This window comes from Euphorbia lathyris, chromosome 5 (genome assembly GCF_963576675.1).
Source record: "Euphorbia lathyris chromosome 5, ddEupLath1.1, whole genome shotgun sequence".
Taxonomy (NCBI): Eukaryota; Viridiplantae; Streptophyta; class Magnoliopsida; order Malpighiales; family Euphorbiaceae; genus Euphorbia; species Euphorbia lathyris.
In genome coordinates this window covers 56,277,836-56,349,924 of record NC_088914.1, presented here as the reverse complement: position 1 = coordinate 56,349,924, position 72,089 = coordinate 56,277,836, and the positions used below count along the sequence as shown (strand labels likewise).

Here is a 72,089-nt window from a genome sequence, read left to right as displayed (position 1 = left end):
TCAGCCCCGTCTGAGTTGCATAATGTTTTGTAGGCTCAAACACGACGTTGGATCAATTAATTCTGATAGAAACTCCTCGAAACAGAGACAAAAAAACTCACTGAACCCCTCAAAATAGTATTAGTGCATCAATATTTTGTATTGTCACATAAAGAAATGCGCCGACGCCTAAACATTATGCGATAGCGCAGAATATAATAGTTTGTATGTATAAAAGTAGATTTTAGGTATCAAAATATAAACATGATAAAGTCCGGGTATAAAAAAACATATTGTACTTTGAAGGCTGATTTAATCATGGGTTAATTTGAACCTACAAGCTAACTTTAAAGATTGAGTTGATACTTTAAAAATTGATTTGCACTAAATTAACATTCTCACCAACTTTCATATAAAAAAACATTCTCACCAACTTGAATGGTGAATTTAGGAATGCAAATGGGGCGGAGATTCTCCGGCCTCGTCAGTGATCCGCCCCAACAGGGACGGTGAATCACCAATAAGAATCTCTATAGGATAGAGATGGGGAATGGTATCTCCGTCCCACAGGGATCCCCGCCGCCGCCCCGTTAATCCCTAATGGAGAATCCTTGATGGATCCCTAATTATTCCATGTAATAATTAAATTTATATTTTAAATATTATAATTTATCACTTCTAAATTAAATTAAATGGACTTATCTTTAAAAAAATATTAAATGGGATAAAACAATATTAGCCATGGACTAAATGATGTATTTTTCCTATTATCTTTATTCCTTTTAAGCAGAATACTTTACTACCAATGCCGTAAAAAAATATTTTAGAATGATTATTGATTTTTGGTATTTTTTAGAAGTTTTAGTATATATTGATTTTTTTAAAACATAAATGGTGATTTTTCATGGGGAATGGAGAAAATGGAGATCCTCATGGGGATGGGGATGCGGACAAGTGTATCCATATTTAACTCGATGGATGGGAACGGGGAATCCTTGCCTAGTCGGGAGATAGAGATGGAAAATGCATTTCCCGCCCCGCCTCGTCTCGTCTCGTTTACATCCCTAGATGAATTTGACCCTTTGTTCTTTTTTATCTATTTCACAGAATAATATTTTTGGAAATGATCCTGAAAGTGTATTTAAATATTTATTATTCCAATTCTTGCTGATTTGGCTCATCTTATCCTCTCTTTACTACTACTTTTTAGAGTATTATTAAAGTTTAATGCCCTACGAAGGTAACTTTAAATAAAGCTCCAAGAATTAGAAGAAGTTTCAACCAATTCATTTTTTTATATATTTTCTTTGCTTTTCTCTTTTTTTTTTTTTAGTTTTATTTATTTGGATAGCAAATTAACACGTCCTCACTCAAGAAAAATCCGACTTTTTGTAATTTAAAATAAAAAGTTTGTAGATAAAATAGATTATGCAATTAAATGGTTTTTTATTTGTGATATTAAGATAGTGAATCTCAACGAAGCTTCCGCCAGCCCTGAGCCAGTTCATTTCTATTTGGGATAAGTACGGAATTTGATTCTAACATTTTCAATGAAGTGCAGATTTAGTTCTAATGCACGAAATAGTTTAAATTTAATATTAATATTTTTAAGAAAGACCAATTTTAGTTATACGTTACTGAAAATTTAAAAAATTGGTTTTATTGTTATTTAACTATCACATCGAACATTTCAAATATCAATTAACGTCTAAGATACTTAATGTGTTTATGAGACAGTTAAACAAAAAAAACTTATTAAAATACTAACTAACTTGTTATTTAATTGGTGAAATTGTATGTGGCAGATTAGTTAGCATTTTAACAAGTTTTTTTCTGTAGCCGTCTCAATGACACATTAAATATCTCACACGTAATTGATGTTTGGAAGGTTTTATGTGACAGTTAAATAACAGTCAACCTGTTTTTTCTAATTTTTAATAACGTAAAGCTAAAATTAATTTTATTTGAAAACGTTAGAGTTACATTTACATATTTGGACGCATATATTTCTCTTAAAACATTATGATTTTAAATTTATTCTTTATTCCATAAAAGAATTTGAAAAGAAAATCAAAGACCAAGAAATTCATCAAAAGTGGATTGATCCAGTAAATTACACTATGGATTGAAGTTTCTAAAACTCCAACCAACCCATTATCGTTTGAAAGAATTTACTTTTAGAAATAACATATATAAAAAAAAAATATATATATATATATAAACTAACCCACCACGTAACAGTTTTAGTCAATCATTATTGGATTTAAGTTAGAAATTAAAATTATAGCAAGACTTAAATTCACATCAACTCAATCTAACGAGTGATTCATTTAAATAGTTACTAATCAGATAAAAACCACCGATCATGAGTGTAAGTTTAGATGTCAATAAAATCAAAATCCATGATTGGTTCAACATAATACAGAAAAGGGTCAATAAATAAATGTGTGTTCAAATTTTGCAACTCCGACTACGTTTTTATATTATTATTAGTACGTACTATATTATATATGCAATGCACATTAATCTTCCATTTTCTTTCTCCAATTGAATTGAATTTTCATAAATGGCACTTCTCCTCCATCGTCTCTTCTCCAAGCTCAAAACCCCATCCATTCTCTTCATCTCTCTCCTTCTCAAAATCATCTTTCTGTTTCAGTCCTTCATCACCGCCATCACCGGCTCGGGTCATAGGATTCTGACCACCGCTCAATTTCTCAGCTACATCGAAGATAAAATTCCGGCGATGGGCTACACCAAATCTCAATTGAAAGCATGTGCTGTCTGTTTATGCGAATTCGAGGAAGGTGAAAGCATTAGGGAGTTGAGGTGTGAGCATATGTTTCACAAGGATTGCCTTGATAAGTGGTTGCAGCAATGCCGGTCGAATTGCCCTCTCTGCCGGAGTAAGGTGTTGCCGGATAAGGTAGTGCCCAGTTATCGGCTGACGAAAGATCACCAGACAGACTGTGATACAACCAACGAGGCGGAGCCTGTCTTCTTGTTATTCCCTCCACTACGCAATCAATTTCAAAGAGTTCGATAAATTTGGTGATCTGCTTCAACAGATACGATGACTTAATTCTTTCTTTTTTCTTTTAGATTTACTTTTTATTTTTTTTTGGGTGGGGTTAATTATTTTTTAACTCTTTCAAATAACTATTGAATTAAAAACTTATTTCGATTATTAAATACTCAATTTATATTAATATCTTATACACTTCTATATGGAAATGCTAACTTGGCTTGTATATCAATTTTATTACTGGAAAAATTACAAAATTGGATCAAATGGAGACTCATTTACATATTTAACTTATTTACTTAATTTATTATTTTTATGACTTTTTCAAAATATCCTAATCTTTCATCTTCCTCTTCCCCTTCCCCTTCCCCTTCCGCTTCTAAATGCATGATTTCTCTTCCCCTTCCCAGTCTTCTTTTGAGATCGATCAAGATAAATCGATCGATCATGCAGCCCAGAAATTCGATTGGCCTTCGTCTGCCCCGATCATTGCGAAATTTCTCATGATTGGATTGAAAATGTGTAAGTCATCACAAAATCCTGTAAACTGCATCTAAGTCTTTTTTTCTGGGCTTCTCCATGAATTGTTGAAATTAGAGATGGTCCAGCTTCCACTCGTTCTTACGATGATCTTATTTACTGTGAATGCATTCTCTTTGATTTAAGGTCCCTGGCATGACGACTTTGCTTAAGACCGAAATGCTATCCCCGCTCTCTCGTTGAAAGAGGAAGATGTGGTGTGATCCGAACGAAGTTCCACTCGCGAAGCCATCGCTGCTCTTCTCGGATTTGTGAAGTATGTAAAGTATGCAAATTAGCGAATTTTGTTAAAAACACATCCAGACTTCACATATGCTAATTAAAATCATCAACTAAACCAAACATTAGCTTCGTAGGCTTCGCATTTGCTAACTAAAATCATCAACTAAACCAAACATTAGCTTCGCAGGCTTTGCATATGCTAGAATCTTTTATACTAATTTCTGACATAGGTTTTTAGTTCAATTGGTTTCATGACATGGTATTAGAGCGTTTTAGATTAAGTGGTGGAGGGTTCGAATCCTAACAATCTTATCTATACTATATATAATAGTGGAAGCGGAGAAAAATGAGAAGTGTTTTAGAGGTTTTTTTGATGAGTTGTCAACGTGGTAAAAAATCAAAATTAAAATGTCTTTTTGATGAGTTGTTAACATGGTAAAAAAATCAAAATTAAAAAGATTTAATTAATTCAAAATAACATATTTATATTTATAATATATTGAACAATTACTAGCTCATTAATTAAAATAAGGGATAAGGAGCAAATTTGCTCCTTATCCCTTAAAATAATAAAACAAAGTAAAAGTTACTAGAAGATGAAAAAACACAAAGCAAAGGAAATCCAAAAGTTACAAATAAACTTCTATCTAAAGCATGATAGATATTTTTCCACCATTATATTCATTGGTCATGATAGATAGTATTATATTTCTGAATGTAATTATTCGATTTTTTTCATATGTTATAGTTATTTTGTTCTAAATTGTGTTGTTATTTTATTTTTATTAAATAATAGTTGTTATAGTTTCATCACAGGGGTTCGGCATTTGCAATTGCCCACCTTTTTTATCGGAAAGCCTTCTCCGCCTTCACGAAATCTAATCACAGGGGTTCGCCTCCTGCATCAGCATCTTTCGCAGAGGCTGTCAAGAAATCAATCCCCTCTATTTCGATCCCTCCGTCGACGCCGCTTACCTCAGCCTGCTCCTCCTCGTCGATGGTCACGGAGGAAGGGGGTTTTAAGGCTGTGAAAATTCCACAGAAGATTTATGAGGAACGGATCAAAGCTGTTCAGTTCTCCGTCATTGGACGAGTTTCTCTGAATAAAGGAGAGAAGCCATGGAAGCACACAGACCTCAAACAACAGCTAAATCAAAAATGGAAACATAACCTAGAATGGAAAATGATATCTCTGGGTAAGGGTTTCTACCAATTTGTTATGCCTAATGAAAAGGCGCTGCAAGTGATTTGGGAGTATGGAGCTATCTCTTTAAGGCCAGGAATTATCAGATTCTCTCCGTGGTATCCCGACTTCAACCCTGATTTGTACAAGTCCACGTCTGCGCAAGTCTGGGTAAGGTTTTATAATTTGCCTTGGGAATTCTGGGACACCAGAATTATTGCCAGCATTGCTAGAGCTGTAGGTGTTCCAATTAGATTTGATAACAACACTGTTAACGGTGAATTTGGACACTATGCTCGAGTACTCATTGATGTAGAGCTTTCTATGAACATTCAAGACAGGCTACAGGTTGACACTGAAAATCAAAAACATTGGGTATTTCTTGAATATGAGAACCTGCCTGTGCTATGTGATACTTGCTCTTCTATTGGACATGATTCTTCTGTCTGCAGGAGGAACGTTCCAAAACCTCATCCGCAGAAGAGTTCAAAAGCTAAACCTTCCTCCTCGGTTTGGAGGCGAGCTCCGCCTGCAGATTCTGTACAGCAAAATGTGGCTGCATCCCCTGTGCTCTCTGAGGATATTGCGAGAGACGGAAATTCCATTGACAATTCTTTGCAGGTGGTCATCCACCATTCCGAGATGCACAAGCAGAACCCAGAGAAAGGCGTCTATGATGCCTGGGATGATCCCAGCGATGATGAAAGGCGCCTAGCGTCTAACTCAAGGATCCCTGAAATCCAGTTTCATACAGAACTTCCCAAAGGGGTCAATTTTTTATCGGAATCAGTTGAATGGACACAGCACATGATTAGGACACATAACAGGGAGAATTGCTCTGAGAATGAATTTGCGGCTGAGGGAAGCGACTGGATAATAGCTCGCAAGAAAGCTAAGGGCAAGAAAAGAGAGTCGCGTCTGTTAGGGCGCAGTGGTTTTACTGTTTAAATTATGATGAAGATTCTGTTCTGGAATTGCAGGGGAATTCTGAACGAGGGAACTCAGAGGGCTCTTAAACAGCTTTGTATATCTAATCGGCTTGATTTGTTGTGCTTAGCCAAGCCTATGGTTGAATTTGACAGAATCTCTCCCATCTTCTGGAGCTCTATTGGTATGCAACGCATTGAAAGCAATCTAAATAATTCAGTTTGGGTCTTCTGCAAGGTTGGATACAGTGGGCTGTGCTCAACTATCATCAGTCACGATCAATACATCTCTATTAAATACAGTCTGAACCAGGAGAGTTATCAGATATCCTTTGTTTATGGCAGCAACACGGCAACTAGAAGAAGAATGCTCTGGAACTCACTTCTCTCTAATCAAGTTTGCAACAAAAGACTTGTCCTCGGAGACTTCAATGCACTTACGGGTGCCCACGAAAAAACTGGAATCAGTCCCTCTGAAGGCAGCTGCCGGGAGTTCAGAGAATTCATTAGAAACGGTGAGTTGACAGAAATTGATAGCTCTGGTCTTCAATTCACCTGGTCGAATGGGAGAAGAGGAGTTGCTCATGTAGAATGCAAACTGGATAGGGCTCTAGTGAATGATGATTTCATTGATAGCTGGGACAGTTTAAGTTGCTCCATTCTTCCGCGAAGTAAGTCAGATCACTCCCCGATCCTTCTTTCTTGTACCTCTGGAACTGTCAGAAAAAGCAGGTTTCGCTTTCTCTCTATGTGGACCACGCACGACTCGCTGAGGAGCTTGGTGTCTGATCACTGGTCTTCTTGCAATATCTCTCTCCCGTCGGCACAGCTGCTTTGTCACAAGCTAAAAGCTCTAAGACCGAAACTTCGGGCTTGGAACAAAGAGATTTTTGGGCTGGTTGACAACAACATAAAGGATGCTCAGTCAAAACTTGAAGAGATTCAGAAAAGCATTTCGAGAGAAGGTCTTAATGACACTCGGTTTGCACAGGAATTAGAAGCTCAACAGGAGCTTGATATACATCTCTACAGACAAGAATTGTTTCTCAGGGACAAAAGCAGAGAAAAATGGCTAAAGGCTGGAGATCGCAATTCTGCTTATTTTCACAGGTCTGCCCAAATTAGAAAGGTCCAATCCTCTCTGGAAAGCCTCCTAATTAACAACACTCTTATCAATGACGAAAACACAATTGCTCAGCATGTTGTAAGCTATTATGAGGATTTATTCACTGGCAGAGTGAGGCATGTCAATTACAAAGATGTCAGATCGGTTATTCCGCAATGTGTCACTGAGCTGGACGATGAGATGCTAACGCAGTGCCCCTCTGCAGACGAGATTCACAAAACCGTATTCAGCATGGGTACAGACAGCTCGCCTGGACCTGACGGATTTGGAGGTATTTTCTATCAGCACTTTTGGGATATTGTTGGCCATGATGTTTGTCAAATGGTTTTCAGTTTCTTTGATTCTGGTCTTATGCTTCCTGGCTTGAACGCGAGCATTATGGCTCTCATCCCGAAGGTGGAAGGGGCTAATGAAATTCAGCAGTTCAGACTTGTTGCTATGGGGAATTTCAATTACAAGATCATATCGAAAATTATTGCTGACAGACTTGGTCCTATCGCTTCTAGAATTATTTCTGACAATCAGTTTGGCTTCATAGCAAGCAGAAGCATTCACCACTGCATAGCTGCGGCATCTGAGGGTATCAATATGCTTAAAAAGAAGTGCTTCGGGGGTAACATGGCCCTCAAGATCGATATCAGAAAGGCCTTTGACACCCTTGACTGGAATTTTCTGCTGGCCATTCTTGAGTCTTTTGGATTCTCTCTGAAATTTAGAAACTGGATCTTGGAGATTCTGAGATCGGCTAGAATCTCAATTTCTCTTCAGGGCAGAATTAAAGGCTTCTTTACTTGTTCTTGTGGAGTTAGGAAGGGTGATCCTCTTTCTTCCACACTGTTTGGAATCGCTGAAGATTTTCTGGGTCGATGGATTTCTAAGCTGATTGCTGAGGGCAAATTTGATCCAATGTTGTATACCAACAATGCTGTTTTCCCTTCCCATCTTCTTTATGCAGATGATATGCTGATCTTTGCAAGAGCTTTGACGAAGAACATGAAGTGCATCAGGGATTTCTTCAAGCTATACGAGGATTTCTCTGGGCAAGCTGTTAATTGGAGCAAATCACAGGCTCTTTTTGGCAATTTTATCTCCCCTTCTCGAAGAGCCAGACTTTCTGGCATCCTGGGAATTCGACAAGCTGATCTTCCTTTTAATTATCTGGGGGTTCCGCTATTCCAAGGAGCTCCTAGATCTTAGTATTTGAACCCTCTGGTTGATAGATTTCTCTCTAAATTCAGTCTCTGGAAGGGTCACTCTTTCTCTTTTGCTGGCAGGCTTACGCTGATCAAATCTGCTCTGACAGGAGCGCTCATGCACTCATTTCTTCTGTATCGATGGCCTAGTTCTCTATTAACAAGACTCAACAGAGCTATTCGTAATTTCCTTTGGTCTGGCGACAGGGATCAAAGAAAGCACATAGTGGTTCCTTGGAAAATTTGCTGCCAGCAAATTGCTCATGGTGGATTAGGTATAAAAGACTTGAAAATTTTTAACACTGCCTTGCTTGCGAAGTTCAGCTGGGATCTCATTCAGGGACAAGGATTCATCATCAGTTTGGTCCGTCACAGATTCCTGGAGCCCTCTGGTATGGCTAAAAGATACATCTCTAATTCCTCCATTTGGTCCTCGCTTAGAGCCAATTTTGAATTAATAAAAGATGATGTTGTCTGGTGGTTTGGGGAGAACTCGGGGTTGAACTTCTGGACTGACAAATGGATTGTGCCGTCAGTTGCAGATCAAGTCAACATTCCTATAAAACTACAGGCTAAGTTGGTTGAACCTATTCAGAATTACAGATTCAATGGGGTTTGGGTCAATTTACATGAGCTACCTATCCAAGTACAGTCTAATATCCATCAAGTGGTGGCTTTTGATGGTTCTGACCTGTGCGTATGGCAGCCATCGGACTCCGGAAAGGTTACAGCAAAGTCTGTTTATTCGAACCTTGTTCAAGGGGATAAGGTGAGTTGGAGTAGGTTCGTATGGAATCCCTTCGTTCCTCCTAAGCGAGTTGCGACTTGTTGGAAGCTGCTGCATGGTCGGCTCGCAATTCAACCTCTGCTGCAAGCTCGCGGAACTGCGCTTGCCCAACGATGCGAACTATGCAGAGCTCATGATGAATCCGCATCCCATCTCTTTGTGAACTGTATTGTTACGAAAGAGCTCTGGAACAGCATATTCGATATATTTGATTTTAACACCAGGTACTCGGCTTGCTTTGCGGATTTTTTTAATATGTTGCGTGAACATAGGATCAGGCGTAGTAGAAGAAAGTTTTGGGTTTTAGCTGTGATTTCCTGTATCTGGTTCATATGGCATGTAAGGAACCAAGCTATTTTTGAGAATGAGCTTCCTTCAATCCAAACTCTTAAGCACAAACTGTTTCGTCTGATACACGAGTTCAGAGGAGTGGCGGTTAATGCTGCCCGCCCGCCTTCGGAACCTGACTTTGTGACTGTTCGCTGGATTGCCCCCCCCCCGGCTAATTGGCTGAAGGTAAACACTGATGGTGCGTCCGGTATTACTGATGAAGCAGGAGTTGGTGGACTGTTTCGAAATTCAAGAGGCTTCGTAGTCGGATGCTTCGCTTTTCCGATTCCGAATGCGCAGGCCCACATCGCTGAACTCAAGGCAATTATCTATGCTGTCGAAGCTGCGTGGGACAGAAATTGGCATAGCATCTGGATTGAATCTGACTCGATGTATGCAGTACAGCTGCTGAATAATAACCAAGCTGAGGTTCCCTGGAAAATCAAAAGAGAATGGCAACACTGCAGAAGGCTTCTGTCAGCAATGAATTGGAGAGCTACTCATATCTTTAGGGAAGGAAATCAGGCATCAGATAGACTCGCGAACCATGGGCAGTTGGCAGCTTCTCCTTGCTGGTGGCACTCAGCTCCCTACTTCTGTCAGGCTCTCGTGTTTGACGACTTATGCAATGTAGCGCATATTCGTGCTATGTAATCCTTTTACTTTTCTTTTTTTTCTTTCTTTTTTTCCTTTTCCCCCTCTCCTCTCTGTATTTTTTATTCTTTTTTAATAAAAGGGTTGTCGGTTGTGCTGGGGGTGCCAACCTAGTTGGGATGCCCGGCCTGCCTTCGCGTCCCAACCTTCATTCAAAAAACTTTCTTCATGTGCAACATTAAAAAAGTATTAATTGTAATAGTTTATAGCATAATATATTGATGATGCTTCCATTTTAATATAGATTGTAATTCTTTTATATCGTATATATAATATTTAATTTTAAGGGTAAATAATTATAAGGTCCATGTGTTTTTACCTAATACACTACTTAGTCCCTATGTTTTTAGAAATAATTGTATAGTCCTCCAGTTTTTGTTTTAGTTAACTCATTGGTCCTTATGCTTGGGTCAATGGTCAAACTATACTAAATAAATTTCAAAATATCAAAATTACCCTTTACTTTATGTTTTAATCATAAAAACATATATTTCTCCTATTTTATATTTTTTTTCTCTTTTTTCCTATATAATCACAATCTTTCCATTATAAACTCCAGTATAAAATAATTCATTTATTAATTTTTATAAAATTATAGAACTTTAATTTAATAACGTAAAATCTATTGACTAAAAAAATAAATGAAAAATATATCAAAAATTATTAAAATAGGAGTAAGACTATCATTGTAAAAAAGTTTTACAATTCTAACAAATTTTACGAATGAAGAAAAAAATATATGATTGTTAAAAAAATTATAATAATATTTAATGTTAGTTTAAAGATATTATATCAAAAAAATAATTACAATTTTCAAGTATATTAATTTCGGTATATATGTAGCTCAAAAATTTCATTAAAACTAATTAGATTAAATTTGAAACTAAAATATTAATTTTTTAATATATATAACTAGGGGTAAATTTGAACTTTCATTTACAAAAACAGATGGAAGAACTAAAGAATTGATTACGATAAAACTTAAGGACCTTATAATAACATGATGGACTTACTAGCGTGTTAAGTAAAAACGTAAGGACCTTATAATTATTTACCCTAATTTTAATTGTAGTTTAATTCAATTTTTGTTTAACAAAGATTGTAATTCTTTTGTATCGTAAATATAATATTTAATTTTAATTGTAGTTTAATTCAATTTGTGGTTTTTCATTATATTCTAATATATTTCTTAATTAATCTACTATTTCATTATTATTGTTTCACAGAATTCCAGTTATAAAAAAATATAAAAATGTATTAAAATTACTTTTTTTGAACCAAAAAATATATTAAAATTACTAAAAAGTACAAATCATTGAATTTTGTAAAAATAAATAAATTATTCACCTTTAATTAAAATTCTATAAAAAAAAATTAATCAATTATTTTCAAAATTAATTTAATTTAATTTGAATTATCAATAAAATATATATGTTAATTTCAAATATACATAATATAAAAAAAAATTCATCGCATGATATAAAATTATTTAAAAGTAAATATGTCAATTTTATTTATCTAAATTATATAAAAATTTCATATGTCGTGCATCGCACGAGTTTTCACCTAGTATATTGATTAAATTAAAAACGCATGGTAAGTTGTGTGTGCTTGTATTTAGGGCCGGCTTGGGCATAGGCCAGGAGTACATAACCAAAATGGCCCAAATTTTCTTTTTTTATTATATATTAATTTTCATTATTATTATAAATATAAATATAATATAATTCAAGCCTAAAAGGTGACTATAAGATATTTTAGGTTTAAAATGAACTTAAATTTTTATTTTAAACTTTTAAATATAATTTTTTTATTAAGAATGCTTACTTTTTTTCCCTAAGACCCATAAAATGTCCGGACCAACCCTACCTATATTGTACACACTTCAAGTCTAATGAATATTCGCGTGCAAGATACCTCACACATTAATATAAAAAAAATATTTTTTTTGGACCTATTAGGCCTCTCTAAATTTAAATTTCTAATTTTTTGGCATATTAGGCTTTTATAAATCCAAATTTCTTTTTTTAGCATGTTAGGCCTCTCTAAATCCAAATTTCTAACTTTTTTGGCCTGTTATGTCTCTTTAAATCCAAATTATTTTTTTTTTGTCTGGTAAGCCATCTGAAATCAATTTTTTTAATTTTTTTTTACATGTTCAGCCATCCCTAAATCCAAATTATTTTATATATTAGGACTATTAAATGAAATCTAGCTTAATTTTGAGAAATTGTACATTAATACTTAAAAATTGGTTCTTGACCATTCAAATTATAACACGCATATATACAAAAAAAATGAGCAAGTTCGATTTAATAAAAAATATTTTTTTTTGCGAACGCACGTGTAAAATCGCCCCCCCTCCCCAACCGAGTAATCATGTATTCGCCACTGGTCACAAACCAATACGTGTTCCACCTCCCGGCATATGTAGCATCCCGATTAAATTGTCATGGCTGGCCCAAGAGCAAGTGGCATGCAGCCATGTCCACTACATCACAATATACCTCATCACAATAGTCCCCCATCTCAAGAGGCACCTTGCATCTTTGGGTCACCTTTAATTTCTCCACACTCTTGATCCACCCCACACTATAGGGGTTTGGATTCACTTCCATCACTAAGCCGAACTTTGTAGCCGCCACATCGCTAATAATGTTTTCTTGACTTCCACTATCGATGATCATGTTACACTTCACTCCTTGCACAAGACAACGAGTGCGGAAGAGTTGGTTTCGTTGGTCCTCTTCAACTCGACTAGAGACCAACAATCGCCTCACAACATAGACCATATAGTCGTCTTCATAACCCCCCCCCCCCCATCATCCTCATCTTCAACCAGCTCACAAAACACATCATCATCTTCCTCATAATGATCCTCATTTCTCTCAACTACATTAGCACTTCATCTTTTGGGGCACTTTTTGGATCGGCGACCCGGGTCATTGCATTGAAAATACTTAAATGGAGCCGGTTTAGCATACAGGTTGTTGTCCCTAGGAGGTGGTGCAGCCCTATAAGGCCTTACATCCTCACTAGGTGCCTTACCCGAAATAGGAGCCTTGGTTCCGCTAGAGCTATCTACACTCTTCCCACTATCATGGCTCTTGGAAATCTCCTTTCTGGCACACACCCCATCACTTCAAGATCTTCTATACCCATCCAATTCTATCTTTGTTGTCATATCTTAACCCTTCAAGATAGCTTGAAGTCTTTTGGCTTTCGGTTTCTAACAAGTTAGCCCTTGTCGAGAGCCTCAAGAACTCCAAAGTATACCCATGTACGTTCTTCCCTCCTTGTGAATAACTCTGATATGAACTATAGATGTATTGTTCATAATCGGATGGCAAGAACCGTTCTCTCAACATCTACTTTATCCATAACCAATACCGTATCGGGTCCCTTCCTCCCCTTCTCCTTTCCTCATTAATATGGTCCCACCAAACTGAGGCACCATCCTTAAGCCTATACGCAACCAAAAGACTTTTCTCTCATCCGGTATTCTTGCGTATTCAAAGAACCTCTCAACGTCTGATAACCAATCAAGAAACCTTTTTATATCTATCTCACCTCCAAATGATGGCAAGTTAATTTTTAGTTTAAAGGCATTGTCCCTATCAAAATTACCGGCATATTCGCCTCTCACGTTCACATTCCTCTCATATGGGTCTCCCTAACATGATTCATATGCCTATGGCCACCAATACACACATCATCAATAATACCCATATTTCTAGCAATCCTATGAGGTTCAAAATCATCAAACTCATCCCCATCGCTATCACTATTGGCATTGTGAATAATAACGGGATTGGGACGCCTTACCTCGTGTGCCCTAGGGCCACGTGTGGTTGAAAAATAGGTCGCTTTTGAGGTGAGGATTATGGTGGGGACGGTTGAGGTTGAGGTCGAATGACATCTTCTTGCCTCCCGTGAAGGTCTCCGGCAGGTTCTGGACGGTTATTCTGCATCTCTATCTTGAGCTCCTCAAAAGACGCATTCATCTCCCTCATCCTTGCATCATGCCTTTCGTTTTGCACCGTAAGGGCTTCTCTAAACCCTCCCATGGAACTCTCCATGTCTTCAAACTTCTTTTCCACAAACCATTTCCGAGAAGAAGTCTCGGGAAAGAAAACGACTCGGTTCTGATACCAACTAATACAGATTGAAATCGGACTTCAAGGTTTTGGTCGTAAACCTACAAAGATGTTCTTCCCAAGCCTATGCTTGAAGGAGTAAATCCCAAATGAATAAGAAGATAGAGCTCCAATGGAGGCTAAAATTGATTAATATGATAAAACTTGTGATTCATTACAAATAAAGAGGTTTATATACCTTCACTTAAATTAGGTAAAGATACTAAAATACCCCACTAGGGTTACAAGCCAATAAAAGAAAGTACGGATAGGATGAAGATAAGTAGTACAAATGGTAATACGGAAGATAAGCCTAATGGCAAAACAACAAATAGGATAGTGGCAAAATAGTAATTCAGGAGGTGTCAGTCCTTGTTTCCTCTATCTCAACTTGGTGAAGAAGGCAACCCACACAACGAGTCACATATGCAAATCCTCTATCACATTCAGAAAAAGCATATGTTTCATCGTTATTAAAAGGAAAATTGCTACTACGCTTTGTTATTTTCAAAAAAAAAAAAAAAACTAGAGAAATAGAAAGAATAAATGATAAAAAAAAAAAAAAAAAAAAAAACCTTAGATAAATCTCAATTGAATAACAAATTCAACACTCAATCGAAAAATAAAAAATAACACGTTCAGTAAAATGATGAAGATAAAGTAAGACCATAAACAAATGATAGAAAAGAAATTTAAAATAAAATTATATATATATATTAGAATATCGCCCTCCAAAATTGACATTTTATATTTATTTATTTTGTTGGGATGAACAATTTATGTCATACTGGAGTCTACTTGAGCACCGAAAAAATATTAATAAAATTAAAAATTATTATAGTATTTCAAAATTATATATATATATATATATATATATGAAAATGGTGTAAACTTAATTCCATTTTAAATGTTATTTAACTATGAATATAAAAATATAGCAGCTTCTCAATAGGCTAGCTATTCTAGTTTTAATGTTATTCCGAGTTTTATTCCTTCTTTTATATTAGAGTATTATCGACTTTCAGATCATTACTATAATTCCTTTTAAAAAAACTATGGAATTAAAGTTTCCAAATAAGTTATTAATTCAATTTCTAACATTTTTAATTAGAATAAAAAAATCAATTTTCGGTAATATAAACTAAAATTAATTTTATTTAAAATGTTACGTTAAATTTAGAGTGAGTGTTGGATATAGCAAAGTAGAAAGTTATTTTGTGTTTTGTGATGAATTTGTTTATTTAGGAAAAGGAGGTTAATCAGATGTGGAAATTTAGTATTCCTGGTGAATACAATAAAAAGATGAAAGGAAATGGAAATTAGATATTTATCACTGAGTGAGTTGGCAATCATCATGTTTCCAATTCCCATTCTTAAAAACAAAAAATAAAAAGAAGTGGTAATTAGTAAGGTATGCATAGATAATTAAATTGGTAGAAAATGTTAATTTAGAGAGAGAAGTAAGAGAAGTAGATATATTATATATAAAAGAGAATGAATATATACATTATTAATACAGATACAAGAAAAGGGTCAGGCAGAAAAGAAGCCATCAGAAGCAGCAACACCAATCTGGGACTTGGGTTCCTCATCCATATATTTATATTTGTTGTTTTTCACATAATTCTGATCATTGAAGAAAGAAGAAAGTAGAGTTGGCCATGCCCCTGCCCCTGCCCATTTAATCCCCACCAAATCCCCATTTCGGGCACCTGATTCAGATTCAGATGTTGTTGAATTCTTGATTCTCCTTTCGTACTCTTCTGCTACCAGAATTGCTATGTCTGCCATTCTTGATTCTTCAATGAGTGAGTGATGATCAGATGAGATGAGACGAGACGAGGGAGTTATTTATATTATACCATATTAAATGGATAAGATTTGACAGATGGGTCGTTTTTGTTATGGTTTAGAACGTGGCACATAACATTTTAGAACGTGGGAAGCTGACGGAACCGCACGCACCTTGTTTTTTATTTCCCAACAACTAACGATTTCCTTTTCACTAAAACTAAAATGTGAATTCCTCTCTTCTTCTTTTTTTTCTTTTTTTTTTGTCAAAAAAAAAATCTTATTTTTAAATTAATTAGGATTATCAATTCGCTTGCTCACTCGCTTACATTTAATTTTAATTGGAAGAAAACCCAACTAAAAATAACCGAGTAGGTTCACATAAATAATTTAAAAAAAAAAAATTGGGGATTGATGAAGATGGTAATTATTGGGTTAATCAGAGGTTAGTGAAGGAAAACTACTGTAACAAAACAGGAACAAGAGTTCCGGTTTCCGCGGCCGCCCACCTATAATAAAATATCTTTTTTTTTTTTTCCAACTCCTATAATAAAATATCAGATGCTATGTTTTTGGTCATCTATTTACTTTTATTTTCATTTTTTGAAAATACTAACCCGTTTCATTTTATTTAGTGACACCTCCAATCCAACATCTTTTAATTACTTTTTTTTAACTATTTAACAAATTATATATCTTTACCAATTAACATATTTTTATATTTTTATCTATTAAGACTGAGTTAATAGGTTTTTTTTTTTTTTTTTTGACATAAATACTATGGGTCTGTTTGGTTCAGCTATTAGCTAATAGTTGTTGCTGTTAGTTGTTTGCAGTTGCAATAAACTGGTAGCTGTTAATGTTAGTTGTTTGTTATTAGCTATTTAATTACTAGTGTTTGGTAAAATTATATTGAGTTGTTGCTATTCGGATTTACAATGTCTAAAATGGACATACGCTGGCAGCTAAGAGCAATTTTACCCCTAACATTGGCAAGTTGGGTCGATTTCAGATATTATTAGAAAACATAGATATTTTATTTCATATTCTACACCAATTGCACATACTTCTAAAAAAGAGATTTCATATTTTTTTTGTGATTTAAAATAAAATTGGAAATTAATATTTATAAATTTGACGAAATAGTTGAATTTTGTCAATGTCAGAGGTAAAATTGTTTTTGGCTGCCAACATTAGGGATATAATTGCAACATTTTAGACGTTAAGGGTAAAATTGCTCCTAGCTATAAATGTTAGGGGTATTTTTGCACCTTATCATATTATAAAATAAAAAATGTGTTACACAAATTAATAAAAATAATCTATATAAAAAATAAAAAATTTATTGAACGCAACAAAACTTTGTTCTTCCAGTAATTATGTTGTAAAAATATAAATAATCTTAAAGAATAAACATCTTTTGTGGAAATAAAAAGGATAATTTTGTCAATAACAAATAACTACAAACAACTGTTTATGAAAAGCTCCAAATAGGAGCTTTTCGTGAAACACTCTAAAACGCTGCAGTTTCCAGAGAAAATGCTAAATCATGCGGTTATATAAACCTAACCAAACGCTATATTTCCTACGGTTTAGAGTGAAACGTTAAACGCTCATCCGAAAAGCTGAAACAAACGCCCTCTATATGAAAACAAAAGTTTTAATAACATACTAAATATTTTAGAAATAATTGTTTGAAATGTTTAATGTAACAGTTGTATAACACAATAAGATACTTGCTAGCATGACTAAGATTGTAAATAACATTAGGCGCTAATCGAACAGACAATATCCTTGAGGGTTTTTTCAATTAGCTTATTGCTCCATCTTTTTTGAATGACATTTTTATCCTTCATTACTATCTTCAACCATGCGACATTGTTTAAAAATGAATTATAATAAAATAAAAAATAATAAGAATAATAAAATATTTTTGTTGATCATCGCTTAAGTGGAATACTAACAAAAAAAACACCAAAATATAATCAGAGAAAATCGGGATTTCAAGCACCTAGACAGAACCTAAGCGGTCCAGACACCATTGGTTTTGATCAGTGGACATGATAGTAATTTTGGTTATCATTTTTTTATATATTAGATAATAGTAATTTGTTTATTAACTAGTAAACAATTGAGTATATATACATAATATATATACCTCAACAAACGCAGCATGCATGCGTATTGAATTAATGAACTAAAACTCCAATACGAGGATTCAACGATAATTTTAAATTAAAAACGTCACAACTCACACCTAATCCCCTAAATAAGAACGGGTTTGGTTCAGGTACCCGAAAATGTCCACCACCTACCACCCCTATTCCTATCCCCTTCAAAAAAGATAATAAAAAAATGATGTCACCTCAATCAAAAAAAAATTGACTTTCACCAAGTGAAAAAGAACCTGTTAAAGAGAGTTTAGAACTGGCTTTTATTCTTTCTTACCCTTTTAAAAACAATTGCAACCTGTTTTTCGGTAACACCGAAAATATTTTATTTTCTAACCCAAAATTTTCACTTATCCAATATTTTTCTAAAACACAACATTTTCCAGCAAAAATATATTATAATACTTGTGAAAAGCAGGCAGATAGATTGATTAAACACAATAGATTCCGTGCTAAGAACCTATCCAATGGAAACAAATAGCCTCACCTCACTTGCATATGCTCGGTGGTTGGTTGGTTGGTGATTGTCGCTTTGTCAGCTCACCAGCCTGCACCACCAAATCAAATATGCATGTTTCCATTCCCCCATCACACCATAAACAACTACATCTCTTCTTCCAATTATACTTTTAGACCTTGTTTCAATTCCAGGAACTTCCACAAATTATGTTTCACAGATTTTTAGGTGTTAATTTCAACAACATCAAGGTACCTTCCATTTTTTATACCTAGAAAAATGCACAATACATTTTGCAAAGAATAAAACTCATTATAAACTGACCTACCAAAAGTCCATCTCTACAGTATGTTATTCCTGTTACCCCCTTTCACTCACAGGAGCCCCAGATTCTTCAGCTGCTGTACATGCTCTGGTGGAAGAGGTGGAGGACACCAATCAGATCCTGTCATCTCTCCATCAACATCCTCAACTACATATTCCTAGTAACAAAACCATATCATTTTATAGCCACCCACCAACAATGAGGCGTCAAATTGAGATTTTTCAGATATAGCCACTTACTTTTGTCAGCATTCTTTTTGCAAGTATGTGGTAATGCCTCTGCCAAATTCGTTGTCCAACCATTGTAGCAACCAAAACACTATAAAATATGCCAATAACTGTAAATAGTCCCAGCACAACCAAAGCCATTATAAACAACAAAGGTAGCCCAGCTTCACCAGCACCTCCCAGGCAACCACATTCACCCGCTGCACTTGCACAGCTTTCAAAGCAAGTCGTACAGTCAGTCCACATGCAAAGAGTGCCAGGTAAATGGCAGTCCGCACAAACTCTAACAAACCAAAAACAGAGACAAAATCAAACCATTTAGGTTTCTAAATCATATCAAATTTGAATTACTGAATCCAGCCAATCACAATCAACTAAGATATCTATTATAAAAAAAAGAAAAACAGATCCAAGAGATTTGCGATCTTTTGAAACATCAACACATCTTATGAGTAAACTTCAGCATCCAGTACTTCACATATAATGAGCACAATCCCATGCCAAACTGCAATGAAATATTATTCAACAATCCAATACAACATGGTAGAAAGATGAAATTGAGGGCAGATTACCATACCAATATCATTCTCTTCATACCACAATTACAACATAGGGAGAAAAGGTCAAAGAGCGTCAAACCGAGGGCAAAGTGACCATTTCTTTAAAATTGTGAATGTTAAGCAAGAAATTACAAGTTAGAACAGGAATGTGTTACATCATTTTAAAGACAATTACAAATTCCCTTTCTATCACCCATGATTACACTGCATAAATAACACATAAATTACACAAGCAACAACATTAATATACTCTTATTGCACAATTCTAAAAAAATTTAAGAAAAAAGGAAGATAAGCAAAAGCTTTTGTATGATAAGCAGAAGAATTACCCAGGTTGGCAGCAACAAAGACATAATTCTCGACATGGCTGAGCCAAATCACTGCGAACTCTTCGATCGTAACATGTAATAAAGCACCCAGATAGCCCTAACAAAGCAAAAAACAACAGTGCACCTGTGCATCAACACATTCATGTCAGGATGTCATCAGCTTCTTTTCACAAAAATAATTAAGAAATCACACTATACACATATACAGGAATTTGAAAAAATGATTTAACATAGTATTAATAGATCTTTTTCTAATGAGCGAACTAGTAAAAAAAATCCAATTTCCATACACGCAAAAAACAACAGGTAACTGATTTAATTTCTAAGTTGGCAAGTAGCAAAAGAGGTCAAAACCACCAGTGAGATAAAATTGAAAATCTAAAGTTTGATATCAAGGAAGGAACATCACATATATCAATTTTTTTTTTAAGAAAAAAAAGGTCAAATCAACTCGAGGTGGAAAAAATGTATGGTATAATTAGTGCTATGTCACCATAAACTTCTTTTCATGCTGAATGGTAGATTAATTCCAATGTTACGGCAATTATATCCTTTAGAAATATTAATGGGTACTGAAGAAAATAGAATGCCCATTAAATTTGTAAAATGAGATTAAAATGTTCGGATGGAAGTGCTAAAGTACAAGAGGACCATACAAAAAATACGTGCAAATTGTAGACAGGCAGAGATATCAACAATTAATAGAAGCAATGAACTACTTAAATGTAAGTGAAGTGTGGTTCTCTAAAATGGTATAACAATTAGCAATTTCTGACATTTCATATGTGTGTGTGTGCATGCATATATATGCAACAGTGAGGAGAAATCTCCACCAAAAGCAAAAATCTGAAGGATATAAATAAACAAACATGAAAGGGGTTTTGTTGTGTAACATAGTCACAGAAATTTGGTCCATACACAACAAAATGGATATGACTGACCCAATTAATGGTGTAGGCATAATTAGCTCGATTTGACCATAACAAGTTCCATATTTACATGGTATTTAACTTAAAATAGGACATATTTGAAGTCCTAATGAAACTCATAAGGAGCAATGGAACATTTAAGGCATCTAGGACCATCTTCGACACGCGAGAAACAGGATTAATAAACATCCACACAGAGAGGTATTTTCGTAACTGTTAATCAAGGTTCTTAAGATTACCACATATGTAGTAGAAACTATGCTCACTATCAAAGCCCCATGCATGGCGAAGCCAAGATTGCTGATGACTATCAATTAGATACACCAAATATGCAAGTGATGCAATTACCTGCAAACAATAAGCACAAAGACACAACAACGAAATTTATGATTAGGCATATGGAACACAGAAGAAGAAGAAAAATTTAAAAACTAAAATAAAAGCAAGGAAATTAAGACTAACAAGCTGCACAGATAGAAATATAAATGCAATATCTCTAGTCACGAAGAACCGAAATTTCAGAGTTCGCCATTTCCTATCAGCAGCAACATGAACTCTCAAATGGTAAGGGGCCTTGCAGGTGGTGCAATGAGCAAATGCAAATCCTTCCTGCAATGCAAACATGAGAAACAAAAACAAACAACCAGTCAGGACTAACTAAATAATAGTCCCTAACAAACAACAACGAAAATGGCATGCATATCAAATCATCTTCTTCAGGCTGGCTAAAAACCAACATCTTATTTCAAAAAGTATTGACTTCCTTTATTTATTTTGCCCGCCATAAATGACCCAAGTAAACTGTAATGAGAAAAACAGAAACCAAATGCTACAAATAATTGAGCAACACTATACTCCCGTTGAATATATATATAAAAAAATGTATAGTTCTGTCTACAGAATCCAGATTTAGCAGTGATAAACCAAGTTCAAAATCAAATGTACAATGAGAAACGTGATTGTTCTGCATTGGGTACAAGAGTATATCCGCATCAAGTAGGTCATGTATTATATTCAGAAGATCAAACTTAAGACATTTTAGATGAACATGAGATATAATACACAAGAAGAAGTAAACGAATTGAACATTGAAGTACATAAGCACATACATTGTCAAATTTCAATTAGAGTTCCTCTAAAGCAGAGACGATCCTCTTGGAACATCAACAGAAAAGATGGTGCTACTAAGGAAACTTGTTAATAACTTTTCAATAGAGACCAAAGCATATGCTGAATGCATCTTTAAATGTCATGGATACTGTTTGACTTCCATCAGCCATCAGAACAGGGCTTCAGTTGGATTAGAAGTGACTCACGTTACAAAATGCGATTGCATGCAACACAAGCAATAGTGGATGATCCATAACATGATATGTCTAAATCACTAAGATAACTAAAAATAATGAAATGAAATTAGAGATTAGGAATAGACATGGGACTGGAAATCATACCCTTACAGCTCGCCAGTGGTCCAAACATTCCCGATGTACATACTTTGATGTTCCTTTGCATTTGCATGGTGCGATAAAATCCCTACCTATGGGGGGAGAAGGTATGAAATACATGTATAAGCTTGAAGTGTTCAACTGAACTCCAAACTCCAAAGCCTATTAATAAAGCATTTTAAAACAAATTACTAAGAAAAAAAAATGCTACAAAAAGTGTACGTAATCTGAAGATAAACAAGCAAAAAATAAAAATATAAACCAATAAGCTTTGATGCTGATCAAGAAAATTCACAATCAAATCGCGGCTCAGCAGTCCCAATTCCCAAGTCGAATAGAGTAGCATATTTAACAAAAACTTTCAGACTCAACATAACTGAAGACAAAAGTTAGTCCTGATATCCAACAAATTACAACGCTTCAGACTGAAGTGCCATCACTCCCCTAAAAATTTCAACTTTTGCACCCCCAAAAACTTAATAACGATAATCCAAATAAAAGAAGTATCATAAAGTTAGATGAATGCAATAACCTTGGTTCAACTAAATTCTTTTTCACCAATTGAATTCGGGTAAGCAAACGGAAAGGAAACCAGTAAATGTAAGAAGAAAGGCAAATAGCTTCTTGAAATTGTGAACCGCGAGTAAAAAAAAAAAAAAAAGAATATTCAAGGAAAGGAGAAAATTACCATCAGTTTCAAGGCAAATTCGACACTGAATTTGGTCGCCGGGGCCAGCTTCGAGATCGATCTCGATAGGCTCAATGATCGGAGAGGGAGGGATGAGAGGAGAAGAGACAATATCTTCAGCCATTGAAATTTGACCAAAGGAGAGGGAAAGAGGGGATTGATTGACTAAATAATGAAAATTATATACAAATTAGAAGAATAAGAAGAATTAGTCAGAAATGATGAAAGATGAATGACACCGTCCGTCTCTCCCTTTCCGTCTCCCTATCGGAGCACTGTTAAAGTGGGGGTGAAATAGTGGGGGGGAAGGGAGAGAAGTGTGAAGATATCTACGGTTGGAAGCGAAAAAGCAATCAAATGTCAAAATCTAAAATCCTAATGCGATATTATTTATCTATCTGGTTACTCACCACCAGTCGCCACCCACTCCCGGTGACCCTAGCGCCTACTGCCTAGTGTGGCCTGGCCTAGTATTGTTAGCCAACACCCACTTCTACTCACTCTATCACCAGATCACCGCTCAATTTAGTTTAAAGCATGTACAGCATTAAAGTTTACCCCCATCCAAACAATGCCTGACATGGAAAAAAAGCATCCTATTTAACTTTTTAAGGATTTCATCTCAATAACACAAAACAAAACAACCAACCTATTTCAAAAGGGGAAAATTACAAAACTAGGTCAAATAGGAGGCTCATTTACATATTTAACTCATTTACTTATCCTACTACATATCTAGACTGATTTGGTGTGACTTTCCCATAATACCCTCAATATTTACGCGCGTCTGTCTCCCTCTCGTCTGACTTCGCAGATTCGACCATATGTGAAGCCTGCGAAGCTAATGTTTGGATTTACTTAATGAACTTAGTTCGCATATGCGAAGCCTGCGAAGCTGAAGTTTGTTTTGCTTGATGAATTTAGTTTGCATATGCGAAGAATGGATATGTTTTGAAGCTAATTCGCAAAGTGGTATATAACAAAAAATGGCAAACAACAACGGATTCTAACATTAAAATCATAACATTATCAAAATTTACAACAAGATTGCCACATTAATAACATTCAAATCATAACATTATCAAAATTTACAACAAGATTGCCACAATAAACTCCAAACAAATCACTTCAAAGTGAACCTAACTAATCCGGTACTAATTTTGAAGCGGATGAGTAATCTTGATGTGCACCATGAGACACATCCATCCCAAAAGGTCTGGACTTCCATTTCTCATCCTAGAAGGTCTGGACTTCCAGAGCTTTTGGGATGGACGTGTCCTACGGTGCACACCAAGATTACTCATCCGATTTAAAATTGGTACCGGATTAGTTAGGTTCACTTTGAAGATTGGCACCATGGGATGGACGTGTCCCATGGTGCATCCCAAGATTGACACAATCTCTCCTAACCAACCATTTTAGGAGTGAATGTGTCAATCTTGAGGGAAGTTAATCCCTATACGGGAAGGAAAATCATCTCCCCTGCAGCCCAATGCGTCGCCTTCCAGAAAGGGATGTTACGTATTCAACCACCTTCAGAAAAAATTAATCGTGTTAGGCAGAGAAAAAGACGATTTTGGCTTCGCGAAATGAAGATTAGCGAAGCATGCGAATGTAAATGTGCAGGGAAAGAGGTGATTTTACTTCGCTAATCGATTGTTTCGCGAAGTCTGCGAGGTCTGAAACGTGACTATCTACGTCGCATATCGATGCTTTCGCGAAGTCTACGAGGTCTGAAACGTGAGGATCTATTCGCAGACTTCACGAAATCATCGATTCGCGAGGTAGATCCATACGTTTCAGACTCTTTCTCTTCGCATATCTTCGCGAAATCATCGATTAACGAAGTAGATCGTCACTTTCCAGACTCTTTCTCTTCGCAAAGCTCCGTGAAACCATCAATTGTGAAGTGAATTCATGAAAAAATGCAGAAAAAACAACAGATACTTACATTTTTCGCCCTTTTCACCCCCAAAAGCGACAATAACAATATGATAACATGGGAAGAACGAAGCAAATATCGTAGAAAAACCATTTCTTTGATGGTAACAAGAAGAAAGAAACCAAGCAACGAATAGGAAGATGAAAAACCATGGATTCGTTTTCTAGGGTTAGGAAGTTGCAGAATCAAGAGATGAAAAGAGGAAAAAGAGAAATTCATTGTGATTTTGACGAAATGGTGCAGATTTCGTGCAATTTAAAGGAAGAAAGGAAGATCAAAAGTCTTCAAATCATTAATGCAGGAGCAACTTTTCGCGTAACCAAGGAGATAGGGGGAGCGGCCGTTCGCGAGTGGTGGGAAGTGGGAAGGTTAGGGGTATTATGGAAAAGTCACACAAAATCAGTCGAGATACGTAATAGGATGAGTAAATGGGTTAAATATGTAAATGGGTCTCCCATTTGACCCAGTTTTGTAATTTTCCCTTTCAAAAATACTAAACATATATATATAAAAAAAAGAAATTACAAAATAGGGTCAAATGGAGACTCATTTATATATTTAACTCATTTACTCAATCTGCTGTGTATCTAGACTATGTTTGTGTGACTTTCGCAAAATACCCTTAAGCTTTCATCTTCCTCCTTCCCCTTTCTCTTCTTACGCGAACGATTTTTCTTCTCCAGATGATTCTCAGACCTTTGATCTTCCTCTCTTCCTTTATATTTCGCGAAATCTGCACAATTTCTCTTCATCACCATGTCTTTCTATTCTTCCTCTCTTGATTCTTCATCTTCCTATTGCTAGAAAACGAGGTCATGGTTCTTCATCTTCCTGTTTCTGCTCGTCTCTTGGTTTCTTTCTTCTTGTGCGGATCGAAGCAATCATTATTCTACGTTATTTTTCATCGTTTTTCCCAGTTTATCATATGGTTATTGACGATTTTAATGGTGAAAGCCGGGAAAAATGCAAGTATCTATTGTTTTCTCTTCGTTTTTTTTTTCAAAAAATCACTTCGCGTAATCTGGTTTCGCGAAGGTCTGTGAGGAGAAAGAGCCTGAAATGTAACAATTTGACTTCGCGGAAACGGATTAATTTTTCCCTTCGCATACTTCGCGTAATCCATTTTCACGAAGTCAAATCGTCACATTTCTCCTCGTAGACTTCGTGAAATCCTATTTTCGCAAAGTAAAATCATCATCTTCCTTGCACATTTTTATTCGCATACTTCGCGAAATCCTCTTTTCACGAAGTCAAATCGTCATTTTTTCTGCCTAACACAATTAAATTTTTCTGAAAGTGGTTGAATACATAACATCTCTTTAAGGAATGCGGTGTACTAGGATGCAGATGAGATGACTTTCCTTCAGATATAGGGAGAAATTCCCATCAAGATTGGTCACATTGACTTTGGAGTGATTTGTTAGGAGTTTGTTGTGGCAATCTTGTTGTTGTAGAGGAGTTGAGGTGGAACCTGTGAAATATCTATCCCAAAATGTTTGGACTTCCATTTCTTATCCCAAACGGTTTGGACTTCCGATATAGGGAAAAATTTCCATCAAGATCATATTGACCTTAAAATGATTTGTTAGGAGTTTATTGTGGAAATCTTGTTGTAAATTTTGAAAATGTTATGATTTTAATGTTGTTATTGTGGCAATCTTGTTGTAAAATTTTGATAATCTTATGATTTTAATGTTAGAATCTCTTGTTGTTGTGCCTTTTTTGTTATATACCACTTCGTATATTTCGCAATATGTGAAGTCTGCGAAGATAAAAAAAATGCTTAAAAACACATCTTTTATCTTCGCAGACTTCGCATATTACAAAATCTGCGAATTAAAACGGGAGGGAGACAGACTGGAGGTAAAATTACAAATATATTAAGGTTATTTTGGGAAAGTCACACAAATATAGTCTAGATATGTAGTAGGTTGAGTAAATGGGTTAAATATGTAAATGAGTCTCCCATTTGACCCAATTTTGTAATTTTCCAAAAAAAAACTTAAATTACTGATTTGATCTCTAAGGTATTATTTGGTGACATTTTGCCCTAACCTATCTCAATTAGTGACATTTCGCCCGATTTGGATGGACATTTAAAATAATTATTATCCTATTAGCACGTGGTGATATTTTGACATTTAAACTTAATAAATTTGGATATTGGTACATAATAGATCAGAGTCACATGACAAAAATTTGGATAGATCAGGAACTAAATAACACTTTGAGTCTATAAAAAAATATAATAAGTACCATAAAATGAAAATTAATATTTGTAAAATCTTGTTTTCAATATTTTTAAAAATATTAAACAAATGTATATGTCGCATCTATGTCCGAGGAGTACGAGGCGCACTTTTGACGTTTTACTTGTTTCTTTTTTTACGGCCGCCACCAATAATGGTTACACACAAGTGTGGTTGGACGTTCTGTTTACTTAAATTGACTTTGTGTGCTTAAGTTTTTTATAAGGATAGTCTGAGAAGAGATTTAGATTCGTTTTTCGGTTACGTGCATGGAAGAGATGGAATCCCACCTTACCTCGCCCGATAAATTGGTACTATTAATGATATTGCATATTTTATTATTATTGTTTTCGAAATAAAGTGTATCCACGTGTTTTAATAATTTAGCGATTCGGATCTCGAACGATTTTATAAGTTCTTTTTTTTTTACTTTAGCAATCGTGATTATAAACATATATATAATTGTATTTATCGAATCGAAACATGTATAATATATGTGAAAATAGCTACGAATTTTAATAAGGAATATTGTTTAGTAATTTATGAATAGAAACGAAGTTTTCACACCGTTTCCAATTAGCTTAATTTATTTTATGGATTCGAGATAACATTATGAATTCATTTATTTAATTTGAAATTCATATATATGACACATACATAACATCATTTTATTATATTAACTTTCAACTTAATTTTTTTTTATACAAGTTGGCTAACTGCACGTAATAGGAAAATATCCGAACCAAATATATTAAAATAAGAATTCAAACGAGTTTAATAGAACGAAGCTAAAGAAAACAAAATAATGATAAAACTATAATAATGCTAACAACATGCACTAATGATGGCTAATTCTAAAATACTCGGTTCATGTCATATCTTGGTGGACATTTTATACGTCACTCTTTTACCGGTGTCAAGTAATTTGCCTTGATTTTGCTAATGGTGCAAACCACATGATTTGTTTGGTGGGGGAATCACCGATCGTGATTTGTAAAAATGTAAAACCACTAGGTTTTTTTTTTTAAATTAACCCTATATTTTATGTTTTAACTTTTTAAATGAAATTTTTATATGCTGATTTAGAAAGTTGTCTCTATTTGTAGTAATTCTTATGTGACTCTATCTAGGGTATTGCCATATTTTCTTCATGTCTCTCTACATGTTCGTATCAAGCTCAAATTTTTTCAATACAAATGACATATTAATAAGAAAATGAAGAGGATCCGAGTTTTTGAAACCTACTTCAATGGACATTAAAAGGGTTTGATCCAGCAACCATAAATACCAAATGGCTCCTCCTAAATTTCTCAACAACAAGATCTCCTCTAGTATATCACAATAAATTCAAATATAATTTTATTTATTAATTGTTTGGTAAGAATCAAAATGTCTGTAAAAATCATCCATAACAATCTGATTGAATTCCATTCCCACACTGCTTTGATTCCAAACTTGTCTCTATCATTACCTTGAAGAACAACTCTGCAATCTCCTTCAAGATAAGCGGGAAACTGTTTATGTGATAGTCATCCATAACAATCTGATTTTATCTTCCTTGAGCTAAATTAACCTACTGATATCTTGTCCTATATTTTCTTTTATTGTGTAAATTGAATAGGAAAAGAAGAGAAAAAGGATGCGGAGGATCAGAAGAGTAAAGTCCATTACTGATAAATTTAAGAAGGGAAAAGAAGTTACTCTGAAATCTCCTTCAAGATAGGCAAGAAAACTGTATATGTAAAAGTCATCCATAACAATCTAATGTCCTAAATTCACCTACAGACATCTTGTCCTAAATTTTCTTTTGTTGCGTAGATTTAATATGAAAAGAAGAGGAAAAGAAAGAGGAAGCGGAGGAGATGAGAGGATGATCAGAAAAGTAAAGTCCATTACCGGTAAATTTAAGAAGGAAAAAGAAGTTACAGATGAGTAATGGAAGAGTAAAGTCCATTAATGGTAAATTTGAGAGGGGAAAAAAAGTTACAATGAGCAATGAAAGAGTAATAAATTTAACATTTTAAGACGGAATATAATGAAAAAAACTGTAAAATTGTAAAAAAAATTAGGTTGTTCCATGTCATCAACATGTTATCTAAATGATGACATGGATGCATGAAAACAAGTACAAATAGCACAGTTTTGTGAAAAAATTAAATTGTGTCATGTCACCTAACGAAAGTAAAAGTGTATATATATATATATATATATATATATATATATATATATATCAGAGATAAAGTATCAAAATAGGTTTAAGATTTTTTGGAGTATCAATTTAGGTTTTATGTACGAAATAGTGTAGATGTAGGCTTAACGTTTACAGACGAATACCAATTTAAGCCTTGATAAATGTGTATCTAAACTTGCTATTGAGTGTCTGAAACTTCTGCGGAGTCTTATGAGACCCTAAAACAAAATAGAAGGTTAGAGAGTGGTCGGAATCCGGTCATATTTATGCATTTTAAGAAAAATATGCGTGTAAGCTTATTAAATGAAAAAAAAAAGTAACTGTAACCTGAGCTAACAGAATCCTTGTTATACCGAAAACCTATAACACCTTAATGGACTGTAATTCCACCGTTTTCAAAACCAGCGTAGCCATAGCAGTAAGCTTGGAGCTTAACCCGCTATCCATACTCTCTTTCTCTATCTAATCTCAAACACTCTTGTCATGGCGAAAACCAAACTCAACAACTCAGACAACAACTCTACACAACACCCCATCCTAAAACCCAAATTAAAAAAAATTAAGAAGAAAACTCTCCCCTCCTCACCACCCGCCACCGCCGCCACCACCACCACCACCACCACCGTCATCACCACTATCACCCCTCTTTCTTCTCCTCCCAGAACTCCCCATACAGATTCTGCTACTGCTTCTGATTTCCAATTCGATTCCGACTCAGTCGATGTCGCAACCCTCCTCGAACCCTTCACCAAAGACCAACTCATTGAACTCCTCTCAATCGCGGCTTCTCAGAACTCCTCTCTATATTCTCTCATCAATCAGCACGCCAATCGTGATTCTTCCCACCGGAAAGTCTTCATCCATGGCTTTAACCGGGACACAACGCGTGAAGACCTCGTCTCCGCATTCGAATCTTTTGGGGAAATCGAGGATTGCAACGTTGTAACTGATAAAGTCACTGGCAAAGCTAAAGGTTACGGCTTTGTTTTGTTCAAGACCCGGAAGGGAGCAGCTATGGCATTAATGGATCCCAAGAAGAAGATTAATAATCGGATTGCCAATTGCCAGTTGGCTTCCATCGGAGCACCAATCAATTTGGGTAAAGAACAGGAATCAGGAGGTAGGAAGATATATGTGTCTAATGTGCCAGCGAATGTTGATACAGAAAAGTTGAAAGCTTTCTTCGCCAAATTTGGGGAAATCGAAGCTGGGCCGATGGGTTTCGATAAACAAACTGGAAAATCAAGAGGGTATGCGTTATTCATTTATAAGACGGTGGAGGGAGCTATGGGGACTCTGGAGGAACCTCACAAATTGTTTGAGGGTCATCAATTGCATTGCTCTATAGCCATGGATACTAAAAATAAGACTAATCAAGGACAGCTACAGAAACAACAGCATATAAATGTAAATGTAAACCAACCATCACAAGGTCAAATGTTGGCAGCAGTAGCAGCAGCTCAGAATCTGGGATTGTTTGGGCAGCAGCCTGGGCTTAATCCAGTGTATAGTGGATTGTTTAGTAACCCGGGTGCTCCTGCTGGGATAATTAGTCCAATAATGGCAGGTGCAATGAGCCAGGGCCTGGGCTCAATGAGTCAAGTGGGAGGGTTGGGAGTTGCAACTCAGTCTGCGCCTGGAACTTATGGGACAGTGCAGGGTTATCCAAATGCACATACTGGACACCGGCCTATTGGCTCATTTCCGCGATATTCATCTTATCTGTGGTATGGTTTATTTAAGCTAGAGTTATATATTTTTTATGTCTTCAATTCTCTGAACTCATGTTCTTATGCCTGTTCTGCTTTTGTTTTAGGCATTTCAATAGCTTTTGTAGATATTAAAACATCTAAACTTTGCTCTACATCCTGTATAGTTGACACTTGACAGTAAACTGTATACTCATAGATACATATATTTCCCTCCATATAGACACAAATATAATCACTATGAACATGAAAACATTGAATATTATTGATATTTTTCTAATATACCCTCAATTAGTGAAGTGACTCAATGAATAGAGCATTTAATTTATTCTAAACTTAGTGATCTCAAACCATAATAAATAGTGGTATAGTGTGCTTATTTCATGGGACTTCAAAGAGGTGAAGTTGTGCCTATATTCACAGGACAGAGAGAGTATTATCTACTTATAACAGATAGGGTATGCATCGCTTAATCTCTCTCTCTGTATTAAAAGATTGATTTTGAAAATGTAAGCTTCCCTTGATTCTATTCTGCAGAAGTAATGATTTGAAAATTTCTTCATAATCTAAACTTATAGTGTTATAAAAATTCTTCGTTGTATTAAGTTACTTTAGTCCACAATCAATTTATTTCTTTATGTTTACCTCATTTCTGATGATTTATGATGGAACAGTTTAAGATAGGAACTAGGGAAAACAACAAATAGAGGTGGAAATTCTATACCCTATAAGTTTGTATTGCATAGATGATTCGTGTGTGGATTCTGAAATAACACAGTAAACTTTAGATTGAGATTGCGAACCTATTGAAGGATTGTTCAGCGAGATATTTTGGGCTTGAAAATAGCAAGGTGAATTTGATAAGTATAAATCAAGCTCGATAGAGCCATATTAGCTCTTGGGATTTATAAAAAAAAAAAGCTTAAAAACTGCTATGTTAACTCATTGATACGGACACCTTTATTGGAAGACATTACCAAAGATTGAAGAAATCTTCAGCCTAATTACTTTACTATTTTAAATACTTTCCTATTCCAAAATTTAAATTTATTTCCTTTTGTTATTTCAGACATTATTTTGTTTCCTTTAATTGTTAGTCTTGATTCCTATTATTTAGGGGGTGATATGATTATCCCTATAGTTTAGGATCTAGAATTCTCTTGTATGCAAACCTATAAATAAAGGCTTTTCTATTCAATAATATATCAATTTTCATTCTCTCAAATTCAGAATTAGAAAGGGGCTCTGACAAGGACGAGTCTGCTTTTGTCAATTCAATATAGATTCGAAAAAGAGTTCTTTTGTGTCTAGACATGTGACTAGATCCTATGTCAAGGTTCATAACAACTTGGTATTAGAGCTTGGCGTCATGGGTGACACGCAAAATTTGGCGTCGAAGTTGGATGCTTTTATGGAACAAATGTCGTCTGGTCAGTCAACGTGCATTGGAGGAACAAATTGCAGAATTATCAGTTTTAGTTCGGGAAAAAGAGAAGGGATCCAGCGACAATAATATAGAGGGACAAAACAATGGAACTCCTGGCAGCAGTAGAAACTCGGGTTTAGGTGGCAGACCTCAACCACAAACGGGAGGATCTATGGTACCTCGTTATTCTAAGATGGAATTTCCGACCTATGACGACACTGATGACCCTCTAGGGTGGCCGAAAAGGTGCGAGAAATTCTTCATCAATCAAAAAACTGCTGAAGGAGATAAGGTGGGCCTAGCTGCATTCCATCTACTGGGTGAGGCCCAACTATGGTTTGATCAAATTGAGCAGGAGGAGGCAGAACTAAATTGGGTGCGATTTAAGGAGTGTTGTCACATGAGATTTGGGCCAGCTATGAGTAATAATCCCTTGGAGAATTAGCCAACTTCAAGCAGTCTGGTTCAGTCGAAGAGTATCAACGACAATTCGACACATTATTGGCTCGGACTTTAGGACTTCTTCCTCGCCAACAAGTGAATCTTTTTATCGCTGGGTTGAAAGAAGAACTCCAGATTGATGTTGAGTTGCAACAACTAGGTAACCTCGGAATTGCTATGAATATGGCTTGGACATTAGAACATAAGCAAAGAATCTCACAATCAACCTTAGCCTCGCGATCCAACACGAACTGGTCCATCCCCAAATCTAACAGAAGCGAAACTGTTATCTCCACTGGCAAGAACATGGTTGCAAAAGGTGGGGAACAAATTGTCAAATCAATGGGAGGTGGTAGTAAATTGCACTCTTCAACGCCATTTTTCAAGAAGCTGACGCGAGCTCAAATGTCTGAAAGGATGGCCAAGGGATTGTTGCATAATTGTGATGAATCTTTCGCACAGGGACATAAATGCAAGTGGTTATTTTGGATTGAGGTGGTAGATTCAGATAATGAAGAGGAAGAGATGATAGGAGATCTTGAGCTTTCTCTGAATGCGATTAGCGGAAACTGCAATTCTCCTACCATGTAGATACTAGCAAAGATATCAGGTGTTAGTGTTTCAGTGTTGGTCGATTCAGGCAGCACACACAACTTTCTTCGTGAGGGCTTGCTTCCAAATTTGGGACTGAAGATTTGGGAACGACTAGGGCTGCAAGTCTCAGTGGCAAATGGAGAGCGTGTTTCAAGCATGGGAATATGCAAGTTAGTATCTCTTTAGGTTGCAGATGATATTTTCGAGGCTGATTTTTATACTATACCATTAGAGGGTTTCGACGTGGTTTTGGGAGTCAAATGGTTGTGTACTCTTGGACCTATTCTGTGGGACTTTAACTCCTTGACTATGAAATTTAACCTTAACGGAAAGAAGATTTTATGGTGAGGACAACCTCCTTTGGAAAAACCCCGACTTAGTATCTCTCTATGGACTTTGTGGAGAGCTTACCTAAAGTTCGAGGGAAGTCAGTGCTATTGGTGGTGGTAGATCGGTTTACGAAGTATGCTCGTTTTATACCCTTGGCCCATCCATTTACTCTGTGGCTAGTATATTCTTTGCTGAGGTATTTCGTCTCCATGGTCTGCCTCAATCGATAGTCTCTAATCGTGACAAGGTTTTCCTTAACATGTTTTGGAAAGAGCTATTTCGCCTTAGTGGTTCTAAGTTGGCTTGCTCTTCTGCTTACAATCCTCAATCTGATGGTCAAATGGAGGTGGTTAATCGAACAATTGAGATGTACTTGCGATGTCTCATTAGCGACCAACTGCAACGATGGGTGGATTGGATACCTTGGGCTGAGTATTGTTATATGTCATGGAACCAATTGAACTAAAAGCTCAAGCTGATAGTTAAAGGTCCACTTTATATAATAGCTGACACACCCCCACACGCGAAAGCACACTTGGGCTTGAAGCGTGACAACACAGGCCAATATTACCATGTCCTGCAAATAACTCAACAAATGGGGCTGCCAGGAATCGAACCCAGGACCACTTGGTCACACTGGCTCTGATACCATGTCATGGAACCAATTGAACTAAAAGCTCAAGCTGATAGTTAAAGGTCCACTTCATATTCATAGCTGACATTATAATACATCTTATCACACTTCTCTCGACACTACCCCTTTCCAGCTGGTATATGGTAGAGAACCCCCTCGATTTCTTTCTTATTCAACGGGGTCTACATGGGTTGACGTAGTAGATACAACTCTCCAAGAGAGAGATGCTGTCCTCAAATCTGCTCTTACTAACGGATGAAGGACTCTTATGATTTTAATCATAGAGAGTTGGCTTTTGCAATTGGGGATTGGGTCTGGTTGCGGCTTCAACCTTACTGCTAGCTAACAATATCAAGACAAAAGTATCATAAGCTTCTTCCAAAATATTTTGGCCCTTTTAGAATCCTAGTCAAAGTGGGGTCTGTTGCTTACGAGCTTAAACTTTCAATGGACAGTAGAATCCACGATGTGTTGCATGTGTCTTTTCTCAAGGCATATAAAGGGCCTCCGCCAGCTATTATGGGGAACCTACCATCTACTTGTGATGGAAAAGCTTTGCCAGCCCCACACTCTATCCTACGTAGCAGGCACAATCAAGGTCAACCTATGAAGCACCGATACGGGTACGCATACGGGTGTGGGTACGGGTACGGCAAACGGCATTTCTAAAAAATATGAGATACGGGTACGGTGGGGATACGACAAATTTTATATATAAATAATAATATATATATCATTTATAATGAAAATTCAAAAGATATATAAATATATAAATCACAAATCATATTCATAAAGTCGTTATAAAAACACAAATAATACTCTCAAGTCATTATAAAACCACAAATTACATCTATAGGAAAAACTCGATCAAAGCAGATCGACCAGGTGAGAGGGATCGACTTCAGCAAAGCAATCGAGGAAGACAACTGATTGCACAGAACCACTGAACAGAAGAACTCGACCAGATGAGGGAAAAGATTTAGGAATTTCAATTTTGTTAGGGTTCAATCGCATCGCACAAGAGAGATTTTCAATTTTAGTTTAGGGTTCAATCGATTTCGTGCCTGTATATACTAGTAATCCTGAGATTATTTCATTTTAATCCTTATATTTTCTGAGTTTTTTTAAAAAAACCTTATACTTTCAAAGTTTTTTTAAAAAACCCCCTAAAGTATCCCCGACGTGTCCCCGCGTGTCCCCTCATTTAAAAAAAGAAAAGAAAAAAGGGGATACTTCCCAGGCGTGTCCCATACGTATCCCGCCGATTCCCCGCACCCAGAGTATCGGATACGCGGTGACCTCCGGGAAGTATCGGTGCTTCATAGAGGTCAACACAAGCTGCTCGTACAATGGGCAGGTTGTTCTCCTGAAGATGCAACATAGGAACCATTAGAACACTTTCAATAAGCTTATCCAAGGTTTGAGCTTGAGGACAAGCTCAAAATCGAGTTAGGAAATGATGATACGGACGCCCTTATTGGAAGACATTACCAAAGAAAGAAGAAATCTTCAGCCTAATTACTTTACTATTAAATACTTTCCTATTCTAGAATTTAAATTTATTTCCTTTTGTTATTTCAGATATTATTTTGTTTCCTTTAATTGTTAGTCTTGATTCCTATAATTTAGGGGGTGATATGATTATCCCTATAATTTAGAATCTAGAATTCTCTTGTATCTGCAGCCTATAAATAAAGGCTTTTCTATTCTATAATATATCAATTTTTCTTTCAAATTCAGAATTAGAAAGGGGCTCTGTCAAGGACGAGTCTGCTTTTGTCAATTCAATATAGATTCGAAGAATAGTTCTTTTGTGTGTGGACCTGTGACTAGATCCTACGCAAGGTTCATAACACTCATCTTCCCTCATTCAGGATTTCTAATCTTGTAGGATGTACTTGAATTACACTTCTTGCTGTGCATCTTTCATAAGTCCATTCCTTTTTTCTATTCTCTTTCTCTTTTTCTTTATTTCACATGCATTAACTCCTTAGTGGCCCGCAATAGCCACAGGACGCCATTTACATGCATCCTTCCTATTTATACCATTCTTTCTTTCTAGACTAACAAACTTTTAATTTCTTGAACTAACTACCAAGTTCTTATACCATAATTTTGCTTGAACAGTTATTTATGCACAAATCTTAACCCTAAATTTCTTGGAGACACATATTCCATGAATGTTTTTCTCATACATTTTGTTGTGTTCATATCCCAAATTTCCCCTTTTTACTTTTTATTTATCTAAATGTTTCTCATCTTTTTTCTTTATAAGATTTTCGTTCTATTGGCTGCGTTTGACTCCTATAGCAAAGATCAGTGCTGCAGTTAGATGACTTCAGATTGGTTGTTTTGACCAACCGAAATGTTTAATAAGGTTTGCTTTATAGCAAAGATCAGTGCATTCAAAGTTTCCTTTATGTTGACAGTTATAGTCCATAGCCATTGAGGCCTTGACTATTTACTGACCAACTAAAATTTACATTTTGATTTCTATTATTTGGTCATCTATTTTTTTTCTCTTCCACTGATGTTTGTAACATCTAATCTCATGTTATCAAGTTTTACTTTATTTCATTTTCAAATTTTATGATATTTTAAACTTTCTTTTGCCAAGAAAAACGTTTTGCTTGAGAGGTTATTGATTTTTATCTTGCTTAACTTCCTTTACATGCTTGGGCTCCATATTTGCAGATGATTTGCAAGCTCAGCTTGAGGAATGATGTTCATGCACCTTGTGGAAATATTTATCTAGGAAGTTATTGTGGGAAATTTTCTAGGAGAAATTTGAAGTGCAGATAAATTTGTCATAGTTTTTTTTTTAAGTCTTCTCAGTTGGCCAAATTAAACTAGAATCCAGCCACTGGGAGACATTTTCTTTATTTTTCTTCTTTCAAGTTAAATCCTTGCACCAGCTTCTGTATAAGTATTCGCTAGTTTGGTTTTTTCTTATGAAAATTAAATTACTTCATCCTATTTCTTCTTTTATTTTTCTCAATTTCCCAACCTTTTGTTGATTAATATCAAAATCCGCAACGTAGTTTTCGCATTTATGCATGCATTTTCATCTTGGGTGCATAAGTTGAATGTCTAGTGCTCACATTATTGATAACTTCATTTGGAGTTTTCACTTTTCATTAGTCTTGCTTTTGTAATTCATTTTCACACATGCTCAGATTTTTATATCAGGCATTAAAAATAAACTAATTTTGCATATTATATTATGATGTATTTTGGGAAACTATTGAGCTACAGATTTTCTTTTATGTTTTCCAAGTAAAATATTTTTAAGTATATCATATTCATATACGAGTCATTTTGATTCGAGCTACTAGACAGCATTCTCTAGATTTTTATAAGATCATGTATTTTAACCCAGGGAGACCTTGGAATTCCAAGTTGATTAATTAGTTTTTTTCTTGTGAAGTTTGGTTTAGTTTTTTCTGTGTTTTTTGGATGGGAAATATTTGGTTGATTTCAATTATAGCATTCAAGAGATCAGTTATTTCTTTGGTTGAGTATATAGTGAATGCATAGAACTGCATAATTAGTGAAAGTTTCAATTTCTTCATGATCCTTCATACTTTTTTTTTTTAAAATGATCTTTTGGATATTGTTTTCTTTACACTTTATTGTTTTCCAATTAATAATTTATGTATTTTATTCATATTTCAGTTTTATGTTTTGGCTCTTACATTGATCTAAAATTTTGAAAGCTTCTACATTACTTTGCTTCTCTTCTCTATTCTTCTAATCCTTGTTTAATTTCAACTTCCAATAACAGCAAGTCTTGAGTAGCAATACACGGACTGCACATGTAAGTTTTAGATGATTAAAAGTAAAATGTAGTGTTTTGGTTGGTGGAAAGAAATTATTGTGTTGAAGATGTGAACATAATATGATGGTTGTTAGTCCGATTGCGATTAGTTCCTTAAGGTTAGTTGTATAAAGCTTATTGCGGGTTTTGATTTGGAATTAGAATTATGTAAGCATTTTAAACATTGGGATTAAGTAGATGAAAATTCTGACAATAAGAAAAGGGAGGTGAAGGAGAATAAAAAAGGATTAGGCAAAATGTTGTATGATAATATGCAGTTGTTGGGTGTTAGGCTGTGCTGTGTAGTATCTTATTGCAGAGAAACTGATACCTGCACCTTATATGTTTGGAGGTTGCAAATGAGGTGGGGATGGGGGGAAAATAAACATTATAGGACTGCTTCCCCATCCCCAATTCTCCATCAAATTTATATAAATATATTATTTTGAAAATATTCATAGGGAATTTCATGGTGAGGATGGAGATGGGGATGAATCTTCGTTCCATCCTATTCCTGTCTCTGGAGTGGAGTGGGAGAATAAATAGAGATTTTCTGTTTCTGTGGGGACTTGAAACCCTATAATATGGAAGTAAATCAATTTCTCATTTTTGGTCTCTCAGTTCTCATATAAATCATAATTTTGGATTAATTCGAATAAAAAAAAAAAAAAAAAAGTGAAGTTGTGGAATAAAGTTAATTTTGGAAGAAATTGATCCTGCAATCCAAATGGAACCTACTTTTATTTATTTATTAAATGACAATAAGAAACCAGGTTTCTTCACTTTTTATACTTTAAAATAAAAAACACTTTTTTTACATGAGATTCCAATAGGTTGATGGATTCGCATAACTCATCATTTTGTTGTCCTTTACTGAAATCAATTCGTTACTTTATTTGAATTTGGGTCTGTTTGCTGTAGGAAAATTTTCCAAACACCAGAATTTCTCCGCGTAAAAAGCCACTTTACATATATAAAAGATAAATGAGAGGTTGCTGACCAAACATCACAAACTTTTCATTTTTAAAGTAAAAAAAAACTTTTCATTTTTAAAGTAAAAAAAAGCAAACATGAAGAGAAAAATATGTAAACAAACACTCCCTTGAATGCAAACAAAATAATTTATCTTAATTTTGACATTGATTGTTTAATGTGCAAGTAAAAAAAAAAAAAGTAAAACCATAATTCTACTAACAGTATATTGATTTGTCTGTTGGAACGATCTAAACATAGTCGCTAAGAAACTCTCGTGGTTGACCTATCTTATATTAAGATCTGATACATCTCCACATGCAAATGCCCCTTGGGCTTGCAGACTCGAACTTTCGACCGTTTGGTCATAGAGGCTCTGATACCATCTCATGAAACTGATTAAACTAAAAGCTTGAACTGATAGTTAAGGTCTAATCATATATCTTATATTAATCTCTGACAGTTATTACGTTTTCTTTCGTGGAAAAATAAAAGAGTTTTGTCTATCTCGATTTATTGAATGATCATAAAGTTATTCTTGGAAAAAAATATTATGAAGTTGATTCTGAGTAGAGAGTGTTTCTCTTGGTTGTGCCAAAAATAGTTTCAAGTATTGTTTACTATTGCTTTATTACTATCTATGATATTGAAGATGTAAATTTAAGGTTTTCTGATGTACTTCTGGATTGTAATTTTTTAATTATTTTCATTCAGGTGTACTATTTTTCCTATTAATAGAACACTTATCTTTCTTCTAAAAAAAAGATTAATTTGTATTTGTTTTTCCTTTTTCTTTTTTACACTTATACACACACACAAAAAAAAAAAACGAACCAATTAAGATTGTCTTGATTGGTTAAGGGTTTCAAGTCGCTTAAGTTAGATTTCGAGTTTGAGTCTTAAGATACAAAAAAAAAAAAAACCCTGAAGTATTAAAGATGCTGGATTAGATGTTTCGTTCTTATTTTTCGAAGCATAAGTGGAAAAAAAGTTAGATGGATAAAAAAAATTTCAATGTTGTCAAAATTAAAGTTATAACTGGATCATCAGTTATTTGGTTTAACTAAACAATTTGAGTTGATTAAGTTGATCGGATCAGATGGCATAATAAGTAAATAATATATATTAATTATATATATATATAAACAAATAAAATTAAAAAAGTTTCATCAACGTTGAAATTCCAAATGTCTCTGACACCAATTAAATGATAAACATTACTGGAACTAGAGTTGTTACTGTTATTTCAACTATGGGTGTGTTTATCTGTATCATTTAGAATAGTGTCTTCACTTATATTGTATTTCCAAAAGGATTGAAACTATCCATTTATTTACTTAGCCTACACCTATATCCTAATTCCACATTGGATAAGATTAATTAAACCACCATTTTTCCATAGAACTTTCTTACTATTTCCATCAAAATAAATAGATGAATAAAATCATTTAACTATTTTATTTCCTCTGAAAATAAATATATAAATCCAATCACCTGGATTATTAACTAAAAAAGAGTGAGTATTAAAAAAATAGTACTAATATCTAAAAAAAATTTACTACTAAATAAAAAAATTAAAATAAAATATATAAAAATAAGTTAACTAAAATCTAATATTAAATTAAAAATTTAGAAATAAAATAAAGATAACGTTTTAATAAATTCAACTTCTTCTAAATAAGTAAGAATAAAAATAATAAATAAATAAAGATTAAATTAAAAAAAACAGTGTTTGCGGGCTTTCTGACCTTGGTGCGGGCTTTCTGACCTTGGTGCGGCTGGCCACAAGTTCACCTGGAAAAGGAATAACGTGTTCGTTCGGTTGGACAAGGTGTATGCGAATGTGGCGGCGATCTATAGATTTCCTGAGGTTAACGTGCTTAACCTCCCTTTTCGCCACTCTGACCATTGTCCTATCCTCGTTAAGCTGGTTAAAGGTCCTCGGCCCAAAGGAAATAGACCGTTTAGGTACCTTGTTGCTTGGGACACCCATCCTGAGTTCAGGAACTTCGTTAAGAATAATTGGCAACCCCATTCTAATGTTCTCATTGCTGCTGAGGAGTTTAGAAGGAATGTGGTGGGATGGAATAAAAACATCTTTGGCCATATTATCCGAAGGAAAAATAAACTCTTGAGGAGAATGGAAGGCATTCAGCGCTGTTTGGAAATCCGTTTTGACCACAGTATGAATTGCCATCTTAGATCTCTCCAGAACGAGCTGGAAGCGGTCCTTAGACAGGAAGAGCTCCTTTGGTTCCAGAAATATAGGAAGGCTTGGATTAAGGATGGTGACCGGAACACCAGATTCTTCCACCTTTCTACTATTATTAGAAGGCAAAGGAACCAGATCGATGCTATTAAAGACTCTAATGGTGACTGGATTTATGAGGAAGAAGATATTCGTCGCCTTGCTCTTGAGTTCTATAAAGACCTCTTTAAAGAGGAGGTTGTGGATCTAGACAAAGCCCACTCTGGGGTCACTTTTCCTAGGCTGGAGGAGGAGGTTATTGCTGATGCTTTTCATCCTATCGACCGGAAAGAAATTGATCTTGCCTTTACCAGTATTGGAGCTACTAAACCTCCAGGGATCGATGGTATCCCTGCTAGTTTCTACCATAAACACTGGGACTCGGTGAAGGAAGGTGTCTATAATTTTATCTTTGGAGTCTTCCGCGGTTCTAACGAGATTAGCCTGGTGAACAAAACCCTCCTGGTTCTGATCCCTAAGGTTGAAAAGCCCTCCTCCTTTTTACAAATGAGGCCGATCAGCCTTTGTAATGTGTTATACAAAGCTATCACTAAGATTGTGGCTAATAGGATCCGGCGGATCCTTCCTGAGATTATTAGCCAAAATCAAGGTAGCTTTGTTCCTGGCAGGCAAATGATGGACAATGTGGTCATTGCCCAGGAGATGGTCCATTCCATGAAAATGAGGAAGGGTAAAAAAGGGATCGTGGCTCTCAAGCTTGATCTAGAGAAAGCTTATGATCGTTTAAACTGGGGTTTTTTTATGGATAGCTTAAGCAAAGCTAGTATCCCTGAGAGCTGGAGGAGTTTGATTGAAGGGTGCGTGTCTTCTCCTTTTTTCCAGGTTCTGATAAATGGAGATATGTCTGATGAGTTTTCTCCTTCTAGGGGTATCCGTCAAGGAGATCCTATGAGCCCTTTCCTTTTTGTGATAGCTATGGAAAGGCTGGCTCACCTGATTCAAGAAGCTGTGAATCAGGGGAGTCTCCATCCTGTGTCCATTAACAGATTTTGCCCTCCTATTTCTCACTTGTTCTTCGCTGACGATGTGATGATCTTTGTGGAAGGGAATGAGGAGCAAATAGGTGTGGTCATGAATATCCTGGAGTGCTTTTGCGCTGCTTCTGGCCAGAAGATCAATGTCCACAAGTCCCGGATGTTAGTCCCTTGTAAGGTTGCAAATATAGTTCCAATGGGAGGTTAGGAACTATTTTACCTTTTTCAAAATAAGTTGGGCAGATTTCTTTTCTTCAAGAAAAGTTTATCTAACAGCGGCGCTTACCACTCAGCAAGACACTGGCTTAGTCAACTAGTGACTAGGACAGCTTCGTTGCTTAGGTCAGGAAATAGCACTTAGAGTCTATTCCTGAACCTTCTCGTTGGTAGCGCACAACTCAGCTTGACCTCTTTTACTTGGTCAGTTTTAGTTTGTTTTAAGCAAGCAATATGAATAAGGAGTTAAGGTTTAGAAATACTTCACTCAGCAGATTTATCCAGGTTCGGCTTCTTCTAAGCCTACGTCCTGTCCCCGGAACACCTCCGAGATTTCAAATCCTCTACTGAGCTCTTTAAAGGTAGAGCCTCAAACCTTTTACAATATCAGCAATTGAGTATGACAAGAGTACCTTCCTCTATACTTCTACTCAATCCTAATCTCTCCGCTGAGTACTTAAAACCGAGTACCCAGCCTCTCCTTTCTACTTCTAGAAATGATAAGATTTTGTCCTAAACAACAATTGCTAGAACACCTTAGATGATTGAAAAACAATCACTCTAGACTTTTACACAAATGAATAGACTTTGTAGTGTAAGAACTTTGCTTTGCTTTTGATGTAGAACTTTTGTATAAGTTTGGTCAGCGTAGCGGCTCTTGCTCAAAGTTCTCTGCAGAATGTGGATTCTGAATGGACTATTTATAGAGAGCTGTGAGAGCTTCTGGTTATTTCGAATTTCGAAATAACCGTTGGAGAGAAACAGCTACAGGTCGCTTTCACTAAGTCTGCCAGCAGTTCTCGTTAGCCAATCAGATTCCAGCGTCTTCTGTTCTTCGGTCAGTGAGTCAGTATGTTCCACCATTTTGGGTAATGTCAACCAGACAGCTTGTTGTGTCTTCTGACCTTTACCTAATGAGGAAATACTTTGTCTGGAAGCTGTCTTATGGTTAGTAGCTGTCTTGCACGTTTTGTCGAGACAGCTCAGCAGCTTCATACCGAAGTTGTCTACGTGGATCTTCTCGATCCTTCTTTACTCAGCATGCGTTTCATCACTTTAACGGTGACGTTTTGGAGATACGCGGGCTGAGTGATCTTTGGCTTGTTTGACTTGGGCCTTGATTTCCATATAGGGCTTGAGCCTTATGATCTTTATGTCTTATGATAAATTATAAACTCAACATTGAACAAACACATTAGTAACACTAAATCAAAGCATTTAAACTTAGTGTGTTATAGAATATTTACTTTCACTTAATTAATTTTGTCAAATCAAAATCCTGTGGAAAGGTGTTTCAACACCGGATGCTTTGCTCTAAGAACATGGATAGAAGCCTTTGTAAAAAGCTTAGCGATCTTTCGGGTATTCCTCTTACCCAATCCTTGGGAAAGTATCTTGGGATTCCCCTTCATAGTGACAGAGTTTCCAAAGCCTCCTTTAAGGAGACTCTGGATAAATCTAATGGGTTGTGTGCTAGTTGGAAGGCCAATTCTCTTTCCTTGGCTGGTCGTCTAACTTTAATTCAGTCTGTCAACTGCGCGGCTCCCAATCATATCATGCAAGCCTGTAAGTTGCCTGAGCCGGTTCTCAATGAGCTTGATAAAATCAACCGGCGTTTCCTTTGGGGTGAGTGTGGAGAGGGTAGGAAGATTCACCTAGTCCCTTGGAAGGAGGTCTGCCAGCCTAAAAGCAGGGGGGGTCTTGGCATTAGACAAGCTAAAGACAACAATAAGGTCTTGTTGATGAAGCTCCTCTAGAGGATGTGGCAGAACCCTTCTTCCCTTTGGGTTCGGTTGCTTTGTGGCAAGTATCGAAAGGACAAAATCTTTGGGGGGCCCAAAGAGAGAATTGGCAATTGTTCTTTCCTTTGGAAAGGGCTCAGTGCTGTGTTTGCTGAGTTCTGTACGGGGGTTGGCCTGGAGGTGGGTAATGGTAGGTCCATAAGCTTCTGGTATGACACCTGGATCGGAGATAAACCGCTTATAGAGGTTTGTTGCTCTCCCCCGCCTAGCAATATCCGCAACTGGAGGATTGCTGATGTGGTAGACTCTGATGGGGACTGGATTTGGCCTATGTTTGATACCTTCTTGAGCCTTGACTCTCTCCTCAGAATCAGGGGAGTTAAGATTAGTAACCTGGAGGAGGACAAAGATAGGCATTGCTGGGCCCTGACAAACAATGGTGCTTACTCTTGCAAGTCTGCCTTTGAAGCCTTTACTCTTGACAGATCCGACCCTCTTTCGGACACTTGGAAATCCATTTGGGCTCTGAAAATCCCTTATCGAATGAGGAGCTTCCTGTGGCTTGGAGTCAAGGACAGGTTGCTGACTAATTCAGATAGACATAGACGTCACTTGGCGGCTTCAGGTGCTTGCAGTAGATGCAGAGGCCAAGTTGAATCTTTGTGCCACGCCCTTAGGGACTGTTCTAAGAGTAAGGAGGTTTGGCAGAAAGTTCTACCGCACCACATCCTCCCCTCCTTCTTTGCCTCTCCTGAGAATGATTTGTTCTCCAATGGGGTTAAAGGTAGGTTACTGGCTAGCATGGAACAGGGAGACATTTTATTTGCTATTATTTGCCACCACCTTTAAAAGTGGAGGAACGAGGAGATCTTTGGTGAGAAGACTGTTTTTATTCAGAACTTATCCGAGTTCTTCTCTAAAAAGCTCATTGCCCTTACAGGGAGCTTCAAAGGGGATCCCCTTGCCAATTCTTCCCAGAATAAAGAGGTTCACCTTGTTGGTTGGTGTAGGCCGAAGGATGGGTTGGTAAAGTTGAACACGGATGGCTCCTGCCTCAACAATGGTAAGATCGCGGCTGGAGGCGTGCGGTGCCTGGTTGTCTGGATTCACCCATAACCTGGGTTTGGGCTCATCATTTTCAGCGGAGCTTTGGGGTATTCTTTCTGGAGTCAAGCTTGCCAGAAATCTGGGTATTAAAAGACTTGTTGTGGAGTCTGATAATAAGGAGGCTATTAGGATGATCTCTAATAATCATGCTATTTGTCTTAGTAGCCAGAACCTTATAAAAGCAATAAGAAGTCTTGGCTCCTCCTTTGAGTCCTTAGAGTTCAGCCATATCTACAGAGAACAAAATCGAATTGCGGATCGCTTGGCGGCGGCTGGGCACGAGGGCACCCTTTCTGAACCTCCTATCTATCTTTCTTCTCTCCTGTTAGAGGATAGAGTTGGGGTTAGCTTTCCTAGGCTGATCCCAGGTTAGCTTTTGTTTCGTTGTTTGTTTGTTTTTTTTTCTTTCCTGTTTCTACCAAAAAAAAAAAAAAAAAAAACAGTAATAGAGCAGCTTCAATTTTATCACTAATCCAATCTCCAATTGTAATTGTGATTACAACATACTTGTATTTTTCTTTACCATAATATGATTTTGAGATATCCATGTGTTTAAGTACCTTTAATTGTTAATATATAATAAAAAAAAGTAGTAATAACAAAAACAGTATTTGGTCTGATGGTAAGATTCTCGTTAAAGATGCAAACTCAATTCTTAGAATGTTACAATATTACGCTAAAACTAAAAAAACGGCGGTTGGATCATCGACTCATATGTTAACTCTGATTTTGTTGAGTCATTATATTTTCAAAAACCCAATATGGCCTAAATCATATGTCTTTCCGATTCTTGACCAATCTGACTTGCCAATCCAATCAAGTTCTCGTAACAATAATAAAAAAAATCAAACAAAATTAAGATAACCTTCTTTTAGAAAAAAAATATTATTATTAGTGAATTTTCTTCTACCCTTTTAATTATTTATTGGGTAACATTTATAATTGTAATTATAAAATATTTATCTTATCTTTGCAATAATGTCTTAAAAAACCAATATTTTTAATACTTGTAAAATTGTATTCATAACCAAAAGGGCATTTGTTCTAGTGATGAGATTCTCGCTAAGAGTGCAAGAAGATCTGAGTTCAATTCTTGAAATGCTGCATTATTACGTAAAAAATAATAAATCGGGATCATTTCGGTTCCTAATTAGACCATCGAGTCACGTGATAACTCTAGTTTTTGTTGGATATTGCATTTTCAAAAACCCAATATAACCTAAATTGGAGGTCTTTTCGATTCCTAGTAAGACCTATCTAACCTATCAGTCCGGTCCAAGTCTGACCATACTAAAAAAATCGAACAAAATTAGGGTAAATTTCTTTTAAATAAAACTATTATTATTCATGAATTTTCTTTTGTAACGTAAAATTGCTAATTCTATCAACTAAATTTTAGTTTCCATTTCTTTTTTATTTTATAGTTTTTGTTTAATTTTTAACCATGTTTTCAATGCATCACACTATTTAAGACTAAAATTAAGGTGCAAATTAATATATAAGTATAATATTTAGGGTTAGTTATATAGTTGTCATGAATAGATTATTTATTTACAAGTGTCTTCTACTTCAAATAAAAATTTCAATTATGTCAAATTCTTAAAATGTTAAACTGCTTATATCACTCATATGTTGTTTAAAGTGAAATTTGCAAAAAAAAAAAAAAAAATGGAAATACTGATTTTTTTTAATAACTTCTCTCTAACTACCCTATTCCTATTCTTCTTATGAAATTTGCGGACATTCATGATGAAAAACTTTCAACTACCATTCATAATCATTTTCTTAGAAAAGACCATGAATACATACTAAAAAGTTCTGCAAGAAAAGATTAGAAATTGAAATTGAATAAACTTTTCCAACAACAGAAATAGTGGATACCATTTCTATAACTGCTAAAAAAATCTAAGAACAAGAGGAAGAAAAATGACAAAAAGGAAAATTGTAATTGGTTTATAATGGATAAAAAAAGAATATAAGAAGATACTGTAAAAAAAACAAAGTATTTTAAGTAAAAAATTAATCATAAATGAAAATTTAAAAACCAACCTTTTTCTAAATAAAAGTAACAATATTTTAGGATAAAATACAAGAAAATGAATTTGAAAAATGTAAAAAAACAAAAAAATTTAAAATATGTTTTTTTTTTTTTGTGTAATTTCCACTAATATTTTTTAGGATAAATTACATGATAGCTTCTCAGTTTTGGAGTTACTTTTTTTTTTAATGACCTATGAATATCAACATCAAACATAAAAGCCTATTGAACTTTAACCATTCATTCTAAGGATGATGAAAATGATATTCTAAATAACTTTAATTCTTGAACATTTTCGTTTTTAGTTCATTTTAGGCATTGGTTGATAAAGAGATAGAAAGTCGTTGCTTAAAGATATAAAGCTCCAAAAATTACATATGACTTGGGAGGTCATGGATTCGAATCACATTCGGGTCTGGTGGTGATTTTTCTTTCTTCTTTAATGTAAGCGCATTGTGTGCAAATTTTTTTTTTTTAAAAAAGCTCTGAAAATTATGATTTTGGAAAATCGAAATCACGGTTTGATGGAAAATATTGTTCTAAATGATTTTAATTCTTGAATTTTTATTTTGAGGTTGTCAATGGTCATTTTGAGGTCATTTATTTCATATGGGGCTTTTATATTGGTAAAGGATAAAATTCAGGGGGGTTTATGTCTAATTTTGAAGTTCATGAGCTATATAGAAAGTGTTTGCACAAAAAATACAAGTTTCTTGATGAATTTTCTGGTGTACGCTTTTCATGAGAGAAACATTTTCTGGTGGAAGATATTAGGAATTTTTTTTAGGAAACTTTTCTTTTTAGAAAATTTTTCTTAGAAGAACTTTTTATCATTTTTTTTTATGTTTTCCCGGTGCATCATCTTTCCTTCTCGATGTATTTCACTTCCATTTGTTTATCTTCCTCGGTGTACGGTTCACTTAGACTTTCCTAGAGTGAACGTCAGCTTTCTTAAAAGAAGACCCGGGGGAAACCATGTTAGGAATACCTGAGAGAAACCATCTTCAGGGAAACCTGAAGGAACCCACCTAAGGGAAACCATGGGGAGAGCTGAAGGAAACCATTTGATACAAGAAATTCTGCAAGATAGTACTCCGATGACTGAGGTGATCTTTCCGCTGCTTGAGATAAGATAGAAAGATGGTTAGGATGAGGCCGTTGATAGGCGACCCACTCCAAATCCCAAAGTTAACAGAGTATAATATGGTAATTGGGAGTAATTATAGAACATGTGTGTATGTAGCTTGCGTGTAGGGTTTTATGCGTATTTATACGATACGATTATCCTTAGATTCCACGGAAGACAGTTTGGATGTAATTTAGGTAAGTTATGTTACACCTGATTTGGGTTACCTTGATCCTAGGCAGATTTTCCGAGTCAGATTCATATGTTTTCCCATTGGTCCACGTGTGTGAGGAAAAGCGATGCTCATGTTTAGTTCAATCTGACGGTCCCTATTGTTCCGGACGTTCCCGTTAGCCTAGGATGGAGACACATGTATAATTACATTATTTTTCATGATATTATCATCTGAAGGAGACCCGAGGGAAACCATGTTGGGGGAAACCATATTGAGGGAAACTAGGGAAACCTGAGGGAAACCATTGGGAGAACTGAGGGAGAACTGAGGGAAACCATATTTAGGGAAACCATGAAGATACCTGAGGGAAACCAAGAAGAGACCAGAAGTAAACCTAGGGGAGAGTCATCTTTTAGGAGGAAATTTAATTTTTAACACATTTCTCGTGAGCTAATTAAGAAAAAGGGAAGTCAAAGATTCCAAAATCAATCCATCATAGAAATCATAGGAACCACATGGTGGATTAGTTACTCAAGACGTGATATAAAGGTAGAGAACGTGTCTTTATGGAAACCCAGGAGTTACCTCCATCATCTATAAAAGGAGGGATATCACCGATGAAAATGGCCCAACTCAACACACACTCAAACAGAACTCTAGCAAATTTTCTTTAGACTTCAAAAATCTTAGTTTTCTACATCCATTTTTATAGTTGTAAAATCTTCATCATTTCAATTTTCAATCAAGTGCTTTATGTTTCTTCAGTCTCAATCTCAGTACTGTTGGTCCCTTATAATGTTACAAGTATAGTTCCAAGGGGGGGGTTAGGAACTATTTAAACTTTTTAAAGAATTAGGGCAGACTTCTTTTCTTGAGAGAAAAGGTTTTAACAGCGGCGCTGAGTAATCAGTAAGATACTAGCTTAGTCAACTGGTGACTAGGTCAGTTTCTTGACTTGAGTCAGGAGATAGCACTTAAAGTCTATTCCTGAGCTCAGATGTTCGATGCGCACAACTCAGCTTGACCTCTTTACTTGGTCAGTTTTTGGTTATTTAAGCAAGCAATATATATAAGGAGTTTAAGGTAAGAAATACGTTACTCAGCAGATTTATCCAGGTTCAGCTTCTTCTAAGCCTACGTCCTATCCCCGGAACACGTTCCGAGATTTCAAATCCTCTACTGAGCTATTTAAAGGTAGAGCCTTAAACCTTTTACAATCTTAGCAACTGAGTATAACAAGAGTACCTTCCTCTATACCTCTACTCAATCCTAATCTCTCGCTGAGTACTATAACCGAGTACTCAGCCTCTCCTTTCTAATCTCTAGAAATGATAAGTGTTTGTCCTAAACAATGATTTGCTAAGACACCTTAGATGATTGAATAATCACTCTAGACTTTTACACAAAAGATATTGAATGTAGTGTAAGGTTGCTTTGCTTTTTGCTTGCAGAACTTTGCGTAGAGATTTGGTCAGCGTAATGGCTTGATCAAGTTCTGTCAGTGTTGAAGCTTCTGATGGCACTCTATTTATAGAGATGTCTGGGCATCGGTCATTTCGAATTTTGAAATAACCGTTGGAGGGAAACGACTTCCTGTCGTTGTCATCCTGACTTGCTCAGAGCTCTCGGCCAATCAGATTTGTGTATCTTCTGTTCTCGGTCAGCTCAGCAGAATGTCTCTCCTTTTATGGTAAAATCAACTAGACAGCATACTGTGTCATCTGAACTTTACCCAAAGTAGAAATACTTTGTCTGGAAGTTTTCCTTAGCCAGCTGCTGTCTTGTACGTTTGTCGAATCTACTCAGCAGCTTCATCTTGAAGTTGTTCCCGAAGGTCTTCTAGATCCTTCTTTCGCTGAGTTGCGTTTTGTCCAAAGCGACAACGTTTTGACAAACGCGGGCCGAGTAGTACTGAGTTGTTTGACTTGGGCTTTGACACTTGTATTGGGCTTGGGCCTTTTAATTCTTGTGTCTTATAAACAATTTAACTCAACATTGAACAAACACATTAGTAGGATAAATCAAAGCATTTAAACTTAGTGTGTTTAGAATATGTATTTCAATTATACTTAAACAATTTTGTCAAATCAAAATTATGTGGAAAGGTGTTTCAACAAACTCCCCCATTTTGATGTTGGCAAAACTATTCAGCGAGGAACTCAGTGTTGAGCTCCCCTATGATAGTTGACCTATTATATCTTAGCAAACTCCCCCGTCAGGGTTGAGCTACTAACTTAGTTTTACTCTAAACATTTAAAGGTTTATTTGAGTAAGTCTAAGGTCAGTTTTCAGATATAGGTCAGCTTATGTAACATATTCTATTTACTCAGTATTAAGCAGAAGGTTTAATCATTTAGAGTGCGCTGAGTAATTTGTTGTTCAATGAGTTCTATAAGACAGTGTTATATAGGCATATAAGTCAATGTCAAACATGTTATCAGTATTGGGTTTAATCAGTAAGTTTTATAAGTCTTAAACATAGCTGATTTAATTGAAGACACAAAATAACATTATACACAGCATCGTATACAAATAATTCATAACTCAGAGTTTTGAACGGAAGATGCAAGTATTGATATTAAAAATAGATAGTCAGTGTTTACAATCAACAGTTCAAAGATAGGCAAAAAGAAATAGGCAAAAAGAAATACAGACTACATATCTAGCCTATACTGAGCTAGCCTATATATCTATTTCTTTTTCTTCTGTTGGGACTGACTAGACCCATGCTGTGTTCTTGCTGGTGTTCTCGCTTGATCTCTCTCCCCCGTTTTGTCAGCATTGGGAGGAGGAATTCTAAAGCTGTCGGTTAAGACAGCCCTAGTTAGTTCGTTGGACAGCGCTTTAAGTCGGTCAGCGCTTTCATTTACACCATCAAAAATGGCAACACCCTGATTTGAGACTTCATCAGGTATTTTGAGTTCGGCAGCGCTGATCATACTGACGATGAAAGCTTCAGACTTACCAATCCATATAAGCGCATCAGTCAGTCCAGCAATGACTTGATGAAAGGTTTTGAGTAAGTAGGTGTCAAAGTACTGACGCTGAACATTTGTGTAACGGATGTGATTGAAGGTTTGCCTTGTGATGGACAGAATTTCGTTTTGTTTCATTTGGTCAGTGTCCATCTCTTGCTTGTTCGGATTTAGTAGTTGAACAGCTTCACCAATTTGCTCTACTGAGCACTGAGAGTAAAAGACCATTTGCTCATTGGTCTTGAGTTGCTCGGTGTGAAGCTGAGCAAAAAGCATCTTTACCTCATCAGAAGTTGCATATCCAGGGTTCACAGCTGACAAGTTCTGTACTTGCTGTTGTAAAGCATTTAAGTGTTGCACAGTTGTCAGCTGGATCTCGGCCAGCTTGGCGATGGAATCCTGCTTAGCTTGCTGTGTTTGATAGGAGATGATGACGTTCAGCAAGTCCTTGAATCCCTTAACTTCGTTGAGAAGCTGAGTGACCTGGGAAAGCTGAGTAGTCTCAATAGTTGAAGACCCAGCAGCAGGAAGAGTGGATTGTTGAAGGTCTTTGATCAACGCTTGCACTGAGTCGATTATTCTTTTGCCGGACTCAGTGGCATTCAGATAGCTTTGAGAGCCTTCAGTGACATCAGTGTGACCGGTAGGAGGAGGAGTCAAAGGAATGACATGGTCAGTGACTGGAATGGTGTTTTCAATCTGCACTTGATTCATTTAAGGACGAGTTTGATCGGCAGATAGATGAGTTGGAGAAGTAGAAACTCGAATATTGTCTGTGCTGATGGGGGCAGATGTGTTTGGAGTCAGCACAATGCTTGGATGGACAGTATTGTCAGCACTCGTCTCAACCTGACTTGTTGAGGTGGCAGAAGCATTTTGGTCGGCATGTTCCTGTTGGGAAGAAACAGAGGCTTGTTTTTCAATGGATGCCGCAGGTTTTCTACCAACAAATCTGAGTTTTAGGGCAGAGGGGTCTTTGGTTGGTTGTTGAATGGCAAAGGTAGGAAGAGTTGTTAGTTCAACAGGAGTCTCACTGATTTCTTTCTGACTTGCCTTGATGAGTTTTCTTCTTCGAGGAGGAGTATGAGGATTGTCAGCTTGAATAGAATTGCCAGAGTGAGAGGGAGAAGTTTTTTCCTGATCATGATGAGGGAGGTCAGTGTGCTCTTGGACTTGATCAACATTGTGTTGGTCCAATTCTTGCTCTTCTCCAGCAGCCAACCCAGTATTGGCTTGCTCAGCTGCAACCTCACTGGTTGTCTCCTCATTGTCCTCAGCGTCATCTTGACCACTGGTCTCGTCTTCTTCGTCTTCTTCTGAACTATCACCATCTAGTTCTTCCTCTACTTGGGAGATGAACTGATCATCCAGTTGTACCTCTTTTCCCTGTTCCTCAGACACAGTTCCTAAACACTGTGTGTAGTGAGAGTCACCAGGCACAACAATGTTAGTAGGGATAGCATCGAGGGGAGTCAGTGTAGAAGACTTCTGCTTCTTCTGAGATTGCTCATTAGTGTCCTCAGTTTCAGGCTCATCTTGCCTGCTCCTTTTCTCAGCTGACTTAGCAGCTGACTTCTGCCTCTTGGCTGGAGACTCAGTATCATGTGAGGTAGTCTCAGCAGCTTTTCTTTTTCGGGAAGCTGGGGCCTTAGTCCTTCTCCCTTTCTTTGGGATAGCAGTTTCCTCAGCTTGCTGTTCAGCACTTGCAGCAGCAGCAGCAGCTTTTCCCTTCTTCAGAGGTTGACCGAACTTCAACGCTCTCAGCGAAGCCGCTGTGATCTCAGATCCTTTAGCTGTTTCTTCATCAGTTAGGTCTACCTGATGATCAATGAGGATCCTGGTGATGAGTGATCCTAGCCTTAGAGTACCCGTACTCCTTTGGAAGCCAGCAATGAGAAATACTGGCATGTTGATCGGCTTGTACGTCAGCATATGCCAGATAAAGCATTGTTCGAAATTTGTTACTGAGGTGGTGCAGTTAATCTTCGGATAGATAAAGTAACTCAGTAGATAATGAGCCATCTTCTGGTGCTGACCCATTGATGAAGCTGAGACTTCTCCTGAGTGGCCTTCAAGTTTACAGAAGTTGACCTCATACCCAGTACCATCCTGATCTCTAGACCTCCTTAGCCTTGCTCCCTCAGTTTTTAACTTGAGCAAATTTCCTAGGTAGAGAGGGTTGATGAAGATGGTTTTCTTTTTCACCACGGTTACCAAGTAGTCCTAGTTATCATTGGCAACACAAAGGTTGTGGTAAAACTTCTTTACCAGGTCAGGATAGGTGTGATCCCTAATCGAAAACAGCTCAGTCCATCCATTTTGTGAGATCCACTCACAAAAGGGTTGTTCGGTTTGTACGAATGCTTCAGATACCCATCTTGAGGGCTCAACCTTCCATTCTCGGACGTTTTTGAAGACCTTTGAATAGGTCCTGACTTTTTCAGGCTTTCCCTTACCAGAGGAGGTTTGGCCAGTTTTTCCTTTGCTCGGCGAGGTGACCTTGGTAGATTCCGGCACAGAGGTTTGCCTGGAAGTTTCATCGGAGCTGGGCTTAGAATGGCCAGCACCGGAGATGTTGAAGGTAACTTTAGTCATAGTTGAAGAATGCGTTTGGGAAGCTTTGAGAGTGTTTAGAGAGAAATCTTTCTTTGCCTTAGAATTCGGTAGTCGTAAAGAGAAAACAATGGGGATTTACCCATTATTTATAGCGGTGAAGTGTGGATCTTAACGAATCCATGTGACAGCTTTGCCTCGGGATTGTGAACCGACAAAAATCCTGGCTTTTATGACACATTCGGCGCGTACGTCATCCTAGGTGGCTATACGCGTGCTTTTGCATTTATTCTAACGGATCTAACACTCAGCGTTTAGAATACTAAGCGTTTCATATTCTGAGTGGTCAGTATTGCATAAAGGGATGATTTCTAAGTTTAAACTAACTTACTCAGTGTGCAGGTTTACTCAGTATTTGTTGTTCAATTAATTTCAATGAGTACTCAGCAAAAACAATCATTCAGCATAGTAATTCACTCAGCATGCATATTCATTTAGTTCAGGAATTTACTGAAGATGATTAAACATACCAATAGCTTCTCTCAGTATGCTGAACTGCTCACGGGCCAGTGGCTTCGTGAAGATATCAGCAAGCTGCTCGTCCATTGGGACAAAGGTCAGCTTGATCTCACCTTTGAGTACATGGTCTCTAATGAAGTGATGTCTGATGCTGACATGCTTCATTCTGCTGTGTTGAATTGGGTTCTTTGAAAGATCAATTGCACTTTTGTTGTCACATTTGACGTCAATTGTCTTTGTTTGAACACCATAGTCTTCAAGTTGTTGCTTAATCCATAGGACTTGAGCAACACAATGACCAGCAGCAATGTACTCAGCTTCAGTGGTAGACAAGGCTACTGACGCCTGCTTTTTGCTGAACCAGGATACAAGACAGCTTCCTAAGAAGTGACATCCTCCAGAGGTGCTTTTACGTTCCAGCTTATCCCGTCCATAGTCAGCAGTGTATCCGATGAGTGTGAAATCATGAGTATTGGGATACCATAAACCTGCGTTCACTGAGCTTTGCAAATATCTAAGGATTCTTTTTACAACAATGTAATGAGATTCCTTAGGGTTAGATTAATATCTAGCACAGTAGCATACTGAAAACTGAATATCCGGTCTGCTTGCTGTTAAGTAAAGTAGAGAGCCTATCATACCTCGATATAATTTGCTGTCTACCGACTTACCATTCTCGTCAGCGCATAGGACAGTGTCAGTGCCCATAGGAGTGGATATTGGCTTGCAATTTTCCAAGTCATATTTCTTTAATATCTCATTGGCATATTTGGCTTGACTGATGAAGATGTCATTCTTTCCTTGTTTAATTTGAAGACCGAGGAAGAAGTTGAGTTCTCCCATCATGGACATTTCAAACTCAGTCTGCATTTGTTTGCTAAACTCCTTGCACATTGATTCGTTAGTTGCACCAAATATTATATCATCAACATAAATTTGGGCCAGCATGGTATCTTTACCCTTTTTCTTAATGAATAAGGTTGTATCAGCTTTGCCCCTGACATAATTTCTAGTCAGCAGGAAACTGGTCAGCCTCTCATACCAAGCACGTGGTGCTTGCTTGAGGCCGTACAGAACCTTTTTGAGTTTATAAACGTGGTTTGGGAATTTAGGATCCTCAAAACCTGGAGGTTGATTAACATAAACCTCCTCGTTTATAACTCCATTAAGAAATGCACTTTTGACATCCATTTGGAATAATTTAAAGTTCATGTAGGATGCATATGCACATAAGATCCTAATAGCTTCTAGCCTTGCCACTGGGGCAAAGGTCTCACTATAGTCAATACCTTCTTGCTGACTGTAGCCCTGAGCTACAAGTCTTGCTTTGTTTCTGACTACATTCCCTTGTTCATCCAACTTGTTTCTGAAGACCCATCTTGTTCCAATGGTCTTCTGACTCATTGGATAAGGCACTAGCTCCCATACATCGTTTCTTCTGAATTGATCGAGCTCCTCTTGCATTGCGATCATCCAGAATTCATCGTACTCAGCTTCAGCGAAATTCTTCGGTTCTTGAACTGAGACGAAGGCTACATTACTGAGGTACTTCCTGAGTTGATTCCTCGTCATCAGGGTATTCCCAGCAGAATCAAGGATTGCACTCTCTGAGTGCCCTCTTGGAATCCTTATCTCTTTAGGTAGATTTATGTCTTGTGCTGTCTGTGTTTCAACAATCTCTGCAGAAGTAGATGGGTCAGTGAAAGTAATCTTGGGGTCACTCTTACTCTTGGTCAGCCTTTTAGTGAATGACTCAGTAGCTGGTTCTTGGTCAGCGGTTACTGAGTGTGGATCATCCTCGGTCAGCGGCTGGTATCTACCTGCAGGGTTAGTTTCATCGAACTCCACATGTACTGACTCTTCTAAAACTTGAGTTCGCTTATTAAAAACTCTGTATGCTTTGCTGTTTGTTGAGTAGCCTAGAAAGATAGCCTCATCAGCTTTTGAATCAAACTTTGCTAAGCTATCTTTGGTATTTAAAATAAAACATTTACAGCCAAAGGCACGAAAGTATCCAATGTTGGGCTTTCGTCCTTTCCAAAGTTCATAGGGGGTTTTCTTGAGTATAGGCCTAACTAGAGCCCTATTAAGAATATAGCACGTTGTGTTGACAGCCTCTCCCCAAAAATACTTTAGAAGCCTATGCTCATCCAGCATTGTCCTGGCTATTTCAACCAGAGTTCTGTTCTTCCTTTCAACAACCCCATTTTGTTGAGGTGTTCTAGGAGCAGAAAAATTGTGGTCAATGCCGCTGGCTTCACAGAATTCAACAAACTTTTGGTTTTTGAATTCTCCACCATTATCGCTACGGATGTGAGCTAATTTTAGGTCTTTATCATTTTCAATTTTTCTAACCAAATTTGAAAATGTCTCAAAGGTCTCATCCTTGCTACTCAACAAGATGACCCACGTGTACCGAGAGAAGTCATCTACAATGACCAAGAAAAATCTTCTTCCACCCAGACTCAGCGGCTGGACTGGACCGAAGAGATCCAAGTGTAGTAACTCTAACGGACGCTTAGTTGAGACAATATTTTTGCTGTGAAAAGATTGTTTGGTTTGTTTTCCAGCTTGGCAAGCGTGGCATAATTGATCTTTTTCAAATTTAAGTTCAGGCAGTCCCTCAACCAATTGCTTTCTTGCTAATTTGGCCAGGAGGTCCATGCTTACATGACCAAGTCTCCTGTGCCATAGCCAGGAATTTTCTTCCTTTGATACTAAGCATACAGTTTTTGAAAACTTTTTCTCTAAGTCTAGCATAAAGACATTATCTATGCGAGGGGCAGTTAAAATTAACTCATTTGATTCACCCTCGTATATTTTACATCCAGTAGCATCAAATATAACTTTTCTCCCATTGTCACATAGCTGAGCTACGCTGAGTAAGTTATATTTGAGTCCGCTGACTAGGGAGACAGATTCAATAGTAGGATTACCTCCAATGGTTCCTGACCCTACTATCTTACCCTTCTTGTTGTCTCCAAAACTTACACTTCCTCCTCGTTTATGCTCAAACGTGATGAACTGAGTTTCATCACCAGTCATATGCCTCGAGCATGCGCTGTCAATATACCACATCTTTGACTTCTCGGCACATCTCAGGCTTACCTGCATTGTAACTAATTACTTTTAGGTACCCAACTCTTTTTGGGTCCTTACTTGTTAGGTGCAACAGGTAAAGCATCATATTTTATTTTATGGCGACATACTTGGACAGTATGGCCATTCTTTCCACAGAAGTCACAGCTGACCTTCTGTTTAGGATGTTTCACTGACTTGTCAGCACCCCAGTGCTGAGCGTGCCAGCACATCTTAGTGGTGTGTCTTTTCTTCCCACAAAAGTCACACTGGACTTTTCGCTGGGGATTCCATCTCTGCTGAGTACCTTGGTACTGAGTTCTCAGAGGAATGTTTCTTTTATTTGGAACCTTTAATTGGTTCTGGATAGTTGTGACGTCCTTTCTCAGTTTCTTTGAAACTGATTGGACTTCAGAGACAGACTCATGTATGATCTTCATGTTATCATGCAGAGTTGAATTGTCCTGAAGAAGGAATCTGAGGTCACTCAGCTTGACCTCTTCCACTTCGTCACAGCGCCTGCTGAGTGCTCTAACTTTCTTATTACACTTCTTGACAAGTGTGTAGAGATCACTCAGGGCATTAACCATATCGTTTCTGAGCTGGGGAAGAGTAATTACCTCATTTGATTGCTCCTCGTCATCTGATGCAACAGATGGGTCAGCATGCTCAGAGACGCATGGCTCAGCAAGTTCGTCAGCCATGAAGCATATCTTCGCTGACTCGGTGGCCTCAACTTCTGTAGATGAAGACTCATCACCGTCGCTCCATGTAGCCACCATTGCCTTTTTTCCGCTCTTCTTGTCTTTCCTCAGTGTGGGGCAGCTTGACTTAATGTGGCCAGTTTGATGGCACTCAAAGCATGTAATGGGCTTTGAGCTGTTCTTTTTGTATTTGTTGTCGCTTGAGTCAGCTTTATACTTATCAAACTTTCTGTAAGGCTTCTTAGAATATTTGTCATTCTTCCTGAATAGCCTTTTCATCTTCATTGTGAACATAGCCATCTCCTCCTCATCAGTTGAGCTCATGTCAGTGGAGTCAGCTTTCATGACAAGAGACTTCTGCTTCTTGTCTTCAGATTTTTCCTTCACCTCGAAGTTTTTCATAGATATCTCATGGGTCAGCAACGAGCCGATGAGTTCATCATATTTGTAGGTGGTTAAATCCTGAGCTTCCTCAACAGCGGTCTTCTTTGCTTGCCAGTCTTTAGGAAGACTCCTGAGTATCTTTTTGACTTGTTCTTCCTCAGTGAAGATTTTCCCAAGTCTCTTGAGCTCATTAATGATGTTGGTAAACCTTGCATTCATGTCTGAAATGCCCTCATCATTGTTCATCTCGAACAGCTCGTACAGTCTCATCTGCTGATTCACCTTGGACTCCTTTACTTTATTGGTTCCCTCGTAGGTGACTTCCAGCTTTTTCCAGATCTCTTGCGCCGAATCACAACCTGAGATTTTATTATATTCTGTAGCATCGAGCGCACAGTGAAGCATATTGATAGCCGAAGCATGATTTTGAAGCTTCTTAAGATCATCCTCTGTCCATTTGGCCTCAGCTTTTACAACTGTTTGGCCAGCCACAACTTCAACAAGTACAAATGGGCCTTGCACTATAGATAGCCAGGCACTCATATTTGTAGCCTGTATGAAGTTTTTCATCCTATTCTTCCAGAAGGTATAGTTAGACCCGAAGAATAGGGGAGGCCGAGTGATGGACAGCCCCTCAGGCAATATCTGAGTTGTTTGGTTTCCTGGGAGAAACCGAGTACTGTTTTCGCCCATGGTAGGGATCGGCTCAAGGTTGTTAGACCTTTTACAGTGAGCTTTTAAGCTCTGATACCACTTGTTGGTCCCTTATAATGTTACAAGTATAGTTCCAAGGGGGGGTTAGGAACTATTTAAACTTTTTAAAGAATTAGGGCAGACTTCTTTTCTTGAGAGAAAAGGTTTTAACAGCGGCGCTGAGTAATCAGTAAGATACTGGCTTAGTCAACTGGTGACTAGGTCAGTTTCTTGACTTGAGTCAGGAGATAACACTTAAAGTCTATTCCTGAGCTCAGATGTTCGATGCGCACAACTCAGCTTGACCTCTTTACTTGGTCAGTTTTTGGTTATTTAAGCAAGCAATATATATAAGGAGTTTAAGGTAAGAAATACGTTACTCAGCAGATTTATCCAGGTTCGGCTTCTTCTAAGCCTACGTCCTGTCCCCGGAACACGTTTCGAGATTTCAAATCCTCTACTGAGCTCTTTAAAGGTAGAGCCTCAAACCTTTTACAATCTTAGCAACTGAGTATAACAAGAGTACCTTCCTCTATACCTCTACTCAATCCTAATCTCTCGCTGAGTACTATAACCGAGTACTCAGCCTCTCCTTTCTAATCTCTAGAAATGATAAGTGTTTGTCCTAAACAATGATTTGCTAAGACACCTTAGATGATTGAATAATCACTCTAGACTTTTACACAAAAGATATTGAATGTAGTGTAAGGTTGCTTTGCTTTTTGCTTGCAGAACTTTGCGTAGAGATTTGGTCAGCGTAATGGCTTGATCAAGTTCTGTCAGTGTTGAAGCTTCTGATGGCACTCTATTTATAGAGATGTCTGGGCATCGGTCATTTCGAATTTCGAAATAACTGTTGGAGGGAAACGGCTTCCTGTCGTTGTCATCCTGACTTGCTCAAAGCTCTCGGCCAATCAGATTTGTGTATCTTCTGTTCTCGGTCAGCTCAGCAGAATGTCTCTCCTTTTATGGTAAAGTCAACTAGACAGCATACTGTGTCATCTGAACTTTACCCAAAGTAGAAATACTTTGTCTGGAAGTTTTCCTTAGTCAGCTGCTGTCTTGTACGTTTGTCGAATCTACTCAGCAGCTTCATCTTGAAGTTGTTCCCGAAGGTCTTCTAGATCCTTCTTTCGCTGAGTTGCGTTTTGTCCAAAGCGACAACGTTTTGACAAACGCGGGCCGAGTAGTACTGAGTTGTTTGACTTGGGCTTTGACACTTGTATTGGGCTTGGGCCTTTTAATTCTTGTGTCTTATAAACAATTTAACTCAACATTGAACAAACACATTAGTAGGATAAATCAAAGCATTTAAACTTAGTGTGTTTAGAATATGTATTTCAATTATACTTAAACAATTTTGTCAAATCAAAATTATGTGGAAAGGTGTTTCAACAAGTACAATTTATTTTATTTTGCTCTTTGATCATTTTTTAAGGCTGATATCATTTTGATTATTAGAACTGTTAGAATTTTAGGTCTCTTTGTTTCATACAATGTTTGATACTTAGAAATGAGAAATCGAACTCAAATCAATTTCACGATTCAGGAATAATATAATTTTCTGGTCCTCCTGCATTTTCCAAAAAAAGAGCAAACCAAAAATTGGCACACCCAGTGGGACTCAATTACAATGTCGCTAAAAAAACGATAAGAATAAAAAAAATCTTGTAGCAAGCTTCAAAGAAGATGAGATCATGGAAAAATGAAATGTTCCACATATGGTGGGATGGATTAAAGGGAAAAAGAATGCTAGCCCCAAAGGACAATTATGGATTTCTACAGAGATCCAAAATTCACCATTCTTTGAGAGATGTTTCAGTTCCATTGAAAAGAATGTAGAAGCTGTGAGAAGTCGCATGGATAAGATACTCTAGAAGCTGTCAGAGCCAAGGGTCATGAAGAGTGGAGAAAACATATTCCTCAAGGCGCCTTGGAGTCTAATAAAGGGCATAATGTGTCTGGCATTGAGAAGTATGAAAATCCGCCCTTACGGGAGAAGGTCATCTTGTAGAAGGTCGCTAATTCAGTAGGCCAAGAAAATTTGGGTAAGTCACCTATTCCTCAGTATTTTGGAAACACCAATCCTACCTCCAACATCTTTATATCATGAGGAGGAAGGAGGCCACCATCTCACTAGAAATATGGGGGAAAACTATAGAGGAAATGAGAGGAACATTAGAATTCCTCACGTGTCGTATGTTCACCAGCAAAACGGTATCCCTCAACAAATTCCCTTATTCACTATGGATACAGTCATATAATTTTTCCAATAGATGTATGGCCCTGACCTTCGTCAAGTTGGATGCCCTGAGTTCCATAAGACATACCATCATGCGATTGACATGGAGAGCCCTTATCCAAGAGGATACAAAGTACCTGACTTCACCCTATTTTATAGGGAAGATGGTTTGTCAACTTTAGAGCTTGTAGCAAGATTCACGGTCTAATATGGAGAACTTTCCAAATACCCTAATTCTAACCATCTTAAGTTGAGGGTCTTCCTAAATCATCTGGATCAACCTCTTGTTGGACCAACAACTGTCAGATGGATGTAAGTTTAATACTGCTTTCACTTATTTTTTTTCACTTTTGTTATGATTTGAATAATTTCAATAGGGTGACATGCTTCTATACAAGACAATGTCCCTAGAACTAAACATAGCCAAACTAATGTCACTGGTGCTCAACCTATCCAAAGTAATGTCACTAGATCTCAACCTAGGGGAAAGGGTGTAAAAGCAAAGTGATATGATAGAAGAGGAAGAGTGACAACATCAAGGGGAGGAGGTACAAGAAGGAAGCGTTATGCCACAACAGGAAGGGATCAACCATGGAGATGACTTCATTTGTGCTTTAGATGTGCATAAGCAGTTTTGTATCTCTAGTGTAAATTCAACCTTCAACATTTTGGGATGCTTATTAGGAATGTGCAAAACAGTTTGTTAGGTGCCATTATGTCGGTGCACTTAGTTTTGGGTGTGTCGTTGCACTTTTTTTGTATGAATATTGCACTTTTTATTTATTTATTTGTATGTGCAATGGCACTTATTTGAGGATGTGCAAAGTTTTGCAAGTTGTTTCTCTTTCCTTTTATGTTATGCAAAAAAGTTCGTTAGGTATCATTTACAGCTCATAATACTGGAAATTCAGTTATTTATGTACCAATTATAGGTAATAAAACTAGAAGAGTGGTTATTTAGGTACCAATTACAGGCCATCCAATTGGAAAATCCGTTATTTAGGTACCAATTACAGGTCGTAAAAGTGGAATGTAGATTTTTAGGTACTAATTCCAGGTCCCAACCAGATTTTTAGGTACCAATTACATACTTGAAACTTGATTTGTTAGGTACGAATTTAATATATTCATTCCAATTTAAATTGACTTCCACAATGAATGCAACTTTCAGAAAAGAAGATTCAAATTCATTCCAATAGCCTAGAATACCTATAATACATTGATAAACCCAAATACAATAACTAATATATAAACAAAAATTACAACAACAAAGTTCTATCGGTTCACGCATCCTTCAACTTCTTTCTTGATTTGCTTTTCTCCTCCACTGGTTATTCCTCTTTCTCTTTTTCTCTCTTGTTCTCTGTCGATCTTGTCAAGCTTCCTTAAAAGACCAAAAATATCACATTTTGCTTTAGGCTACATCAGTTGATCATACTAGGTAAAAACTTTGCATGCATTTGGTTCCTACAATTGCAAAGTTCAGAAGAAACAAATACCCAAAAATTCCAAACCCTAATCTAGACCAAAAACGACCAAATTATAAAATAATTCTTATCAAAATTAAACCCTAATTACTTACTCGATAGTTCCTACAGTTAAAATATCTCCTACCAGGTTTTGAATCACTCCATGAAGTTTTTAACGAAGATTCTAATCCACGGTTGCATATGTACTTTCTGAAATTGGATGAAGTCGAATGTGACATGGAAGACATTGAGATTTCAAATAGATAAATAGAGAGCGAAAAAGATGAAAAGAGATAGCAAAATAGATGAAAGAGAGCGATAAACAAAGAGACCATAAGAAATGAACATATGAAGAGAGAGACAAAGAGCGAAAGAGAAAGAAACAAAGAGAGCAAAACAGAGATGAAGAGAGAGAAATAGATAGAGCCTATATAGTGAAAGTAAAGGGCAAAATGAGAATTATATAATTTAGATGGAGAGAAAAGAGAGAGGTAAGTGGTGTAAGAGGGGAGTCAATGGTTGAAAAGGCGGGTCAATAGTCATAGTGGCCACCGATGTAACAAAGTGTAAAGTTGAGTGACTTTTATGTTACGTTTTGAACTTGAGTGGCCATACCATGAAAATTAGCAAAGTTCATTGGCCATGGGTGTAATTTACCCATTAAAATTACACAAAATATAAACAAAACTATTCATTTTATTAATTTCAATATTAAGCTTAAACATACCATCAATAACATAATTTTTTTTTCCTACAAACATTTCATTTTTTGTCAAAGTAAATAAGTATGCTCATATAGTGTGAGTAAATCCCGCTTTATTGCGAAGATAGCCCGAAACAATATTTTTTCTCATCTTTGGAGTGTGCAAAACATCATTTAGAATTAATATTATTTCAGAAGTGAAATTTAATTCCACACTACCATCCAGCAACAATAGTATTTGGGAATCACCCAACAACACTTTCTGATCTTCAGTCATGGTTGTATGTCTCAAACATATTCTTATCATAGTAGAAATGGAGAGAGGCACCAATATCTATCCACCACCCATTTGATCCACCAATAAGGTTGATCTCAGTCATCATTGCTACCAGAGGTAGTTCTTTAGTCAGGTTAACACTAGGAGCAGTATTTGGCCTATTCCTACACTTACGTGCCATATGACCTGGTTTCCCGTAATTAAAGTAGAGAAATGCAGTGTCATTCTTAGATGGCTTCTGTTGAGGTCTATTTTAGTTCCTTTGAGGGTTCCAATTCTTGTTGTTGTTGCAGTTCTGATTTTGTTTGTTTTTCTGATTCTCAAAAAAAAAAATCTAAATGGGTCTCAAAACATCAGTAGTTCTTTTGGTCTTCTTAGAGGCAACAAACACCTCTTCTTTTCTATCCTATTTTCGAGCTTCCTCTATAATACGGAGACATGTTATCAGAATTTCAAAAAAAACTCTTTAGTTTTGTTCCTGGGAACATTTTTAAAATCCTTCAAAGAATGAGGCAACTTGTCAATTATAATAACAACTTAAAACTGTTCATTAAGAGGCATGACTTCCGAGATAATCTCGTGTGTAATTTTTTAGAGGTCGTGTGATTGAGTCTCCACAGATTTTTCATCAGTCATCTGGAACTTGAGGTAACGGGTGATAACATACTTCTTTGTTCCAGCCTTCTTTGTATCATATTTCTTTTGTAAAGCATCCCAAATGTATGCGTCAGATTTTTGTCCAGCATTATAATATTCGTATAGATCATTTGTCAAATCATTGATGATGTAATTTCTGTATAGAAAATTCATCTTTGACCATCTCTCTACAACATGTTTTTCTGCCTCAATAGCAGTTTCTAGAACAACAAGTTTTTCAGAGGCAAGAACAGAAGCAACCCTCTTTGTGGTCAAATAGAACAACATATTTTGTTTTCATCGGCGAACCCCATCAAACCGAAATGGTTTGTTGATGTGAATCATCCAATTGGTCTGTTCAGTAGCCATAGCAGCAAAGAACGTCTTTTAAATTGTTGATGCATGAACAGAGAAAAAAATAAAGTTACCGGATGGGATGAGTCGCGAACGAGGTCACGCTCTTAAAGACACTGTATTTGAATTGTGCAAGCAGTCGGAAATATTGATCTCCTCCAAGATAAAACAACTCATTCAGAGAAGAAAATACGATTCTGAATTGTACAACTCAGAATCGATCTAATACGTACATTCAAGAAAATTGCTCAGTTCAATTTTTAGGTCAAAGAAAGCGATTAAAGAAAGTGGGAGCAGTTTATGAAAAAGCGCAAAAATTGAAGCTATTTATAGTTGCAAAGAGAACATGGAAAGCAATTTATAAAATATATGTTGATAAATTAATTATTGAATTAAAAATGATTTTTGAAAATTTTAATTAAATCAATAGCGAAAAATTCTCTACAAAATAGTATCCACACCAACTTAACGACAACGCACGTGTAGTGGTCAAACATCATATAGTTCCTCGTCATTTCATAAAAGTGGGTCACATACTCAAGAATGTGAATACCCTTTTTATAAATTACACTTACAACATGAACACTAAATGTATCCCTCTAGAGGACTCAAGGAAATCTTAAGTCTTTTGGTCCCTATAAAAATTCATATACTTAGAGCTAGCCCAACAGTTACCTATGCCTTTGAGATGTGATGCTTAAATATACAACTGAAAGTAGTGTTTTAGTCTTGTGGAACTTTGAGTTTGAAAGTAGATTTGAGGGAGAGAATTGGACTGACATAGTTACAAGATCCCTTTTTAAGAATGTACAGTAGAAGAAGAAGATAAGATGATGATGACGATGGATTCTCAAATCCAGAATAAGTTTTTTACAAAAGGTCACAATCATCCATTGACAAATCACCACCACCTTTCCCTAAGGTTTATTCCTTTCACTGTGAAATCAAAACTCACCAATATATTCAAAGTTGTTATTGAATTGTTGCCCAATTTACCTCATCGCTACTGTTTAGAGATGCCTTTCATCACATTTCTATCTATACAAGAGAAGAGAGAGATTAAATGTTGCTAACATCACATTTCTTGAATTAATCATTGCCGCAGCTCACAGTTCTACAATACTCTAAATCACATGTAAAACAACATAATAATAATTATGCATAATAATATCATTATCCTAAACATATGCCTCCTCCTAAAGTATCATTCATTCATAAATGTTTAGTAACAAGTCACATAAACAGTATTTGAATTCTAAGGAGGCTTTTTCTACCATTTCTCTACTTCACTTCTTTCTCTTCTTTGGAGGTTGAAGGGCTTCCTCATCTTCATCCTCCTCTTCTTCTTCGTTCTCTCCTTCTTCGACCTCCTCCTCATCTTCTTCCCCGCCATCATCGTCGTCGTCGTCGTCATCATCATCATCGTCATCATCGTCTTGATCTTCACCATCATCGTCATCATCATCTTCCTCCTCTCCATTTTCCTCCGCTCCACCAGCTGGAGGTGGAGCTTTCTTCGAGTTGCTCTTGTTGTTGTTGGGATTGTCGCTGTGGTCTGCTCCATCTTCAGATGACAATTCCTCTTCACCTTCTCCGAATCCACCATCCCCTTCATCATCATCATCACCATCATCGTCATCTTCATCATCATCATCTCCACCTGCATCAACTGGCTTGACCTGGCTTTGCACGTCATCCCCTTTCATTTTGGGTTTGTTAGTCAGCAACAATCCAATGGCATCCTGAAACCAATTTATAAGATGTTGCCCACAAGACCAAATCAATCATTCACTCAGATTCAATATGTTATTTAACATATTAATTTGAACCTAACCAGTTGCGTATAACTGCAAGTGAATAATAGTATGTCATCTTGTTTAATGGTTCACTCTATTATATAGACATGGACATGGTTTAGATAAGAATTTTCCTTGATCTTAAATTGATTCCACAGAAAGCATGAAGAAGGGTTTGTTTTAGATTAGAAGCAGGAAAATAAAAATTGTCCCTCAGGTACATGAGATTTTAACAAATAAAAAAGGCTCCATTAGTATAATTTATCTGAGTGAAGTGAAGAAGAACAGGTAGGCCAAGATTCTTTACTGGTAAAATAGCAAAGGGCGAAATGGGCTATGCCTATGTGCGAGAGGAATATGCTGCCGCCACAACAGGAAAGGAATCATGGCATTCTGTTCACTGAAAAGATATGCATGGCCCAACCCAACCACTTTCGGGCGTGGAGCATTTATATTTTATCATCTAACGACCATCTCAAGCATCTTTCTTTTCCTGATTTGTCAAGTGGGAACTTGGTAGGATCAGTTACAAAGATTTCAGTATAGGGTAACTAAATCATTCTACTGTTCCGTTTGTTTGCTTGTTTTCTGCTTGTTTTTTCGGTATTTGTGGTATTTGTTTGCTTAAAAAAAATAAGTCTAACAGAAAATATTAAATTAGTGCAAAAAATGTTCAAAAATGCTTTATAGCCCTACTTCATTCCTTCTTACCTTTTGAAAAATGTAGAAAAATTTCATTATCTAATATTTTCCAACAAACAAACTGAAGCTAAATAACCCTTCTGAGATCGAATCGTTACATTAATTAAACAAACGTTTATTTAATCAAGTTTTGGAGAGAAAAAGAAAAAGAACAATTCCCAAATTATAAAAAGCAATTACCTACTTTTATTAGGAAATTAATAATCACATCAATCAATAGATAATAAATTAAAAAGTAGTTACTGTAATAATTTATAGTACAAGAGCAATTCCTGTTACGTAATGAAACAATATTATTATTGTGGTCAGGGCTTCAGTTGAAACACCTCAAGCAAATTTATGCAGGGGTTTTTTAGATTTGATATTCAAAATCACATGAATAAATGATTCATTCCAAATTTGAGCTAGTGGATTTGAATTGAATAAACCATTGAAGATATAAAAATCAGAATTATTTTGTAAAAAGAAAAAGAAGGAAATAGAAACACTTGTTAGAAAGTTTCTTGTGAAAAACAAAAGAGACAAATCTGACAGAAATAGTCAAGGCCTAACTAAATTCAAATTCCAATTTTTCTTTTCTTTTAAATTTAGGAAATATCTATGTAAAAGATTTATTTATTTTTTATTACGTGTTAGTAGGATATAAGGCATGGACAAAAGAATATCCGCAAGCATAACAAAACCCGGAAACCGAAACAATCTTTCTCTTTTGACTTGACCTTTACACAAGACAAAGTATGATTTTTATTTTGATATATATTTCCACCGCTTACACGTGTTCCTCTCCGGACTCAAACTACATTATCAACTATGGTTAAATTTATACTCTTTAAAATCCGGCCGAATCTAACTCAAAACAACTACCTGCGCACATTAGCGATATCCTAAAAGGAAACAAAATCTATAATTAGACGGCGCATGTTAAGGCCGTGATAAAGAAAAATACGAATAACGACAACCAAAAAATCATAATGGTGCACGTTAGCATGCGCCATAGTGAAAATAGGGCGAACTGAAAAAAAGGTCCGACGAGAGAGAGAGAGTAAAATTAATTTATACATACAGGGAAAAGGAAAAGTTCTTGACCGGCGTACGTTAAAACCGGGATAAAGGAGCATTTCACACGAAATCAGGATCAAATCAAACGAACTACAGGGAATGTGAAGATATATAGTGAAATTTTTTACTAACCAGTGCTAAAAGCTGAGCTTTGACCAAAGTCGAAACGATAATAAGGCTTTCTGCTGCTTCCACTGCGCACGTTAGCGCCATGCTACTTAGCACAACTGTCGAGCCTTCCATTTTCCGCGACTCAAAAAATTAAATAAAATAGAAAGGAGGAAACAGATAATAAAACCTGCACAAACAAGATAACGAGTCACCACCGTTAGATAAACTGTAGCACCTTCACTAGCCGTTAGATCTGAACGAGCCTATGCCCAAAAAATCGAGAAAAAAAGTTCGAATAATTAAAAGTTTAATTTTGGAAAAAAAGAACGATTGAGAAGAGTTGTTATTTTAAGAGAATAAAGACAAGAAAGAACTTTCAGTGAAGGAAAACTCGCCGGAGACGACTTTTTAGAACTGAACTATCAGAGACTTCATCAAAATTAAACTAAATTTAGCATTTATTCTCTTTAATTACTGCCTTTTGTTCAATATTTGAAGCAAAACATGAAAAATTAAAAAGGAAACCCTAAACAAAAAACTCAAGTTCATGGACGAAATTATGCAGAATTGTCGAGCAGAAAATGCAACCTTTTGCAGAATAAAACGTAACACTTGAAGAAAAGTGAGAATTGAAGCAAAATAAGCAAAACTTTCACCGAAAATAAACATGAAATTCAAAGGACGAAAGTGAAAAGAAGAAAAAGACACTGGTACTAAGCTAAGAACTAAAAGAAATATAAACATGGAGAGAAAACATACCAGAAACAGAGATCTGAGCAGAGACAGGGCAGATCTGAAGGTTTCAGGCTCTAAAACCCGGAGAAACAATTGAGAGAAGCTCCGTTCATTCTGGACCGTTGGATCGTGATCGTAGAGACACAGAGATAGCAAGATATAGAAAAAATATCATAGAGAGAGGAATGGAGAGAGAACTGGTTTGGGGACTGCCCGTAATTTCTCAGTCAGGTATCCGGGCAGGACGGGCAGAGTCACTCTCAGTATAAAAAGAAGAAGGTGGGCTTAAACTGCCCGAACCAGCTAAGTAAACGACAAACATGATTTTCTATTTTCTTTCTTTAAGAAAATTTAATGATATCAGAAATAAGTTATTAAATGATTTTACTACCCCTAGTTATTCCTTTTTCTATAAGTAATTAATTTTTGCATCAAAAAATTTAATTTATTATTAAAAATAATGCAGCTTATTTATATCAGAACAAATTTATATTAATGTGAATAATGATATAGCTATTTTTTTTGTAGATAATAATGATATAGCTATTAGCTTGTATTAAGAAAAAAGAAATTTTTGTCTTACCAAAAAAAAAAAGAAAAAAGAAATTTTTGTCATGAAAATAGAGTTTTAAAACTAAATTAATAATCTTTTCGAAAAAAAACTAAATTAATAATATTTTTATTTTTCAAAAAAAATTATGGTAAAAATAAATAAATAATATTTTAACAATAGTAATGGAAGACTTCAAAAGATATATGAAAAAACAAAGAGGGAGTAGTTAAAATGAAAATATGATATTATGAGACAAAAAAGAAAAACTAATAAAGGGTCAACCCTTTTGGTTGAAGTTGTAATATAACCATAGTAGGGTTACGAAACCTTAGAATTTGGTTTAACAAAACTAGGGTTAATACATATATTTATCCCCTGTATTATCGTGGATTAGTAATGCTCACCTGGACTCTGTATGATCAAATGAATTTGGTTATTCACCGTTAAATCTAGGCTTGTTAGAAACCTAGGGTGGAGATTTAAAACGTTCTAAGACTTAAATCTCCACCCTAGGTTTCTAACAAACCTAGATCTAACGGTGAATAACCAAATTCATTTGGTCATTCAGGGTCCAAGTGAGCACTACTGTATCACGGATATACCTTACATCAAATAGATATGTCCTTATATCAAATAAACTCACAAAACTATATCTGAACTTTCCATAAACCTGTAATTATATCATAATCTAACAAACCTGCTTATTTGGCATAAACGACGTTCGACATCATTCTCATAAACATCACTATCTCGGATATTCTTAAACCCATCTTCGTTCCTTCCATTGTCCACTCATTCTTCCCCCTTACTCATATCTACAGCATCCACACGTTTCTCATCCCCTCCTTGGAGTTGGCTCCGGTGAACGGAGCAGCAATCCCGACGATTGAGGGGTTTTTGTGCATTGTTTTCTCTCTCTTTCTCTTTGATTCATGATTTTAATTTCTGGCGGAGAATGAACTAAGAAGTAACAAGAATCGAAAATGAGTAGTCAGAGTAACTATGGGGAATGGATTTGGAAGTATATGCTTGTCTTTTGGAACTGTGTAGGTCTATCTGATCATTTTCCTTTTTGAGTTGCCTTTCGTATCTAATTATCTTTTGTATTCAATTTTTTGAGTTCTCTAATTTCACCTATTGGGTATTAACCGTCGAGTTCCTTTGGTGGTTGTCTTTTCATTTTTTCCTTGATTTGTGCTTTTCTAGGACCGCAAGGAGAATAGCGGTCTTTTCTGAGTTTATTGTCATTTGGATTATTCAATTGCGTGATTTCTTTTTGGGGTTATCAGAATTGAAGCTTTTGAGTTTATTGTCACAAGCTTGTGGGGTTCTTAATTTTGATTGAATTTTGAGAATTTGTGATTGTGATTTGATTGATCTGAAAAAAATTCTAGCATCAGAAGATATATCATGTAAGGAGCTTGGCAAGAATTTGTGGTTAGAAATAGAAAATGGTGACGAGCAGCAGACGGTGGCGGAGATGTCGGCGGCCATGGATGAAGCCCGATGGAGTAAAAACGTGAATCACAACTGTAAAGATGGAGCTAGATAAAGATAAGTCGTGGATGGAG

At 36.4% G+C, this 72,089-nt stretch overlaps 4 protein-coding genes across 8 annotated transcripts; 2 read left to right on the top strand and 2 right to left on the bottom strand.

Moving 5' to 3' along the window:
- Nucleotides 1-2,432: 2,432 nt before the first annotated feature.
- LOC136230284 (uncharacterized) lies at nucleotides 2,433-6,084 on the top strand. 2 transcript variants are annotated; one of them, XM_066019315.1, is made up of 3 exons: nucleotides 2,433-3,526; nucleotides 3,671-3,800; nucleotides 4,572-6,084. In XM_066019315.1, the coding sequence occupies exon 3, from the start codon at nucleotides 4,764-4,766 to the stop codon at nucleotides 5,895-5,897; it is 1,134 nt and encodes a 377-aa protein (XP_065875387.1). In that variant the 5' UTR covers nucleotides 2,433-3,526; nucleotides 3,671-3,800; nucleotides 4,572-4,763; the 3' UTR covers nucleotides 5,898-6,084. The 2 variants fall into 2 exon arrangements, with proteins under 2 accessions (XP_065875387.1, XP_065875385.1); XM_066019313.1 differs by having other exon boundaries at nucleotides 2,433-3,800.
- Nucleotides 6,085-18,718: 12,634 nt separating this feature from the next.
- Nucleotides 18,719-23,585, bottom strand: LOC136230035 (uncharacterized). 3 transcript variants are annotated; one of them, XM_066018968.1, is made up of 8 exons: nucleotides 23,434-23,585; nucleotides 23,024-23,188; nucleotides 22,342-22,427; nucleotides 21,353-21,499; nucleotides 21,130-21,238; nucleotides 19,962-20,085; nucleotides 19,085-19,355; nucleotides 18,719-19,002 (listed from the first exon to the last, which is right to left on the bottom strand). In XM_066018968.1, the coding sequence occupies exons 2-8, from the start codon at nucleotides 23,145-23,147 to the stop codon at nucleotides 18,895-18,897; spliced, it is 969 nt and encodes a 322-aa protein (XP_065875040.1). In that variant the 5' UTR covers nucleotides 23,148-23,188; nucleotides 23,434-23,585; the 3' UTR covers nucleotides 18,719-18,894. The 3 variants fall into 3 exon arrangements, with proteins under 3 accessions (XP_065875040.1, XP_065875041.1, XP_065875042.1); XM_066018969.1 differs by having other exon boundaries at nucleotides 22,342-22,497; nucleotides 23,024-23,581; XM_066018970.1 differs by having other exon boundaries at nucleotides 19,085-19,286; nucleotides 23,024-23,581.
- A 6,133-nt stretch (nucleotides 23,586-29,718) lies between these two features.
- Nucleotides 29,719-37,510, top strand: LOC136229088 (UBP1-associated protein 2B-like). 2 transcript variants are annotated; one of them, XM_066017655.1, is made up of 2 exons: nucleotides 29,719-31,132; nucleotides 36,815-37,178. In XM_066017655.1, coding segments are annotated over exons 1-2 (1,245 nt in total). In that variant the 5' UTR covers nucleotides 29,719-29,888; the 3' UTR covers nucleotides 36,816-37,178. The 2 variants fall into 2 exon arrangements, with proteins under 2 accessions (XP_065873727.1, XP_065873726.1); XM_066017654.1 differs by lacking the exon at nucleotides 36,815-37,178 and adding an exon at nucleotides 37,234-37,510 and having other exon boundaries at nucleotides 29,721-31,132.
- Nucleotides 37,511-66,617: 29,107 nt separating this feature from the next.
- Nucleotides 66,618-70,201, bottom strand: LOC136229992 (phosphopantothenoylcysteine decarboxylase subunit VHS3). Its single transcript, XM_066018892.1, has 3 exons — nucleotides 69,990-70,201; nucleotides 69,252-69,417; nucleotides 66,618-67,304 (listed from the first exon to the last, which is right to left on the bottom strand). Exons 2-3 carry the CDS (start codon nucleotides 69,360-69,362, stop codon nucleotides 66,849-66,851), a joined length of 567 nt encoding a protein of 188 aa, XP_065874964.1. The 5' UTR covers nucleotides 69,363-69,417; nucleotides 69,990-70,201; the 3' UTR covers nucleotides 66,618-66,848.
- Between the last annotated feature and the right edge of the window lie 1,888 nt (nucleotides 70,202-72,089).

Coding starts and splice junctions, on each gene's coding strand:
- LOC136229992 (XM_066018892.1), bottom strand. CDS start 69,362: ATGGAAGGCTCGACAGTTGTGCTAAGTAGCATGGCGCTAACGTGCGCA. Junction 67,305..69,251: donor AAGCTCAGCTTTTAGCACTG/GTTAGTAAAAAA, acceptor AATTGGTTTCAG/GATGCCATTGGATTGTTGCT.
- LOC136230035 (XM_066018968.1), bottom strand. CDS start 23,147: ATGGCTGAAGATATTGTCTCTTCTCCTCTCATCCCTCCCTCTCCGATC. Junction 22,428..23,023: donor AATTTGCCTTGAAACTGATG/GTAATTTTCTCC, acceptor CTCCCCCCATAG/GTAGGGATTTTATCGCACCA. Junction 19,003..19,084: donor CAAAAAGAATGCTGACAAAA/GTAAGTGGCTAT, acceptor TTTTGTTACTAG/GAATATGTAGTTGAGGATGT.
- LOC136229088 (XM_066017654.1), top strand. CDS start 29,889: ATGGCGAAAACCAAACTCAACAACTCAGACAACAACTCTACACAACAC.
- LOC136230284 (XM_066019315.1), top strand. CDS start 4,764: ATGGTCACGGAGGAAGGGGGTTTTAAGGCTGTGAAAATTCCACAGAAG.